The sequence below is a fragment of the Centruroides sculpturatus genome, unplaced genomic scaffold (assembly GCF_000671375.1).
Source record: "Centruroides sculpturatus isolate CEXI.00-Female unplaced genomic scaffold, Cexi_2.0 scaffold135, whole genome shotgun sequence".
NCBI lineage: Eukaryota > Metazoa > Arthropoda > Arachnida > Scorpiones > Buthidae > Centruroides > Centruroides sculpturatus.
This window is the reverse complement of record NW_019384343.1, coordinates 734,910-794,357: the sequence shown is the minus strand read 5'-3', so window position 1 is coordinate 794,357 and position 59,448 is coordinate 734,910. Positions and strand designations below refer to the sequence as shown.

At 36.0% G+C, this 59,448-nt stretch overlaps 5 protein-coding genes across 5 annotated transcripts in view; 3 read left to right on the top strand and 2 right to left on the bottom strand.

Annotated features, from left to right (window-relative positions):
* LOC111634736 (protein unc-13 homolog D-like) overlaps positions 1–1,143 on the top strand; it is a 119,484-nt gene extending 118,341 nt beyond the window's left edge. Inside the window, exon 4 of the mRNA XM_023379578.1 lies at positions 964–1,143. Coding sequence (XP_023235346.1) covers positions 964–1,143 — 180 coding nt within the window. The remainder of the gene's footprint in view (positions 1–963) is intronic.
* An 885-nt stretch (positions 1,144–2,028) lies between these two features.
* LOC111634728 lies at positions 2,029–3,702 on the bottom strand. Its single transcript, XM_023379568.1, has one exon. The coding sequence runs from the start codon at positions 3,700–3,702 to the stop codon at positions 2,029–2,031; it is 1,674 nt and encodes a 557-aa protein (XP_023235336.1).
* Positions 3,703–8,298: 4,596 nt separating this feature from the next.
* Positions 8,299–39,657, top strand: LOC111634913 (BAI1-associated protein 3-like). Its single transcript, XM_023379748.1, has 30 exons — positions 8,299–8,361; positions 8,931–8,997; positions 10,532–10,790; positions 10,866–10,910; positions 13,959–14,036; positions 14,119–14,206; positions 14,275–14,481; positions 25,637–25,740; positions 25,817–25,940; positions 26,016–26,140; positions 26,899–26,989; positions 27,062–27,112; positions 27,176–27,273; positions 27,626–27,677; positions 27,749–27,784; positions 27,864–28,033; positions 28,113–28,236; positions 29,261–29,329; positions 29,414–29,488; positions 30,547–30,645; positions 30,721–30,936; positions 33,599–33,667; positions 33,729–33,883; positions 37,679–37,823; positions 37,906–37,989; positions 38,161–38,242; positions 38,312–38,350; positions 38,438–38,561; positions 38,637–38,830; positions 39,520–39,657. Exons 3-30 carry the CDS (start codon positions 10,552–10,554, stop codon positions 39,600–39,602), a joined length of 3,066 nt encoding a protein of 1,021 aa, XP_023235516.1. The 5' UTR covers positions 8,299–8,361; positions 8,931–8,997; positions 10,532–10,551; the 3' UTR covers positions 39,603–39,657.
* A 2,327-nt stretch (positions 39,658–41,984) lies between these two features.
* Positions 41,985–43,379, bottom strand: LOC111634717. The gene has a single exon (XM_023379560.1). It carries the CDS (start codon positions 43,377–43,379, stop codon positions 41,985–41,987), a length of 1,395 nt encoding a protein of 464 aa, XP_023235328.1.
* An 8,479-nt stretch (positions 43,380–51,858) lies between these two features.
* Positions 51,859–59,448, top strand: part of LOC111634909 (patched domain-containing protein 3-like) — a 29,793-nt gene continuing 22,203 nt past the window's right edge. Inside the window, exon 1 of the mRNA XM_023379744.1 lies at positions 51,859–52,024. Coding sequence (XP_023235512.1) covers positions 51,872–52,024 — 153 coding nt within the window. The 5' untranslated portion in view covers positions 51,859–51,871. The remainder of the gene's footprint in view (positions 52,025–59,448) is intronic.

Here is a 59,448-nt window from a genome sequence, read left to right as displayed (position 1 = left end):
GTTTTAAATTCGAATTTGTTATTGCGTATTGGTTCGATTATAGAACGATTGTAAACGTTTCAGAAAATTGATCAAATTGAAAATAGTTCGTTTGATTTTCGGCAATTCTCTTCAGCGGTAGGTGTTATATAACAATTACTATGGTTATTGAAATATTGGATGTAAATGGGGTTTGCTTGCAAAACCTCCGCTGACGAAGTCGCGGGTAACAGCTAGTTATATATAAGTTTAATTAAGCCGAGGGGTCGGAAATAGCAATAAAAATTTTAATTTTTTAAAAATATTTAAAAATATACGGCCAAATTCCAGTCACCCTACTATAAACCCATCGCCTCCCGAGATTTCTATGAAAATGGCCCGGGAAATCCGACTCCAGCTGTGTTCAAGGTCATCGGGCTGTGTAAACAATGACTCATCGGTGTTATATTTCACAGAAAGAGAGACAAAGGAAAATAAAATTTGAAGCTTTTTCTTCAAAATAAACGCATTTCTTTCGTTTTTTTCAGTTTTAAGTATTTTTTACGTTTAATTAAATTAATGATTATAAAATATCAAAAATCTCGATGTCCTTAAGGGGGTAATTTTTGTAGATGAATCAATGAACATTTTAGTTTGGGATTAAAGAGTGCTTAACGAATCCTAAATGCTTTCATATTTTTATAATAAACGTTTGAATCAGCTGAATATAAAATAGAAAAAATACAAAAAACACGAGGAAAAACGAAACCGTCAAAATTGTTTAAAAAATAATAGGCATTTGTAGAAAAGAAAGTAAATATTTTATGTATTAATGCTACAGCTGTTACGTAATTAAGTCGTCAACTTTTCTTTGATTCTTCGTCTCTGTTATGTTCCGCGGTAATTTTCGATTTTTAAACGTAACGATCGAATGAAATTTCTTAATTATCACAAAGTAACGCGTAACGCGAGAAATGGTAAAAGCGGCTTCTTTTTCTGATACAGAAAGACGAATTGTACGTGGAAGTGCTATACACCATCAAACACAAGATAGGGGCCAACGGCGGCGATTATTCCGTCTACGCGGAGGATCTATACGATTACGCTCAAAAGGCTTTCTGCGTGTCCCAGGAGACGCACAAACGTCTATTTGCCATCGCTCAGGAAGAACAGGTAAGCTTCTAATACCTTTCTTTCCCATTAAACTAAATAAATACTGCCATAAACCCCGGTCTCTCTTAGTTTCNAAAAAAGTATATAAAAAAATAAAAATAATTGAAAATAAATGCTTTTATTTGAGAAATATAGCTGTAAGGAATTGTTATTCTTTCGTTTAACAAGGCGTAAAATTTTACACGTGCAGTCTACATTGTTTACAAACTGGTTGACCTCGGGAACAGCTGGAGTCCGCTTTCCCGGGTAGTTCTCATATACGCTTCAGGGGAATATTGGTCTAAAGCGGGAGGGGAGCTAACTTAACGCATCTGTTCAAATATAACACAATATTGTCGATTTTAATGCTATTAAATTACGAGGGGACCGAAAAAAAGGTATGGGGGAAAAATTCTACTGAACAAAAAGCAAAAAAACCTGCTGATGTCATAAACATCCAATAGCGTTTTAAAAATTTTACCGAAGTCAAATCGGTAAAATAGAAGTTTAGAACGATTTGATTAAAAAACTCCCATAAAAAAACAATAGCGCGATTAATTACCTAATTGATAAATCATCATAAAATATTTTTGCGGCAAAAATAATTCATGAAATTTGCACGGATCATAGATAATGATGTGTATATGCTGATCCATACATTTTCGGAAAAGTTATAAGTCAATTCTTTTTAATGGAAACTTAAAGTCCATGCCCGAGTTAACTCGGGATATGGGCTTAAGGGTTAATTAAACGGACATCGTTACATCGTTAGTGAAAGGGGATGAAACCCGTGCTACTCGGCGGTATTGCACGGGAGGAAGGACAAATGGAAAGGGTGAGGAGAGAGTAGGAGGTAAGGGGAAGTGTAAAGTAGATAGGAAAGTTGGTGAAGGGAGTCATGAGCGCCTGGCGCTGCAATTATTTAAAATAAAACAGAGATACAAAAGATGACAGAGCGTACATAGTTGATGAACATGCCGAACAGGCCGCTGGCGCTGGTAGAAAAAGAGCGTAGTGCCGAGAGTCGGTTACTGTTGAGGATGTTTGCCCGCTGGAAAATTGGCGGGTTGTCCACAACCCTTGCAGCTGGGGGATACTCCCCGCAAAGTTCTTAAAGTCAGCAAAGAGTCTTTTATTCTCGATAAAGTCCTGAAGATGGCAGGGCCAGTAGAGACCCTCGGTGAGGGCCGTGTCCCTGAGAGGTTTCCTGTGGGCTGCTAGGTCACTGCAGACGAAGATAAGATGGAAAGGAACATCATCCTCCCCCATCCCACAGCCACAGAGCCCGTCGCCCTTACCCAGGAACCTCCGCAGGTAAGAGCCAAAGTTCCCATGGGCCGACAGCAGCTGGGTGAGGGAGTGATCCGTGGAAAAATGCCGGTTCTTTATCCTGTTCCCGATGTTGGGGATGAAGTTATGGGTCACTCTCCCAGTTTTGCTGGTGTCCCATTCCTTCTGCCAAAGCCTGATGAGGGCCTTGTGGATGGCCGACCAGACGTGAGAGACGGGAATTGCCGCATAACTGTGGCTGCTGGCAATCCGGTTAGCCTTCCTGGCGACCAGGTCGGCCCGGTCATTCCCCGGCACCCCTGAGTGCCCCCGAACCCAGAAGAAATTCAGGGCCGAGCACCTGTTAATGTCACTGATTAGTTGCAGGCTTTCTTCCACGATGGGCAATTTTCTGTTTTCTTTCCTAAGTTGATGTAGGGCAGTTCGACTGTCACTAATAATGTTGATGGCCACCTTCTTAAACTTGTCCATATTATCCTTGATAAACCGAAGGGCGCGGAGGATCGCGTACGACTCCGCCTGCGCAATGGAGCAATGAGGCTTTAAGCTATAAGCCGCCTGCCAGTGCAGCACCCTTTGGGGGTTCGCCAGGACCATCGAAGCCCCCACCTCAGTGTTGGTCTTTGAGCCGTCGGTATAAAAGTTAATCCCGTGTTTCGGGGTGACGGGCTCGATATAAAAGTTGCTCTTAATGCAGCAGGCAGGGTGGGGGTCCTTAGGACTATTGTTCCAGTCAATCCCGTTCGTGATAATCTCCTCCATGATGTGTTCGATAGAGTCAGGAAACTTCAATTTTGTGAAGATGTTCTGCACCTGGGTGGGCATGGTCCCGCCCCTTTCCAGTAGCAGGAGAGACTTCTTGATAAACTTTCCTAGGGCCACAAGGTGGACCGGCAGGAGCCCTGCAATGGCCAGTAAGGCATCGGCGGAGGTGGTCCGATACGCCTTTGTAATAGCAATCAGGGCAGCCCTTTGGGCAGAGAGAAGTTTCCGCCTATGGTGCACTTTGAGGGTGATGTATCCCCATTCCTCGGCTCCATACGTGAGAATGGGTTCGACCACTGCTTTATATATAACGGTACAGTTCCTGGGGTTTAACCCCCAGGTGTTCCGAGCGATGCTGCGAAGGGAATTATTAGCCTTGATGGCTTTATTGTACACCTGGTGAATATGATCGGTCCAGGTAAGCTTGGGGTCCAAAGTGAGCCCCAAGTACTGAAGCTTGTCCTCGCACTTAATCCTACTGCCCCCAATCCTGATGGTAGGCTTTTTCTTTAGGATGTTATCCTTCGGGAAAACCATGCACCTACTTTTTTCATGGTTAATAATCAGCTTATGGCTTGTGCTCCAGCTCTCAACCTTTTCCAGGAACTTGTTGGTGTACCCCTGAAGCACCTCCTGATTTTGGTGGGAAAGCAGCACGATGGTGACAAGGATATGCGGGCTCCCCTCCGTCTGAGAACTAACGTTGAGGTTGAGGAGGCTGTTATAGAGGATCGTCCAGAGGAGCGGCCCCGATTTGGAGCCTTGCGGGCAGCCCCGGTTGATGGGTAATTAAACGGACAGTCTCCGTCCGATCCCCAGAGTCTTGGCTAAAGCCAGGGTGTACTGCGTATTCTTTCGAAGTATAAATAACATGATAAACATTCTTTTTTAAATTTTGATAGTGTTAAACTAAAATGAAATGTTTATATATCTACAAAATGTAAGCGATATCACGTAGACAATAGACTTCTTCCAACTTTATAACAATAAGATAACAAACCCCGCTAAAAATACATAAACCATATTCAATTAGGAGGAGTTTAATGTGATTTCACAACAGGATCTTCAATCTCTATACTTTCAACTGATTTATGATAACAGAAGCGAAGTTGCCGGAGGTCGAGGCGGTTTCAGCGTCAACCTATCCTCTCGAGGACTCCGGGATCAAATCCGGGGGAACGAAAATACTCACGAATTCTCCGGAGAATGGTCCATCCCGAATATGTTGGATTCCAAACGTTGTCATCGGCCGACTCCATTGTAGGCATGGCCAAACCTATGATGGGTACGATCGAAAGGCCCTCTTAGTGCCCTTAGAGAGGATAGAATCAAAAATAAAACAAGTGATATAAAAATGGCAATAAAGGAACATAAACACAGTTTTTCTTCTTAGTTTCGAACACTAGAAACTAGTAAACTGATACGACGGGATTATTTAATGGCATCTTATAACTCACCAGTGGCCGGGTGGATAAAACCACTGAAATTTGGTCACGGATTCACGTGCCACCAACAGGCTGGCTACGAGAGGATGCGTTTTTGTTTTTTCGTGTCTAACACTTAAACGGGGGAAGTTTTCCATAGAAAGTTATCTCTGGAGGCAACTCCTTGGTAGATGGCCCATGTACGGGCGTTGTCTTATTTTATCAATCCAATTCATCTTTTTATATTCGTTTGTTTGGAAAGAAATTAAATTATTACTCATATATTTGGCATCAGTCTTAAATGATTTAAGCCGGCACTATTGAAATGATCACAATTCGTTGTTTACGAGAAATTTCTGAATTATGTAAGAAATGCATTTTTTCGCACGAATCTCTTCTGTTGTTTCTGTAGAAAAATTCGAAAGTTAGAACGATTTCTTTGTTTTTAACGTTTCTCGAAAGATGAATTTACACTCCCGAAGAGGATTTGTAATGCATTATTTAATTTATAATTAAACAATTATTGCAAAGATGAGCGTGTATGGTGGGACTCTCCCCAACTCGAAGGGGAAGATGCCATATTCGCTTATTTTTCTTTTCTTCTTTTCTTTTTATAATTTTTCCCTAATGATTTGCCTTCCTCTTTCATTAGATAACTTTCCATAAATTATACTAATTTTTTGTTTTTTTTTTTTACATTTAACCCAAACAAGGTTTGTTTTTTATTCTACAGATGATTTTCTCGCAATCATCGTAACGCCAATCACGGTTTTTTTACTTTTATTTAATAGAACTTGATTAATTTTAACACTTCATATTTATTTTTCGTTTTTGTGAATCGCTAATGTTCAAATTTATTCTGTTTTCATTCAAAGCACAAAATAGCGCTGGCCCTTTCCTCGGTTTGTTTATATTTTTAGAATTTTTATTTATCGCCAATTGATTTCTTATTTTCTGAGTATGATGCCGGTTAACATAAAATTGATTGAGATGGTTAAAATTCATGTAACTTCAGAGAGAGCCACAAAAGAATATCGCACCGTTTAATAATTAACTAGGTAGGAAAACACTAGTTATCATTGTAAATATAATTATTCTTTAATGTTAGAAATTGTAAAATAACTTTAAACTCGCGTAACAGAATATATAAAATTCCTAAGGGTTTTGAGAATATATATATATACAGTATATAAAAAGAAACAGCCATATCTCTTTTTTATTTCTATAAATAAATAAAACATAGCCTTCTTTTCTATAAATAAAAAATTGGCTTAGCAAAACCGAATGTAACAAAATATTAGCTAAGAAAACAATTAGCATACTCTATTAAATTAAAAAAACGTAAAATGTAGAAGGTACGATATCCTTTCTCCGTTCCAAATCTCTCCTCATTTTTTAATTAATTACGTAAATATTTAAACAATTTTTCTCTCATTTCTATAATGAAAATTTCCAAGTCATTATTGGATTTCGACCGTACAATCTCCCAACAACAGCCACCCGCGAACGACGAGCACTTTTTTCAGCAACGTTTTCCTTTGAAATGCGTACAAAATGACCTCTGAATTACGGCCATTTTTATGTTCCCATCGGCGATCGTTGTTCGTAGGTTTCACGTAGGTGGGCGTTATATACTGTAGGCCTAATCTTCTGACTTGGCACGTAGTTACAGTAAAAGCCTGTAAATTAAAAAATTCTTGTTGCGCATTCGTATTACCAAGACCAGGGCCGGATTTATGGGCTGTACGCTCGGGGACATCCAGGAAAATGAAATAGTAAAAATGAAAATAAAAAACGAAAGAAAGTACAGTAGAGCGTCGTTTATCCGAATCAATTGGGGACTGGGGTTGTTCGGATAACCGATTATGTACGAAAAAATATATTAACCTATCCCGTGTTGAAATTTTTCTCCGCTGCGTGTCGCTTCGCGTTGAATTTTCGTCGATGTTAAGCCTAACGTAAACTTTTTAAAATAATAATCGTGGCTATTGTATCGTTAAAAATTATTTTTTTTAATTTTTACAAACAAAATAAATATATTGAAAAATACAAAAAGAAACAAATTATACTTTAGAAGCTAATCTAGTATCAAAAACGTTCGATTCGGCACCACATACAGTCCTCAGAAAAACACTACACAAAAGTGCCAGCGCTGCCAGCTAAAACACACACATCAACCAAAAAAATATTGGAGTAGCCCAAGACATAGCCAAAGATTGCAACGCCACAGCACTAGCGAATATTTAAATTTGCTGACTGGAATTTTTTCGGATAACTGACGTTTCGGATAACCGACTCTCTACCGTAGTGAGAAATGATTCAGAAAATAAACTACAGCTGACTACATTTATAAACACCGTATAAATTAAATGTACTGTACAAAACGCTACAACTTTGTCAGGCACGGACTTATAATTAAGTCCGTCCCTGACCAAGAGCGACAGTGAACCAGATGAAGAAGCGAAATAAACGTCATCCATACCGGAATCAGAACTGTCAGCCATTTTGTTTTTTGGATAACTTGGAGAGTATCAATTAACCGCCCAAAATGCCACAGATTTCCAACTCGAGCAAGGCGTGGAGAGTAATTACGTATTACGTAAACCACCTTAAGCCCATATCCCGAGATATCTCGGGCAAGTTACATAGCGTTACGAAAACCGCGGGCGTTTGGGCCCCCCCAAATTTTTTTAAATTTTTGGAATGTTTTTTAGGTTACCAAATTTTTTCAAAATTTTTTGACTGCGCGAAAAAATTTTATCGCGATTTTAAAAAACCTTTAATGACGCGCGCTTCACGCTTTATTGTTTTTTAATTGTTTTTTAATGGGAGTTTGATATCAAATTTCATTCATCGTTCTAAAGTAGTGCACCAATTTTCCTTCGGTAAAGTTATTTAAAGCTACTTTCTGATGTCAAAAACGACCTCCAATANTACGGCCAAATTCCAGTCACCCTACTATAAACCCATCGCCTCCCGAGATTTCTATGAAAATGGCCCGGGAAATCCGACTCCAGCTGTGTTCAAGGTCATCGGGCTGTGTAAACAATGACTCATCGGTGTTATATTTCACAGAAAGAGAGACAAAGGAAAATAAAATTTGAAGCTTTTTCTTCAAAATAAACGCATTTCTTTCGTTTTTTTCAGTTTTAAGTATTTTTTACGTTTAATTAAATTAATGATTATAAAATATCAAAAATCTCGATGTCCTTAAGGGGGTAATTTTTGTAGATGAATCAATGAACATTTTAGTTTGGGATTAAAGAGTGCTTAACGAATCCTAAATGCTTTCATATTTTTATAATAAACGTTTGAATCAGCTGAATATAAAATAGAAAAAATACAAAAAACACGAGGAAAAACGAAACCGTCAAAATTGTTTAAAAAATAATAGGCATTTGTAGAAAAGAAAGTAAATATTTTATGTATTAATGCTACAGCTGTTACGTAATTAAGTCGTCAACTTTTCTTTGATTCTTCGTCTCTGTTATGTTCCGCGGTAATTTTCGATTTTTAAACGTAACGATCGAATGAAATTTCTTAATTATCACAAAGTAACGCGTAACGCGAGAAATGGTAAAAGCGGCTTCTTTTTCTGATACAGAAAGACGAATTGTACGTGGAAGTGCTATACACCATCAAACACAAGATAGGGGCCAACGGCGGCGATTATTCCGTCTACGCGGAGGATCTATACGATTACGCTCAAAAGGCTTTCTGCGTGTCCCAGGAGACGCACAAACGTCTATTTGCCATCGCTCAGGAAGAACAGGTAAGCTTCTAATACCTTTCTTTCCCATTAAACTAAATAAATACTGCCATAAACCCCGGTCTCTCTTAGTTTCTATCGATAAATAACCGGAAAAAGTCTCTTTCTGCCACCGGCTTACTCGCCTCGGACCAACTTACTCCTACTCGAAACTGTTAAAGCATCCACGGGCGAGTTTTAGCGCTGGACGGTCGACCTAATTGTTCGTTGCGACGAATTACCAAATCGTCACAAAGGCTATGACGTATTCAGACGTTAATCCGTTGTCGTTAATAACACGTATACCGATGTATACGCAATATAAGCTTTATTTTAAATATTTAAGCTTATTAAACGTCGTAATCTTCTGTTTAAACAAATATATAACACATATAAGTTATTACTACGGATTAGGATTTTCTCTTATTCGAAAAAAATAGATTTAAATTTCCGACCAAACCGCGCTTCGTAAGAAGTTTGATTCCGGGTTCGAGCCTGGAAACGAAGGGGAAGGGTTGCATCGTAAATAGGCTTCCATCCCAAAGTTTTTATGGGAAACGACGTCGATAATTTAATTTCTATTATTTTTTCAGCCTCCTATTCTGGTTTTAAATTTGATTGTGGTAGAAGCTCAAGGTCTGGAAGCTAAAGATCCTAACGGTGAGTAATTCGCTTTATTTAATTTATTCATAACCAGTCGTCGTTGCCAGACGCGAGACCGGAATCGCTAGACGTTTTCATAAATTTATCGTAGATTTCGCCTAAATTCGGTAAATTATTTTATACAATATATTTGACTGTAATATGTCGGCTCCCGGTCGACGTATCTCCACCCCAAAACTTCCCGAGATTTTTCGACCCCCACTATCTTTTACCCCTATTTCTTTTTACTTTGTCCGCATTAGGCGCAATTAGATTTATCGAGAAACGTATTGTTGTATTTATGCCACTAGAGAATGTATGTGGTACGCTTTTATTTCAGTTTTAACTACACCTACCGTACGTAGGGGCGGTCGCGACAGAAGGAAAGTTTTACCTCTTTATATTCTAACGTACAGTACAATACAAAATACTTCTGGTAAATTTAAAACGAACGTCGTATCGACGGTAGCTTATTCCAGTTTTTCGGCATATTTGAAAGCGCGGTACAATTGGTGAAAAAGTAGGCAGCCGGTCATCGCCTCTTTTAAGTAGTAATTACATCGTTCGATCCGCCTTCCCTTTAATCGAGTGAAGAAAAAATATTTCGATTTTGGCAAGAACGGATCAAATCTGAAAAAACAAATACTTACAATGAAAGCGCGTACTTTTATTAAAAATGCAAATAATCGCATTGTCGCACCGACTCGCCTAATGACATTTTTAACGTCGTTTCGTCGGAAAATATACTAATTTTCTTACTTCTTCGTGCCGCCATCTATTAACGATAACTCCAATTAGAAATTAAACGGCACAGAACGTTTTGTTTTCGTTCTTTATCGCCTTTGTCTCTAACAAATTTCTTCAAACCAGCCTTAAAATGACGTCGCTGTTCATATTTTATTTACGATAATATGTATCAAAAAATAAAATAATTTGATAAACGATAATGCGAAGCTTTGATTAATACCTTCGGAATTGTTTTAATATTATGAGTTTCGTATTGAATTTTCTAGTATGTTAAGAATTGGATATTTTTCGAAGGAAAACATTCGAATTAAATTGTTTTCGGTGCGAATATTAACTACTCGGCAGAACGACGAAGATCGAAGGCGCGCGTAACTTTTGATCTTCCTCGAAAGGTCATACCGTACGAAGTAATCGAGAATACTTGTGACTTATTTGATCGTAAACAGTAAAAACTGGGATTTAATAAATCGCTATTGTTTTCTATCCCTCGTGTCGACGTACCGTATTGTTGAAAACATTGCTATCGGCCTTGGGTTGGCGGGAAGTTTTCTGAGTTTTTTCGTACGTCCGACACGTAATTGGGGACGGTGAAGTTCCACCAAGAATCGTTATTCGTTCGGATGGAAAACGACGCTGACGACCGAATGATTAAATGCTACTTTTAATCGTTCGTTCGTAAATAAAATTTTATTATTTAAACCATTTTTAAACGGAAATAAATATTAATTTTAAAGAAAATTTCAATTACTGTTATAAAAGTTTATTTACAATTTAAAAGCGTTCAACCTGAGATATTTAATTTCAGGTTACAGTGATCCTTACTGCATGTTAGGCATTCAACCGGGAAGCGGAACGGAAGACGGAAGAAGATACAGTTGGGAAGACGAAGTGGCGGAGAAAAGCAAGGGAAGCCCGAGAAGGTTGAGAAAATTTGGCGCTTCGTTAAAAAGAAGAGAGAGGAATCGCAGTAACAGTCTGTCGGACACACTTCCTGCCAAGTTCATTAGAACCACGACAGTTAAGCCCCAAACGCTTTGTCCCAAATGGAACGAAACCTTCCGCCTGTAAATAATCTAATTACCGCATTTTAAAGACAAAAGAAATATCTAAAAATCTTATTGCTTACTTTTTATTTGAAGGGACATTGAAGATATCCGTTCCGATCGCCTTCATCTCGATATCTGGTAATAAACGTTATTAATTTAATATTTATTCCGTGTAAAGTAAATCTATTCTTCGGATGCTTGCCAGTATAAATACAACGTGTACTGACTCGATAATAATAATAAACTGTCCTAATTACAGCTTAAAGGAGAGCGGGGATACATCTCTACCCATCTTTAAACTCGTTCGAGATCCGTCTTTATTCAAAACGACGGTGAATAATTAAATTGCAGTTTAAAAATATACTCGGATAAGCCGTGTACTTCCAATGTGACTTCTGACTTATCCTTGTCGGTGTCTAGAATTATATACTCAATTTAACCAGACATTTCTATTTTAAAATGTATCAAATAGTTTCTAGACCAACCTTTTTAATAATCTATCAGTTTTTCCTATATGTACAGTACAATCGAACCTCCAATAACGACCACTTTCGAACAACGACCATTTTTTATTTTCCTTCAATGACCTTTTTCACTGTAACTTATACAACGTAGAAAAATTTGGGTCAATCATTACTAGATAAAATAAATAAGTATGACTTTACGTACAGTAAAAAAGAAAAAAAAAAACAAAAGCCATTATTGCGAGTGACGGTTGTTTGGAGGCAGTTTGTTTTGTTCTATTTTACTGAAAAAATGTCATTCACTGTACATAATTAATTACTAATATTATATCATCTATTAAACCAATTGTTTTCATCTATTCTTTTCTTTACTAATTCTACCAGATTTGGACCTATGATAGACTCATCGAGATTCCATCCTCTTGTTGTAAACGAAACAATAATTTTTATACACAACGGACGGGAGTGGGTTAATTAAATCACTAAATACTGGATCGTGGGTTCGGCCCCCGCCAACTGGTCACGTGGAGTTTTTGGGGTTTACTCGTTTAACACTTAGAGGCCAGTTTTTCATCAGTCTTTATTAACCGCTTCATCCACATTTTTTATTGAGTATATCGAATGTTCTACTAAAATTAATTCTTGTTTTAAATATTTTTCCAAATTATAAGATCGAACCTCGAAAGTCCACAAGAGATGCGCACTTTTTTAACCATCTTTACGCCTTTTAACTTCAGTTTTAATTTCGTTATTCCAATATTACCATTATTTAATATAAATTTCTTCGCTTCCGTCGTAATTAGTTTTAATTTACTCGAATTAGAAAAGCGAATTAATAAATTATACTCTATTATGCCTTTGGGGTCTACAGGCAATTTTCTAAAATTTTCATCACTACTTTATCCTTTAGCCACTTATTTTGTACAATTATTACCCGCTTTGTTTTATGGCTTCTATTAACGTTAAATTATTTTTATCTAAAACGTCTTTAACACATGTTAACTGGCATTTAAATACAGTACTTAGAAACGGTGTTTAAAAAAACATTATCCTCTTATTCCATTATCTTTCCAAATCGCGCTTCATTTGTAATTTAGTATTATCGTTATTATAAACTGATCCTTATTTAGGTGTTAGGCGTGTGAAAAAACCCCAGAAATTCACGCGACCCACCTATTGGTAGACGCAAAGACGTGACCATTACTCGCGCTCGTTGGTTTTATCCGTACAGCCACCGGTAGGCCTTTATATTCTGATGGACCATTTCAATTACTGTATAATCTTTTCCTAAAAATAATTGATACAATTCCCGAGTTTTTCACAAGTAATTTATTCTCCCAATTGATTTTCTGCTGGTTAGAAAGCGAAACTTCAGATTCAACTTAGTTCTTTTTGTAATCTTTAATTTTTAAAAAGGTTCCTAAAATTAAAATGTAGCCTAACTATAGATATAAAAACTTCGGAGATGGACAAGGGTAAGACGCGGCTGTAACATTTCTAATGTTTACCTTCGCATCTTAACCCGCGACTGAATCATTCGCTCTATCGTCCTCGCTCATCTTTAAGCTGGAATTAGGTCTGTTCATTATCGCCATCGCGTCAATGTAAGTTGTCTCAGGCAATCGATAAACCATTAGCAAAGTGAGGTTTTATGAAATTTCTATTGACTTCTTATCTCGAAAAGTCGGGACAGAAAGAAGGCTATCAATAGTCCATTTTATACCTATTAAATAAGAAATTTGTATGAAAGCGGGAAATTATGATTATTTATAAAATAATTCGCTCATTTTATACGATATTAATATACTTTTGATGAGTAAACGAGACTGCAATTATTTTCCGTAATTCAAATCCAGACTAAAACCAAATAAACGAGTTCTCGCGTTTACCAATGTACGAGAATTGAAATTTCAGAATATTTTTGGAAAGAAATTCCAGTTAAAAAAGATACTTTTCTTTATTTTTACACGTTTTTGCCATCGAGCATATAGGAGAGTTATATGCGTTCTTGCAAGCATTTTTGGGCAGATTTGAAAGAATTCTCATGGCGCAGAAACGAAGCCACTGCCGGGCAAAGGCTCCGTTCATTCGGATAAGGAAACAAAGAAGTCGCCTGATCTCTCTAGTAAATATTGGAAATGTAGTAAATTTCAGCTCTATTTATAATACTGGCTGCGCAATATTGGCAATGTATGATCTAGCAATATGGGAAATCACATTTGCACGTTCTCTGTGTTTTATATAAACATCACGGCGAAGTTTTATTCTGAGAATTTCTGAGTATACGTCCTTATTCCGAACGCTCGTTGAGAAAATGTGTGATGTAACTAGAGGAATACAAACGAAACGAGACGTCTTTCGATATAGCTTTTGCTTCGAGGTATTTTTATGATGTACTGTACAGTACAGTTCGGTGCATAAGATCGAGATGGGCAACAAATTGTTAGTACAGTACTTGCTGAGGTTGTTGTAAGACTAGAGAAAACAACACAATATACATATTTTTTCATATAACAACTATTGTCTGAGAAAAGAGTAAAAAGATCCTCAAATTTTTTTGTCCGGTACATTGGATAATAAAGAAGCGCATCCCGAACGAACATTTATGTCTAAATATCAGGAAAATAGAACGTTTTTTCTTTTTTGCGGTTAGATTTCAATGAATGGCCGAAGATAATCTTCGGACAATATTGAACTAATGTTGTCGTTTCCTACTCCTTAGGGACCACGATGACGAATCGTCGGTTTTCGATGCTGCTCGAAAATTAAACGAAATATCCGGTTTGAAAGGCCTGGGTCGGTACGTGTAACCATTTTATACATTATACAAAAAACAATAGCTCCGTTAGCAACCTATATATGTAACACTTTTGTTATTTTAGATATTTTAAACAAATTGCCCAATCTGCCAGAACCAGCGCGGGAGAGAGCATCGATGACTTTCTCGGTTGCGTCAACATTCCTCTAGAAGTGAGTATAATTACCTTGTTTTATTTATTTATGTCGTTTTCTAGTTTTATAAATTTACTGCATTTTAGGACATCCCGTCTTGCGGTTTAGCCAAATGGTTTCCGTTAGAAGGCAGATCCCACCGATCCAGCGTCCAAGGACAAATTTACTTAAAATTAAATTTAGGTACGAGAGAAGATCGTGGCAGCGCGGTGGACGAGGACAATTGGAAAGAAGTCGTGGAACATCAAGAGCTACTTTGGATGTTTATCGAATACGAATTATCGCAACACCAAGTAGGTTCATCTTTTAATTCTTTGTATTTTCGGGGCTACTCGAAGATTAGGCGCAAATTGCCAGTTTAAAACGTCACATAAGTTTATAANATAAATAAATAAAACATAGCCTTCTTTTCTATAAATAAAAAATTGGCTTAGCAAAACCGAATGTAACAAAATATTAGCTAAGAAAACAATTAGCATACTCTATTAAATTAAAAAAACGTAAAATGTAGAAGGTACGATATCCTTTCTCCGTTCCAAATCTCTCCTCATTTTTTAATTAATTACGTAAATATTTAAACAATTTTTCTCTCATTTCTATAATGAAAATTTCCAAGTCATTATTGGATTTCGACCGTACAATCTCCCAACAACAGCCACCCGCGAACGACGAGCACTTTTTTCAGCAACGTTTTCCTTTGAAATGCGTACAAAATGACCTCTGAATTACGGCCATTTTTATGTTCCCATCGGCGATCGTTGTTCGTAGGTTTCACGTAGGTGGGCGTTATATACTGTAGGCCTAATCTTCTGACTTGGCACGTAGTTACAGTAAAAGCCTGTAAATTAAAAAATTCTTGTTGCGCATTCGTATTACCAAGACCAGGGCCGGATTTATGGGCTGTACGCTCGGGGACATCCACGAAAATGAAATGGTAAAAATGAAAATAAAAAACGAAAGAAAGTACAGTAGAGCGTCGTTTATCCGAATCAATTGGGGACTGGGGTTGTTCGGATAACCGATTATGTACGAAAAAATATATTAACCTATCCCGTGTTGAAATTTTTCTCCGCTGCGTGTCGCTTCGCGTTGAATTTTCGTCGATGTTAAGCCTAACGTAAACTTTTTAAAATAATAATCGTGGCTATTGTATCGTTAAAAATTATTTTTTTTAATTTTTACAAACAAAATAAATATATTGAAAAATACAAAAAGAAACAAATTATACTTTAGAAGCTAATCTAGTATCAAAAACGTTCGATTCGGCACCACATACAGTCCTCAGAAAAACACTACACAAAAGTGCCAGCGCTGCCAGCTAAAACACACACATCAACCAAAAAAATATTGGAGTAGCCCAAGACATAGCCAAAGATTGCAACGCCACAGCACTAGCGAATATTTAAATTTGCTGACTGGAATTTTTTCGGATANATTGGAAAGAAGTCGTGGAACATCAAGAGCTACTTTGGATGTTTATCGAATACGAATTATCGCAACACCAAGTAGGTTCATCTTTTAATTCTTTGTATTTTCGGGGCTACTCGAAGATTAGGCGCAAATTGCCAGTTTAAAACGTCACATAAGTTTATAAACGCAACTGCTATAATTGAATGGATTTCGCCGTGTGTTCGTCTATAGCAGTGTTTCTCAACGGGGGCGATATCGCCCCCGTGTGGGCGTTTTCCATGTTCAGGGGGCGATTAGTAACAATTTATATTTTGGGGGCGAAAAACAATTTTCTGGGCGATATAGTAAAACATTATATTAAGAATAATTAGATATTTTATTCGTTATATCGTACAATAATTAAACAAATAACATTATTCTAGTCACTAGAATGCGGCCACCTAGAAACCAAATTCGATGCGGCACGAATTTGGCGTTAGCCTTGGCCCTGGGCATCCGAATTTTGCAGTGAAGGGGCGATACTACGTAACGGTTTTATTGAAGGGGGAGACACTACGTTGAAGGGGGCGACGATTCGTTACAGGTCAGAAACACTGGTCTATAGTTAGCATTTAATGTGTCTGTACATATTTTCATTTTAATTTATTGGTGAAAAAACAATGTTTGTGAAGGACTATTAGATGTTCTTGCTTATACAGTATAAGCGTTCATCCCGTTATCAATAATGAAATCTATAAAAGAAGTATTACGGTTTCCACAGTAATATCTTTGTTATTATTATGTTGGGTTTAGTGGGTTATACTCGGTACACACCGGTGGCTGTGTACTATGCCGGACCAGAGTCAAGGCTTAGCAACCAAGAACTAAAATTAAATAAGTGTGTCAGTGTCTGTATTCAGGAATTTCCTAACAATGTGGCATGTATTCAATATAGTGGCCTTCTGTAGTGTGATGTATATATTTTTATTCAATTGTAATGTTCCCAGGCTTTTATGTAGTGTGTGTGGTATTACACCTGTACAGGAGAGAACAACAGGTACAATAAGCACCCTATCCATCCTCCACAGATGCCTTATTTCCTGGGCGAGTTTTGTGTACTTGCTAATTTTTTCAGTGCATGTGTATTGTACATTTTGAATGTTTGGAATGGCTATGTCTATAATGTATGTGATTTTATTGTGTTTGTCAATGAGTGTGATGTCTGGTCCGTTGTGGTAAATTGTTATATCTGTGATTATGGCTCTGTCGTAGTAGTTTGTGCGTGTTGTTTTCCAATACTGTCTGTGGAATGTATTTGTAGTATGATTCGTGAATGTCTACCAGTTTGTGTTTCTTTGCAAGCTCTTGGTGTATTATATTTGCTACTTGATTGTGTCTATGTAAGTAATCTGTCTGTGCCAAGAGCTTGCAACCAGAAGTGATGTGTTGTATAGTTTCTGGCATGATGTGACATTTTCTGCATGTGTCATTTGTGAGTGTTGTATCTTTGAGTATGTGTTTTCTGTAGTTTTTAGTGTTTATGACCCGATCCTGTATGGCAATCATGAATCCTTCCGTCTCCCCAAAGAGGCATCCCCGATCTAACCAGCTGTTTGACGCAGTTTTGTGAACAAAATCCTGGGTCAGGTCATCAGGATGCCTGCCGTGGAATACCTTTCGAGCCCACGATTGCTTGATGGTGTCTGTGCTTTTTATATGTTGTGTCATGATGTCTGTATGTATGATGTGAGTGTAAGTTTAGTGGTGTGTTATTTGAGTCTGCTAGAGTTACTGCTTTATGTAACTGTGATGTTTCTTGTTTCCTATAGAAAAACTCTCGCAGTGACTGTATTTGTTTGTAGTGAAGGTTAACTATGTCAATCAGGCCACGTCCACCATCTTTACGTGGAAGGGTTAATCTTTCTGTGGCGGATTTAGGATGATGTTGTTTATGCTTAGTAAGTGTTGTTCTCGTTTTCCTTTGGAGTTGCTCAAGATCTGTGTGAGTCCAATGTTGTTTATGCTTAGTAAGTGTTCTTGTTTTCATTTGGAGTTGCTCAAGATCTGTGTGAGTCCAATGTATAACTCCAAAAGGGTATGTGAGTACTGGGATGTCATATGTGTTTATTGCTTTAACTGTGTGTTTTGCATTTAACTGTGTTTTGAGAATGGCATTTAACCTACTTTGGTATTCTTTAATTAATCTTTGCTTTATTTGTGTATGTTCTGTTAGTTTGGCCTGTTGGAATCCTAAATACTTGTAAAACTCGCCCTCTTCCATGGATTCAATAACATCTCCATTTCCAAGTGCAAAATCTTCTTTCTACAGGATTCCTTTTTCTATGTGAAGTTTTTTGCATTTGTCTAAGCCAAACTCCATTTGTATGTCCTTGGTGTATGAGTGTGTGATTTGTAGGACTGCTGATAAGTTGTTTTTGTGTGGATGCATATAGTTTTATGTCGTCCATGAGATGTGACAGCGTAAACTGTGTTGTTTTTTCGTGTCTGATATTGTAGCCATATTGTGTGTTGTTTAACATGTTGGATAATGGGTTCAGGGCTAGGCAGAACAGAGAGGACTCAAGGAATCTCCTTGAAAAATTCCTCTCCTAATGAATATTTCGTTTGTTTGTATGGAAGTGTTACTAACCCTGAGATGAGTGTTGTTCTCCAGTGCTGCATAGTGTTTTGGAAGAATGCAATGAGTGATGGATGTATTTTGTACATGTGTAGAATATGTAGCAGCCAACTGTGTGGAACACTGTCGAATGCTTTTCTGTAGTCTATATATGCCATGTGTATGTTTCTGTGTTGTTTGTGTGCTTGCCATAAAATGACTGAATCTATGAGTAACTGTTCTTTGCATCCCCTATGATTTCTACGGCAACCTTTTTGTTGTTCTGTAAGAATGTCGTGTTCTTCAACATGTTTGTATATTTTGTTTGTGATACAGGATGTCAATAATTTGTAGAGTGTTGGAAGACATGTAATTGGTCTGTATTGTGTGGGGTCTGTGGTGTTGTTGTTTTTAGGTTTCATGTAGGTGAGTAAGAAATTTTGGCATGTTTTGTGGATTGATGATGATGTGTGTTAGATGTTTAGCTAGTTCCTGGTGCAGCGATGTAAACTTTTTGTACCAGAAATTGTGAATGTTGTTCACACCAGGTGTCTTCCAGTTGTGTGTTCTGTTAACAGCGTAGTGGATGACGTGTATGTTTATTTCAGCACAAGGCATAGTTGGTATGTTGTGCAGGTTTCTGTTCTCCTCCTCGATCCAGCCTGCATCAGCATTGTGTGTAGCAGCATTGAACCAAAGAGAAGACCAATAAGTTGTGAGTTCTTCTTGTGTTGGTGTGCCACTGTGCTGTGTATCAGTGTTTGTTTTGGTACTGATTTGTCTGTAGAAAAGTTTTTCATTGTTTGTGAATAATTTATTTTGTTGTTTTCGTAGTGTACATGTTTTGTATCGTTTGAGTCTGTGCTTTGGCTGCGAGTTTTTGTTTTAGTGTATCGATGTATTCTGTAATGTGTGTGTTGTGATGTTCATGAAAATGTTGAGTTGTTTTTTTAATTTGGGTGTTATGTTGTTTTTAGTGTATTGTGCCAGCCTGCCTAATTGCTGTCTAATGTCACTTATTTGTGTTTCTAGGCCAGGCAGGCTTGTGATAGAATTGTTTTGTGTGTGTCTGTCTGCGATTGTATTTTCAGACCACGGTGTGTTACTACTGTGACTGCCCCAGTATAAACTAATGTATGAATGTCTGAGAGTGTAGAAATTGAACAAATGTAGTTTGGTAGTAAGTGAATGTTTACATAATTTAATGTTTTTCCTACTACCTCTGACATGTTGATTTTTGGTATTCGTGGTCTTTGTGTAGGATCTGTACCTGTATATTTAGTGAGTGTTTCCTGAAATATAAGTGAGAGCGTATTAATTAATTCTATGTCTACGTTATCAGTGATGGATGAGGAAAGTGCCTGTAGTATCATTAGTTGTAGTTGTTGTATGTGTGCTATTATCAATGCTTGTTGCTGGATTAACCTGATAGGTTACGTGATCTTCATTAATAATGTTAAATGTTTCTGTCTGTTGATGTATTTGATCAGCAACCTGTTGTTTGATAAGTTCAAGTGTTGTTTGTGGGATAAGGTTGTTGTGTATAATTGTTCGTTTTTGATCAACAACCCTTTGTTCGGTGACAGTGAGGTGAGGATATTGTTGTGTGAATATGTGGTGTAGTTGTTGTCTGTATGCTGTCATGTTTGTTTCGAGTCTTGTGATGGTGTAGTAAGTGCGGATGATAAACTCGTTCATTTCTGTTGTCCATTTCATCCGTTGGCGTGGTTTTCCAGCCTTTCTGGTCTGTGGATGAATTGCTGCAGAAACACCAAGGCTAGGTTGATTCCTCATATCTGTTGAGGGCATTGCAGTAGCCGTGCTTGAGCCGCGCTGCTTTCGCCACCGGTAACCAAGGGAGTAGGTTGATTCCTCACATCTGTTGAGGGCATTGCAGTAGCCGTGCTTGAGCCGGCCTGCTTTCGCCACCGGTAACCAAGGGAGACTGCGGCCTATTTTTCGAACGTGAGCCTCTGCCTAACCCACGAACGCGGACCTTGTTAACCTGGGCGACGTCCGATCCGGTATCACACTTTGATCTGGTTACTACCATGATAACTATCTCCACAGAATGTGGGTTTGGTCACTCTTTGCTTCATTTCTCCCCATAGACCTTACTGGCATGGGTGTCCCTACAAGGAGCTTGTGCTCCAGCCTGCATTGCTCTATGGTTCAGTAAAATTACTTGGCTCTCCCACCACGACCAGGTGGTGACCACGGGAGAGTTATTATTATTATTATTATTTTAAAAGTTTCGTGGGTAGAACTAACTTTTTCTGCCGCATAAAGGTCAGTTCCACTACATAATAGCTTTTTCCAAGAGTTGCTCTTTTCTGTGAAACTCTCTTGAGAGAAACAATTAGATTACAATGATTATAATTTAAGAGTAAAATGAGAATTTGTTAGGAGCTACTTGGATAATGGTAAGAGAGATAAAGGAAAGTAGGAGGGGATAAACATAATGTTAATAAGGGATGCTCGGCTATTGAGAATCTGCTTTGTATTTACCTATATGTTAGTTGTTATACATAAATGAATAAATAAAATGCAACTATTATATTTCTAGATTAATTAGTCATTTATTTTTAACTTAATCATATGTTATTTTCTTAATTTCTTTTATTTGAAAACATACCCTAATTTATTACACGTATATGAAGCAAACAATATTTATCGAACAACTATTTATACTTATTAAACTGACACAAGTCAAATTATATAGATAACTCGAATCGATGCGGCAGCAATTTTACGCTTCTTTGACACGCCAACTACTTTAGTAATAAAAGGTCAAACAAGGTATTTCGGAAAATATAAAAAGTAAAAGACTAGTCACCAGAGAGGAAGGAGATCCGAATAACCTCCTCGTTAGTCGGAATCTTCTAATGTTCCAAAACAGAAAATAAAAATAAACTTGTGTAAGCAATACTTGCATAGATTTAACCTCGGGAACAATTTACACTGCGATTGTGGTATTCGGGAGGACCAAACATAGCTTCACTAAGTTTTTCGCTGCAATAGGTGCAATCACATTAGCAGCTCTCATTAAACTATCCCTATTCTCGAAGGGTACAACTGGCCACACCAACTCATTCGCACGCGTACAATGTTCCATTATCTACTCACGTTCGTATCCCTAAGGGGGGCTCTCGAGAGTATTCACTCCGGGGGCACAGATGGCAATTAGCTTTCCCTCGCTTTGTCTCAACCGTCGGTATATACCTGCCTTTTAACTTTGTATTTTAATCCTTATTTTCCGTCTTTTTTCGGTCTAAATTCGGTTAGTTTAAGTTAGTCCTAGTTGACGTTAGATTAGGGACTCGGCTTGGTTTCCAGTTTGGTTACGATAGGTTAGGTTAAATTAGATTAGGGTTTGTTAGCTTTAGTCGTCTGGTTAGGTTTGTCCTAGGTTATGATAGGTTAGTTTAGTTAGTGAGTGAGTTGATGTTTAAAAAAAAAAATAATAATAATAAATAAACAATTTAGGGTCTTGCTCGTTTGTCTTCTGTCGGTCCGTTCGTCTAGTCTAGTTTGTCGTTGCGCTCGTTTTCAGACTATGCCTAGCTGTTCATAGTATTAAAATTCGCGCTAGCGTTTAGTATTATTAGTATTAAGTAGATATAAGTCTTCATAGTAACCGCCACTTGGCACTAACTTCTACACTTAGCTATTCTTGGCGGCACTGAATTAGTGGTGTTCGCTACACTCGGATTTTCTTTTAGATCCTCCGAGGAACTACGGCCTCGCAACCTAAAACTGCTCGCATAGAGGGTATAGTAGCCTTGCTCTACTGTCTATCGCCTCTCCCCCCTTCTTCCCCTATCCCTTACCCTTTTTTCTGCCGGCTAAACACTTTGCATAAGGCCGATGTCTTTCATGTATGTATGTTGTGTAACCGAAAAAATGCCAAGGAAATTCATATATAAAAAATACACTCGACTTATAAACATACAAAAATACAAATTAAAAAATTTATTCGACTACTACCTCGATTTTAGGGTGACTCGTTTTACCCAGTTTTATTTGTGCGAAATAGAGATGAGGCATACAAGAATATGTAGGCTAATCACAGAGTAGGCTGCGTGATGCAAACACGGCCCTCGAGAGGGAAAAAAGCTAGGGATTTTTCGCGAGACTAAGGGGTGGTAGTGGTAAAATTGATTATTAAAATTGATATTATTTTTACTAAGAAAAGATTAAATGTTTTAGACTACTTTTTATTCATAAAGGTACATTTTACGTATTTTATTTCTTCAAAAAAAAGCCCGCTCTACCTCGGGCTCCTTTGTCATCTTTTTTAAGTGCATCAGAAAATAAACAATTTCAGCTAAAATTCTCAAAAATAAATTTAAATCAGCTTAGCTGATAACCAGCGTTTCATTTAAAGTTTAAAGTGTCTTCGGAACGATGTTATAATCCGCATTAAATGAAGAGCTAATGGTACACGAGAACATAAAAAATAGAGCTGAGGACTATATTAATTTTGGACACAAACTGTTTTTGTTTTCTCCATAAAACAAGTTAAAAAAAAGTTTTTTTCATAAACCTGATTGATTTATGAAGAAGAAAATTTTAAAATAATCTTAAAATTCAATTTCCACATCAACGCGTTCGTAAAATTGTAGAACGGGATAAAAACTTACAGAATTAAATAAATTTTACAACTATAAGCAGCGACGGTAAAAGTAATTGAACCGTTTGAATATCGTCAAGATTCGATAGGCAAAGACGAATCCGCGTTACAATTAACCTGTTATTGGATACTTTTTCTCGCTATAAACTTTAAATAGAATTAAATTAAGCCCGCATTGCTGCAAATAACACTAACTATTTTTTATCGCCCGATTTACTGCGTATCATCAGTTTACTGGAGATTTTTGAAAAGTTTTTACCAGGCAACTGGTCGGTCTTGAAACACTACGTGCGCGATCTGCCAAAGGAGGAGTCGCGATCGACTACGGGAAAGTGACCTTATTCGGGTGTTAGACACGTAAAGAAACCCCAAAAGCTCCACGTGACCACCCAGCTGGTCATACTCGAATCCGGATCAACTATCAGCCTGAAAATGAAAACACACCGAAAAAAGCATACAAATAATTAATTTAAAAATCATTTATCATTTTTCAATTTTTATTTGTAATAATTTTGATTATGTAACAAAAAAGTTAATTTCTGATTAAATTTTCTTCCAGTTGATTGATATTAACGAAAAAATGTATTAAATTTTTTACTTTGAAAGGGATTACAGCATTTATTAATGAATAATTAAACAATTAATCTGTATTCTTTAGTCTTTTCGATAGCGTATTGACAAATTTTACATAATTTGCATTCTTTTACTTGAACAAAAGAATCAATAATGCGTAGGTTTTTTAAAACATTAATATTTAAATTACTTTTTTTCGCATTTTACACAATTAAGAAAGCAATTTTCTCTGTTTAAGTTCTATTTAACTTAATTTTTTTAAATGTTATTTCAGTAAAGCGTTTGAGACAGAAACTATCGTGAAAAAACTCGCTTTCTCGTACGAGTAGTTTTAAGTTACATTAATTTACAATAGAACTTTTCGAGTGTCGAATGAATATGTATTAGATTGCAAACATTAATTATTCTCGATTTATTAGTGTTTCAAATATCAATAATGACGTCAGGCGATCATTTCAGCGTAACAAAGAGTCGGTTTCGAAGAAACAGTCCATAAGGGGACATTGTCCCGGGACACATTCGTTACGGTGGCTTCTAGAGATCTGACTAATAAGTTATTTCAAGAGTTATCTTTTTACTTGAAAAATAGAAGAAACGAGAACAAAAATTCGTTGTAATTTAAGAATGCAGTGTACTGAGAAAATAATCTTTTATGACTTTTCTGTATTAATAGCGTATGTACGCTAAATGTATTCACTTAAGCAATGTACAGTACAGTAGATCACGCAATCTTGCGGTATTTGAAATAAGGTGCCACTAGCGGCCGAGAACACTGGAGAACGGCCACTGAACGCTAATTGGTCGTGGGTTCGCGTCTCGCCAAAAAGTTGGCCACGTGGAGTTTTTCAGGTTTTCTCACGTCTAACACCTAAGTATGGCCCAGTATCCCATAAAAAATCCTCCCGGGTCTTCCCTTGGCAGATCGCCCAAGTGTTGCGTTACCTTATCTCTTTATTTCAAAAGAACTGGGATTAATATGTGGCTCTCCGGTTAAAAACGGGTCACTCTGTTCTGACTAGAACACAGGGATGCGCACCCTAAAGCTGAGAGGCAACAATGTATAAAATATTAATTAAATTCTCAAAAAATTATGATCGCGCTTTGACGACATTATTTCATCTTGCAAAGAAAGCATCCAAAATGGAGAAAAGCAAATCAGGATAAAACTTATTTCATTTAATCCTCGTATCACAAATAGAAAGTGATACATTTCTACCAGCAAAGTACCAGAAGAAGAGTAGATACAATGCAAAAGCTAGGAAGGAAGTTCGTTTAAAGTAAAAGTAAACAGATTTGATATTTCAGCAGCCATGACAAATTTTAACACGATGTAATATACCTGTAATACAACAGAAAGCGAGATTATCTACAGTACATGAAGTTTTTCAACCAAACAATGGTTGAAACAATAGGCTTGATTGCAATAAGCCTGAAGGATCATCTAGGAGGAGGAGGGACTTTCAGATGTATTCAACCTTCCTAATCTTGTATGTTATATATTTTCCCTACGACTTCTCTGGCATTTCCTGCAACAAACAATGTATATAAGAATATTGTCGCATATGGCAACATTTATTTGGTCTCACTCCGTTTCTTCTGGGGCTTCGTAAAAATTTCATGCTTCATTTTACTCGTCTTTTCCCGGTTTCAATTTTGGTCATTAATATATTGATTTGTTAGATTGTGTAATGCTTTCTATTAATGTAACTTTTGTTACGTGGATATTTTTGAATTTTTCTTCAGAAAAAGAAATTATCGATTATTAATAGCATTAATATTAGGGTGGTTACGTAAAAGCGATACTACGATTGATAGAATTGTCAAGTACTAAGTCGAACCGAAATTAAAGACTCGCTATTGAAAGGCAATTTGTATACTTTTAGTGTACAGAAATAAAGTTATAATTTATACGACGAATCTGTTCCTCGTCACCTTATAGCCTCCACGTTGTCCTGGCCGAAACCAGAATGATTAAAATAGGAGTTTTTAGTATCCACAGGGAAAATTGAGGAATAAAGTGTAAAATAAGTAACCTAGTGAGGATTAAACTTCAAACGTTTAGCATTTACGGTTCGAGTACTTTTCTTAGTGCATTTAGCTCTCAAAATTCCTCGGCACAATGAAATCTTTGAAAGCTGGATAGGTAGATTTAATATCTACATGGTAGATATTATTAAATATTTCGCAGCATTATTTAAAAATTCGTGTTAATATTCATTAAATTCTTTTATTTTAGGGACCGACTTCCGAGTGGGCGGGAGATTTATCGCAAGCGGCACTGACTATTCTGCATCAACACGCTATTCAAGGAGATCTTACCGAATTACAACAGGCGATGTGGTAAGAGAAAGTTTCCTTCTATTGTTTCTTATAAATTATTAATAGTTATATATAAATTAAAATATAATAATTGCAGCCGTTGGGTCACGTATAGTCGAAAACACATGGAGGTATCGCTCGATTATGCTCTACTTTATCAACTTTTGGAAGATTTTAACAAGTCTTGGGGAGATATCGAAAATCCTTTATCTAGAGACGAGGTCGGTAACGATTTCCGGTCTTAGCATTCCATTAAAAAAATTAATAAACAAATAACGGATTAAACTGTACATTAGGAGGCAGCGGTTGCGGATTCTTTCAATATGTTTTTGGATTATTGTCTGGAAGTGCTGCAGAAACATCGAGAGCTCTTTCCACCGGCTAATGAACAAGCGCAGAACAAATTAGTTCATTTGCTCAAGTAAGACTGTTTTATCAGCATAACGCATAAAATCCTAAAAATTAGGTATATAATTTAGGCTTACGATGTACGCCTTTACGTCAAATTGACGTCATTCTCATTGTTTTATCGTGAGAAAGCGTAGTAATGACATTAATTTGACACAAAGGAATGCACCGTTCGAACCAAATGAATACACCTGAAATGAAAATATACTTTTTTGTACACCATTAATGCACATTTTATAACTGTTTTAAGATTTACGTAAAGTATGGTGCAGTAAGAAAGCTGATCGATTCCCTAATGCAAAATCCATTTCGGAACGACGTATACATTTTATATACGGCTTTTTTATAATAATTTTTTCGAAAACAACATTTTGGTTAGTCTCTAGAAATATTCATAAAAATCTTTTTAAAAATTTGTTTTTTGAATATACGTAAAAAATAAATCTCGTAATTTGCTCTGAAGATGGATGAAATTATAAAATGTAGGCCTATATCCAATTTAAGGATTGGAGAAACAAAAATTCTGTAGTTAAATTTATCATTTTTGAAGAGAACTTGTCTACTTTCAAAAATTTTAGGCACAAGAATCTTTCTAGTGTTTCTTACTTTTCGTAGCTTCGAAAACTTTACCTTCCATTTCAATTTTAAATAAATAAAAAAAAATTTTAAACTTTATCAAATCGAATACCGTTTTACAATATTTCGAACACTCTGTAAAACATTCACAAATTATTCAGACGTTTCTGAAGATTTCTCTGCCAATCATTCCAGATGCCTGTCATTGATTCACAATTTGCAAGCATTTAAATGGTGTTGTCCCTTCAGACACGAACTTCACGTGGAAGTTATAAATTCATTAAAGGTATTTATTTCTTCTCTATTCTTTTTTTCTTAAGAGTTTGTCGTATAACAAGCATAAAATACATTTTGCTAGAAAGGAACTGGAGAATCTTTTCATACATGGTACGAACAAACGACATCCGAGGTGAGTTTTAAGTTTAAAACTATTTACATTGAATTTGTATAACAGAAAATGTATTTGTTTCAGAAAAAAGATATTTCTCTTCAAAATCTGTTAGATTTAGTACATATTCTGAATAAAGACATTCAAGAAGGATTACTTTACTACAACCAATTGTTTGAAAGGTAAGAAAAGATAGTTTATAGTTTAGATTATTACTAGCTCTAATTAAACTATAAAGGATTTATCAATGATCTAAAACGTCGTTAAAATGTATAGGCCGAATGGCTACGCAATGCGGCATGTATATTTACTTTCTGAAAACAGTTATTGCTACGTTAACGCTATACTGGAAGGAGGTGTACATACGTATAGTGTGAACCAACCTTTATGGTTTTATCCGGTTGCACCGAAGTCGATACAGTGTTTTAAAGTGGCAATGCTTGAATCTAACAATAAGTGTCATAAACAATAGACTCGTTACGAATTCGCCATTTACAAATGCAATTATTTATGAATTTTATTATTTTTTATTAGCATTGTTGGTGTAAATTATGCAATGGTGACATACAAGCAGATCGAAAAACTGGTAAGTTCCCTTTCTTTCGAATTATTATTTTCGTATTTTAAAATGATTTTTATTGTTATAATAAATGCAAGCTCTCAGATGATGTAGCAATTAGGCTACAGAATGAGGTTCGTGTATTAATATAAAATAGGCTACAAATTTAACTTATTAAAAGACAGAAATTTGATGCGAAAAAATTGTTTCTAGATGGCAGAGAAAAATTTCGGTAATCAGGTGGAACAAGTGTGTAATCAGGTGTCGGAAACAAACTCGTTAAGCAGATCGACTTCTAACGTGCTTACGATGGGAACATCGATGTTCGAACTGTACATGGCCCTTCAGGAATTTTCACGATTCAGAGAAAATCTTCCTTTAGAGTAAGAGTTAGAATTCCTTTACACTTACAAATTGTTTGGAAGAGAAATTTTTTAACATAAATTTATGTTCTTTTAACAGAGAAAGAAAGCATTTATCCATTACAAACTTTTATCTATGGTTTTCCAATTCTGTTCGTCAATGGTTTCAAATTGCCAAAATAAAATCCAGACAGAGAATTAAGAAAGCTGTAGAGTTGGATAAAGTAAATATATTTCTAATTTATCCATACATTATTTTTAGTTTCGTAACATGTTTAAAAACGATTTTAATTTATTCCATATATTTTAATGCTTCGCTGTAGAAGGTAAGCATTTAAACATTTTTTTGTGAAATTACAATATATGTAAAGCGTGTCAAAATATCCATAAACCTGTTGCATGATTATTAATTAATTAGCGAGAAGCATTCTGCTTTTAGTGTAAAAAAATCAAGAATCGTTTAGAAGGAAAACTGACATCAAATAGCAAATTTACTTGGTTTCTAGTAGAACTTGTAATTTATAAAAGTCGTATTTTTAATAGTAAAATTTTCATCTTAAAAACTATTACTGTATTTTAAAAAAGTACGTGTCAATAGTTACGAATTTTGTAAAATTTGTTAATGTCTTTATTTCAAAAAGCGCATTAAATTTGCCTTTTTTCACAACCATTAATTTATTCAAAGTTGTCAAACGTCCTCATTTATGAAAAAAATCTGTATTTTGAAGAGCAAGAGTTGCCATTTTTATGCAGCATTTCTAGCCATTGGGCGTTTCTTTCTTCACTCCGACACGTAAATCTGGTAGGTTTTTTCTACCGATAACAGCGTAGTATTTTAAAATGTATAGCTTAATATAATTTATTGACACACGAATTACAAAAGTAAAGTTTGTCAGCGTCATTTTTTATGGTTTCACAACATGGCAAACAAAGATAGAGGTAGTTGAAAATATACAGTCCATTGATAAATGTAAATAACGGTAAAATAATATAATATTCTATGAATGATTCTTTTGAGCCATGTTTTTACATAGAATGCCATTTTGTCGTCTTAAAAATACAGTAATACATTCAGATTGTCACTTTTTCTTGCGTATTCCTCGTCTCGAACAGAGAAGTTGAAGATTATTGAAAATGTCAAGAATTTGTTAATATTGCGTATTGTTTGAGCATAATAGTACAGAAAATTAAACTAATTCAATTAACAAATACAGTAATTATTATTAATACTACGCTTTATTTTTTAAGGTAACATTCATGGATTCTTACGTTAAATGTAGTACATCGGCAATTGATGTTACGACATGTTTTGCGCAAGTAAGTACACGCGGAATTTTATGGCATTAGTTTTCCACGTAAATATTTTAAAAACATGTATTTATTTGTTTATTTATTAAATAGATAAAAGAGTTTTGGAGACAATTAGCTTGGCCCGATTTAGCTGGTTCTTACCAATACGCCCTTAAGATTATTGAAGTAAGTTTTTTCTTCGATTACGATCTTACTGCACTTACGACGAACACTGCGATCATTATAACTGTAATGTTGGATTATTTTTGAATGTCGTGTTTACCTTAACTATGGCCGGATCTAGGGTAGGACCGAGTGGGCGCAGTCTCAAGAACGCTAAATATATAAACTATTCGCTTAATTTGAAATTAATGTTAAATATTCTTCTATTTTTCCAGTTGACGTATGACAAAACATTGGTAAACTGCATTCTTATTTAGAATTAATTATAGTATTATCGATTCAAACATCGCAACAACGCGAACAGATCTCGAGGACGAAAAAAAATCCTTCCGTACGAAATAAGACAATTGAAAGACGGTGAAAAAACATTTTAAATGATTTCCTATTATCTTATCCTAAAACATAAATTTATTGCAGGATCGATTTGATCGTAATGTTTTGCGCGCTGCACAAATTTCAGTAAGTGATAAAGAAAACATTGCCAAATCAGGAACAGATTTAGTTGACGAAATACTGTAAGATTTCTATTTGTCATTTTGACATAAAAATTCTCTCGAGTTGTGAACAAATTAATGTTTTATAAACCAATTTATTTCCGCTCATACGCAATTTTTGATGTCGTCCGCGGAAAGGAGCTTTTCCGAATTGAAACCGATACAAAACATATTTGAGTATAGCCATGACTCGAAACAGGTAGCAGACAATGTCAACGTATATTTCATAAGCGACTCGATTTGGAAGGAACGATAATAAATTTTGCAACCGTAATACCACAATTTTTTTTTTAAATTTAAGCAAACGTAGATTAGTATTTTTCTTAGTTTACCACGTAGTCTCAATATTATGCAATGTACAGTACGTACAAAACTAAGTCTAAAATGCAGTGAGCCTAGAGGCGCCATGTATTGTACGGTACACGACAGTACTCTTACAATAACGAAATCAGTATTTACAGCTGAAAAATAATAGTTTAATGTTGTATTTTAGTCTATTGCCACCTAAACCGATGTAATACGAATTAATATCTTTTGAAAATTGCTTATTATGTTCTGTTTTTCTAGATAGTCTGTGACGGTGCAGTATACTATGCAAATCTCAGCCATAATAAATTAAGTGACGTAAAATTAACGGAAGAGGGAAAATATGAAGTATCCGAAGAGGTGACGTATTAAAACTTCATAATGCTATCTGACTTTTCAATTCAAATGTTTAATAATAATAATAATTTGTTACAGCTTTGTATAACTGTAAATAATATAGAACACGTACTTCAAGCAATGCAACCCTTGCCTGAAGAACTGGGATTAGATGCAATATTGCACGCCATCGAGCAAAATCAAGGGCAGTCTGCAGCCGGTAAATGTCACGATACAATTTGGGAAATATTACGAAATGCCGAAGATGAAGTAATTACTAAAATTCAGACAATCATTTTTGGTGTAATTAAAAAGGTATGAACGTTTTTTCTAAATTTCTCCTACGAACATTTAACATACGCGCGCACGAATACATTAATACGTATTTATTGTACGTTTATTATATTTTTACTCTATTATATAACCTATAAGAACTGCGTAACAAAAGTAAATATGTTATAACTACATAATTCCTAGTCAAGCACGACTGGGAACTACGTAGTTATGTCCGATCCTTTTTCCCAGCAGGTTGATCGGAACTCTTGTTCATTTTTTCCCCCATGTTACGGTAACGTTAACTTCTCCCTTTCCCCTAGTTAATATGTTACGTTCCCATCGAACGCTACTCACTCGTCAGACTAACCCTACCGGGACAACATGGCGGATGGTGACGGTATAGACCAGTGGTTCCCAATCTGTTTCGAGCCACTAAACCCTCGTTAACATAAACTTTTACCAAACTCTCCCCAACCTAACCCATTGTCCCTCGAGTGTGAAAGGCTTGGAAATATTCCTAGGAAAAGTTTTAACGAACCTCGCACTTACCGTACAGTATATTGTTTTCAAATATGGAAACCATTAAACGCCACGTTTCTTCTTACCCATTTTAACACAGGAAAGGGAAATATTGTCGGTGATCCCAACCCTCGCGTTCGGTCAGGTTCCTGCCTTCAGCGCCCCCGACGCCTCCTCACATTTATTCGCCGCCCACGGGGGCAATAGCGCCCACTTTGGGAACCACCGGACACACAAGTTATAAACGAAGTTCAATTAAATTGCGCAAGCCGAACGCTTCCGCCATTTGCGTCCGGATGCGGAACCGTACCAAAATTCTATAGCTTTGAAAAATGTTTCCTCGCCGTATTTTCTGAGTAATGGAGATATTCTTTTGGTTCCTTAAATGAGATAAAGCAAATTCTAAATAAAAAAATGGCCAAGCGGAACGATACTAAGTAGTCATCTCGATCAACAACCGACTAAGGATATTATAATAATAAACTTAATAATAAAGACAGTTTTTATGTCTTTACAAACATTAAAATACATATAATAAACAATTTTTATGATTTAAAAACAATGTGTTATCAAGTACCGCCATCTGTTGAGAAAGAAAGACAACAAATGAAACCACAAACAGACTGGTATATTAATAATAATGAAGATTTTTGGCCGAATTTTTTATCCGAAAACATTAAACTGATTACTACATTATACTAGTATAAAGGCCGTTTAATGAATTTAATGCAATTTTCTTTAGCTTTTATGCAAATTTTACTCATCTTCCAATTATTTACGCCGCTCTTAGTTGTTATACTTAAAACCTGTTGTTTAAAGAATGTCAAAAGAAAGTCATTTAGAAAGAATAAATTTTGACCTCGAAAACCTCTACATTAATTGGAGCAGAAAGTTCAAATTGTAGTAGTCTAAATACTCTTTGGGGAATCAGCTATGGAACGATAATGAGAACTGGGAGATTAAATTCATTAACGTTCTAGAAAAGGTCGTGTTTAAGCCTGGTAATACACGAAAAAAGTCATAAGCAGTTGTAAACGAAATACAATTAAACTACGCGAGCCGAACTGTATGAACTGCTTTGGCTTCGAGTTAAAACTTATGTCAAAATTAAGTCTCTATTATATTAAGTAAAGCGTGTCGAAATGCATCGGGTTTTTCATTAAATGGGATTATAACGTGTTTTTCTGTCGAAAAAAGTTATTTTAACATTGACTAATCTCGTGGTAATCTCGTGACATTAGTAATTAGAAGGTTTGTTTGTATAATTTTAGTGGAGGATGCTTTGTGGATTGGATCGCTTACGCTACTCGAGGAACTATGCCAATTATCTTTAGTTCAATAACGATTGATTCTATAAAATATTAAGGCGCGCTGGTGGACAAGATGTTGCTAGATTCGTCACGTTTTAAACCTGAAGATTGAACTTTCCAAAAAGATGATAACGCTTCAAATTACGGCTAGGGAAAGCTGTAATTTGAGTCTGATTAGTCAAGTCGTAGCCCCCATTAAAAACTGCAGGATATTTTAGTTCGCTCTTCTTACAAAAATTTTTACCAGTTTAAATGAAAAAAACTCGCAGCTGCGGTACAAACCGAGTGGAGAGTATTGGGTGTTTCGTGTTTTCAAAATCTCAACAGTCATAACACAGCGTATTGGCGTTTTGCAGTGTACTTCAGTTAATACTAAGTCGAGCCGCAGCATCGGAAGTAGGCTAATTGATTTCTTAATTAAGAATGTTTTCCGTAAGGATAAATTTTACATCACGGACTGACAAAATCACGTAAATTGGAGTTATGTCGCTGCGTGGCAGCATCTGGCAGCTTTTCTTTTAATTGTAAATAGGTTTCGGACTGTGAGTGATAGACCTCTCCTCTCAGAGAGTCCTAAGAAGTGAACGGCTAACAAATGGCGATACATTTTATGTGTATAATATGTGGAGGGAGTGTTCGGAGTATTCTTTGCGAAACTGGTCACTAAAGTAAGTCCTCCGGAGAAGAATTCTTGGCAGATTTTTTAAACAGACTGAATTGATGACCTAAATCAATCCGGTCTGTTTAAAAAAAGAAAAAGTACATAAAAAGATCTATTTATATATATATGTGTGTTATAAAGTTTTGAGTACAAATTAACTAGCATTTTAGCGATTTTCTTTAAATATGTTTACGTGGCATTGACATTACAGATGCTTCCCGAAATTAAAAAATTTGTCTTCCATCTGGCTTGGGCTCCCGAGAAACTCGACGCAGACAGTGTAAGTTTTATACTCATAAATATCGAATATACCATTCGAATTCTAACAACTACATTTACAGGCAATTAGCCCTCTTTTGGAATTTTTGGACGAAAAACTACGAACGTTATATAACAATACTTTAACCGCCAACTTCGATAGGATTTTGGAAACTCTGTGGACCGTAGTACTGCACGAACTGACTCATACTGCCAGAAGTAACACTGGTGTACGTTGGTGAGAATAACTGTATTCAACTAATTTTAATTTCTTCAAATAGTAATTAAAACTAAATTCTTGTTAATTTTTTATATTATATTTAAACAATATTTTCCAACCGGAAAGTGCAAAATATTGAATATTGTTAGTTTTAAACATTATAATAATTTTTAATCATTAATCAAATAATAGCCAAATTCTTTTTAAATAATACTTTTCATTCCTTTGCTCTCTGAACATTTACTGTTATTATTTTTTTAAACAAGCGCAAATAACAATAGATTATATCCTTGCTAGATTTAGAATAACGCCCACCAGTGTCCGAGTGGATTAAACTAATTCGAACCTGATCAACGTGCAGTTATTCGACGCTAATAACTAACTAGGATCAGTTTCCCATAGAAAGTCCTCTCGGAAGGCGGTAGAAACTCGATTTTTCGTTTTTCGACGAAAAATACGTTAAATTCAGAATACAAATATCCTCGAAAAACATGCCAAAACACAATTACATTTGTATATGCGTGGCTAAAGTGAAAAAAAAACGGCTTATACGTTGCCACTATAAATGCTTCCGTGAAAGTTTTTATTTCATACAATAAAAACAACTATCGACACTTCTAGACATGTTTTACACAAAGGGTTTAAATACGTACAATATCTAAACTCTTACTGTGGCCATATATAATACACAATAAACTTCTAGAACACAAATGAAAAAATGAAAATGTATGCGTCTAAAGCTGTCAGTTTTATTAACTTTCTGACTGAGACTCTATCGTCCTTTCTTTTTTTAGAAATATGCGTGGATTAATATGTAATTAGAATTTAATTGTACATCACGATCGTGTTTTTCGAGAGCGATTGCGGGTAAATCACACTACATACGCCAAGTTATAAAAATTATCTGTTCTTTAATCTCTTTAGCAGTGATACTTTGTCTTATAGCAGTGTTTTTCAACCTGTGGGTCGCGACCCCCAGGGAGGTCGAAAAGCCTTATACGGGGGGGTCGCGGGTAAAAGATTTTTCTTTTACCCGCGACCCCCCGTATAAGGCAAGTGTTTGTAGGTCCTACACTACAATAAAAAAAACTACAATTTTAGTGAGAAGGCTGTACCTGTTTATTTTACAGTATAATTGGTTTTTCGATCGATATTTGGGTCTTAACAGAAAGAAAATTAAATACGTAGTTTTTAAAATTACTGATAGTTTTAATGTGGCCCGGGGGGGTCGCCAGAAGTTTGTAACTTGTAAAGGGATCGCGTATTCAAGAAGGTTGAAAAACTCTGTCTTATAGTTTCGACATAAATCAGCGGTATAGTTTTTAAGATAAAGTTCGATATTCACCACGCGTTGCCTGTGATTGTCAGAACACCGTAAAATATCTAATTTTTGACATTCGCCACATCTGTTTGGTGAATGTCAGCTGTCGCCGTTTATTATCGACGTTTACAGCACGAATAACATATAGTCTATAAATAATAAAAATTCACTAAATATTGTTACCATTTTCGAGACGAGATATCTGTTCGATCGTTTTCGAGCATGTTATTTGTCGGCTTAGGCTATATTAATAAATACTTCTTGTTTTTTACACAAAAATACAGTTTTCGAACATGTGACCATTTGTGGCTTCTAACGAGACCCGATAAAATATTGTAGAAAAGTTATATTTATTCTGTTTCAGTCTCGAGTTACGAACTCGTATTTTCTGCTCTATTTTCTCAGTAAAGACATTTATCTAAATCATTAATAAGTAAAGCTTTCCTTTACTTTCCTTTAGGGAGAGAGGATTGCCACCTCTCTCCCTGTCCTCGGCGGGCTTGCTGAGATCTAAGTGCTGTCAGTACCCTCCACTCTTTTTTTTTTCTTCCGGTCTGTCCCCCCAATTTAAATTTAAGGTTTTTCGGGAGTCAACTTCCAATCAATCAGAAGGAAAGTCGAGCACGAAGCTTTCCTTCACGTCCGCGCTGACCCAAACGTGAGGGTCGTCCTTCCCTTGTTTACTTGTTGAGTTGTTATTTTTCACAATTCGTGGCAAGTGGTTTTATGATCGCTCTCCACCTGGATCTAATTTAATTGATTACGAATTGCTTTGTTTATCTCTCAAGCTAATAACTTGTAAATACTGTATAGAGGAACGCAAGCACACGGAAGAGAGAATAGCGACGTTTTCGCGTTGAAAACTTCGGCTACAACCTCGCTAATATCTCACGCTACCTGTCGTATATTCATAGGCTTATTACTACTATTTTTTCAATTAAAAATTATCTCCCATCAGTAAACAAAATCAAGCATTTACTAAACGATGGCGTCCTCGAAGATCTAGGATGTATTTGCACATAATAAGTAGATCTTTTCTACTCGTATTAAAACGATGTGTGGATTAATACCGGCTCGCGAGGTTTATTTATTATTAACTTTATTAGCAAAAAAAATAAAAAGGAAGAAAGGGCAATGTCGAGGAATCCTTGGTGTTGACGGCCAAAGAAGTTTAGGGACCTTGGTTTAACGCGTGTCCTACGTTGTATACATTGGAAACGTATCTACAATGGTTGCACTACTCGTTTTTGTATTACTAGCAGACCCCGCCACGCGTTGTTGTGACTCAAAATGTATCTATTATAAATTTATAACACTTCCCCGTGTGGGGGGAATTTTTCGAAAAATTTCTTCTTAGTGTACATTCTGTTGACTTACCCTATTAAAACGCAAAAAAAACTGCATCTAAAATAGTATAAATAGAAGCAGAGTTCTTTACGGTAAGCCTTAATCCTAACCATCTCCCTTCAGTGGGGGAAATTTCGACACGTATATTATATAAAAACACGTGCTTATTCGAATGCAGCGTTGTGTCAAAATTCGGTAGGAACAAAGGAGCATTACATTTTCATTTATATAGATAGATAGATGATGATCCGCTTTAGTTCATTTTCACAGAAAAGCATAATGTTTCACAGAAAAGCAAACTTAGGGCGTCCTACTCGTAGCGCCATCTGTTGGACATAAAAGCCTTAACCTAGATTATATATTTTAATTTATACGAATGTTTAACGGAATAATATACAGCTTATGTCCATCCTAAGGTTCCATTCTAAATATTGGTGAAAGAATTTTTGAAATCGGATGAGTAGTTTCGGAGATTACCTGCTGCAAAGAAACTTGCATACATACATACATACATACATACATTACCTCTTTATAATATTAGTATAGATTGTACTGTACTGTACGTTTATGCCGAGTATAGTATTCAACTTGAAGTATAACCTGCGGCCTAATGATATCTTCCTGAAATTGGATAGTATCTTCCAATTAAAAATTATTTCATATCTCTAAAGTATAAAATATTTATTATCTTACAATAATCCACTTTTATAGGCCTATTATCGTCCCAATTTATAAAATGCTGTATATTTAAACTTATTGTACTGTAATTTCCATTTCCTTTAGTCATATTGTTACCGTGTACATATAGGCCTATATATATATACTGTATACTGTAAGCTAGTCGAATGCAAATAAGTAGGCCTAATTTAAAGTTTTAAAAAGCTATTTTTTAAGGTTTTATAACTATCAAATTATTAAATTTTCATAAAAGATGGTTTAACTTCGATGATGTCAAACAACTTAATTTAAATTTGTTTAAAGTTTATCTTTAATTCTTCACCTCCTAAAGGAATATTTCTGAATTTTTTCGAGAAAGCTAATCCAGAAATATGAATGAAAAAAGAAAAATCAGAAATATTTCTTTACTAGAATTAATTGATTGATTAATTAGTTTTTAAAAAACTTACTAATAAAATTATAAAAAGTGCGAATATCCATAAACTTTCCCTACAGAAAGAGAAATTAGCATTTTTTGAAAGATTATCCGCATCTTTAGTTTGCCTCATGGAATTTTTCCATGCCAACGGTAAAGGCCTTACCTTGCAAACTGTTCATAACGCTGCCTACCAGGTTGGTTGGATATTATTTATTTCTTTTTAATAAATAGTTTGGAGAGGATCAAAATTTCTTTTTTCCCTCGGTGAAATTCTAGGAATTAGATCATTTATTGAAACTGCACAAGTCTGATACAACACATCTTATTGAACTTTATTGTTTGCAAAGAATAGAAGATCAAGTAAGAAGTATTTAATATATTAATATAATAATTATAAACACTTAAGAATTACGAAAATGATTGAAAGTGGTACAAATTAAAATATAATAAAGCTGCGAAAATAAAAGTTAATATTCGTGGAATATTTTTTTGAAGCTGGACATATTTTAAATAATCAAATTTTATTTTTAGCAAAAGTTACAAAAATCCGATTATGGCAGTTTGACCATTAAAGCATTTTACAATGCTGCTGCAGAGAGCCTCTGTATAGATGGTAAGTAAAAAGTAGAAAGAATATTTGAATATATAAGGAATTTATATAACACAACTATTTATTTTTCAGTATTAAATGCAAAAGATTTAATTCCGCTCGATCCCACCGGTGAGTATTTCAAACATCAAATCGTTACTTCGAAATGAATTCAATGGTGTTGATGAGAAATGAATTATTAATTGTATTTTTAAATAGGTTTCAGCGATCCTTTTGTAATAATAGAGTTGGTACCAAAGCATTTCTTTCACGATTGTCCCAAACAGAAGACGAAAGTACAGAAGAAGACTTTGTTTCCTTTATTTGATGAAAGCTTTGAATTGTAAAGGAATTTCTTTACGGCTTAAATTAATATTTCTTATGTTTACTAGAAAATTTCTTTATTTTAAAATTTTAGCGCACTAACCACAGAAATGTGCAGAAGAGAAGGTACTGCAGTGTGCTTTACGATTATGGATCACGATATGATGACGAGAAACGATTACGAAGGGGAAACCTATCTTTCGTTGGCTTGTATTCCCGGTGTTGAGGGCGAACCCATTAAAGACGTAAAACCCATAGAATTGTTGTTAATGCACCCCGATAACAAGGGTAAGTATTGCAAACTTTACGCAAATTCGCTCAATTTGATAATTATTATTAGTCCTTGTTTGATCGCTTTTATCCTAGAGTCTAAACAATTTTATAAGGTCTCGGGAAAAGTTTTAGGACTTCATTTTATTTTATGGGTTGCTTCTGTAAGTTCTTTTCTGGATCCGGCACTTCTCAGGCCTAATTTAAAATTAAAAGATATAGTCTTTGTATGTAATAAATTTTAGGTTACAACTGGGTGGATTTGAAGGTTTCGTTGCTATTTGTAACTTAATATATCAATACAGAACAGTGAATAAATTTACTAGTAAAGTAGAAGTTGGTTAATCCGGCAATTAAAGGACCAAATTGATGCCGATTATCCATCCCCCCAGTGCCCGAGAGGAAAAAAACACTAAAACTGCTATCGTGGGTTCGTGCCTGATCAATGGGCTGGTCAAGTGGAGTTTACCGGGTTTTTATCACGTTTGTAACACCTATCGGCTAGTTTCTCACAGACCCTGTGGTCAACCTCCCAACATTAGCAATGTGCAAGACCATCGCCTCGATTTCCACCCTGGGATCTTTAGCGCGTCGAGTTTCCGAGTGAATTCCAGATCACGGAATACTCGCCTACCAAATAGGATAATTCGGATTATCGGGTGCCGGATTGATAAACTTAAACGGAACTTACGATAACTTTCTTTCAGATGAAATAATCCTGACTTTGGAATCACGAATTTGGGACAAAGAAGCTCAAGAATTCGTTAAACAGCAGCGCAAACATCGCTGAAAATGGTGCCTGTGATTATAAAAAGAGCATTGTTTTTCCTGATTTGAAAATTATTATGAAAGAGTATACCGATTGTTTCATATTTTGTAGCTTCCTCACTGTTACTTACCATCCAAGAAAAAAAAATGTGTTCAAAAAACGTTATTGTTTGCAATATGTGATATTGTATTTTTCCGAAATTTATCTCTTTTAATGTTTTCTATATTGTCACGTTCTGTAAATATGTATAATGTATATCGGTATTGGATATTGTGAAAAATTTGGCAATATTTGCTAAAAAAGGAACCAAGAAAAATACATATCACATCGGGAAAAGTGTGTATATAATCAAAGAATGACATTTCTGCCAACGTATATTTGTTGTCTTCAAATTTTTCACTATTTTCTTGCACTTCTTCAAAGTAAGTATTATGAAATGCACTTTCTCTTTTGTAAACGATATCCTTCAATATCTATGTTGGATGGTTATTGTCATCGAAACACGGATATTGACGTATGATGTTTTCTACAACTAATCAAAAGATTAAAAGAGTAAATACACTTTTCTAGTATTCTGTTTTTAAAAGATGAAGTATTACACAGGATGGAAATTTTACAATTTCGTATTCTTCGAGTAAATTTATTCGAAATTTATTAATTGCGAAGGAAAAAATAAACATTTAATGGCCATATTTTTGCGGCTTAATCGACGCACCCCCATTTTTAGCCCAGAATATTTAGGAAGAAAAATATTTGTAATTGTAATAACAGATATGACAGAGATCAGATTACAATTTGTGTACATAATAGTAAAAATCTATTGAAAGTTGTAAAATAATTTTATCATTACAGAAATGAATTAATGAAAACAATTAAGTAATCATCCCGAATCTTCCGGAAATTATTCATACTTAATCTTAATTCAAATGCACGAGAACATTTAAATAACTGTTTAAAGCAGGGGTCGCCAAACTTTTTTAACCGTCGACCCCCAACCACTTTCCAAAGCCTCACATTGACCCCCACCGTAAATTTTTATTACAAGTGTATGTGTATGAGCCAAAAAAATGTTGTGGTCTCTGTATAAGCAAAAAAAAAAGATTGTGACCCCCTAGCCGCATCGACCCCCTGATCGACCCCCTAGACGCATCACCCCCCATGATGTTGCATCGACCCTGGGGGTCGATATCGACCACTTTGGCGACCCCTGGTTTAAAGAAAATATATCTAGCTAATTTTCAAACGTTTAAAATTAACCCATTTTAAATTTATCTTTATAAAATAAACGAGTGTTATACTCCGATTTGATCCTCAAGAATATAGCAGTCATTAAAATTAGCGAAATAGGTAAATTGAACACAGAGATTTTGGCAATGTTTTGATTTGGTTAATGAAAACTTGAAGGCTACCGCTGATAAATTCAATTCTTAGTTTTGGTAAGGCGAGACGAGACGTTCGTGTAATGTTGGGCTAATTATCTCACAGAATAAGAGTTCGACGGAATAGATAATAGTGATATGAAATCATCAATAAATAAGCCGTTATTCAAGAATGCAGTGAAACTAAACTGGATGTTAGGATAATGCAAAGCAACGCATCGACAATCATTCGGTATGAAATTTATTTTTACCATAAGAAAATAATAATGTATAGGTTATAACCTATACAAATAAAGTGAATACATAAGCGTATTTATTTTAATACAAATATGTATTAAACATATGATATCGAGCTATGGAAATCATAGTTGGCACAAATAAATAAGTAAATACAAATAAGATCTACAAGCTTACATCATTTAGCGTCCTCATATTCAGATTATATTAGCCGGGTGGACAAAATCACTTAATACTGGTCGTGATTAGAGCCTGATTAACAGGCTGACCGCGTGGAGTTTTCTGGCTTTTCTTCGCGTGTCTAAGGCTGTTTATGTAGACGCAGGAAATGCAAGAAAAAGAGAAAAAAACAGATGGAATCCAACAGGATTACTCTTCTTGGTTTCGCTCTAGTTGAATTGGTGCAAAATCGGGAAGAAGTCCGATGAATTTTACACTTGTCCATAGACAGCGCTACATCACTCACTCACTCACTCAATATATTTTATTAGTACATTAATTGTACATGCCCTGGCCCCGCATGAAGCATTACCAGGGAACAAGTTGACAGTATAGATTAGAATACATTGCGATTAGGTAAATTACATAAAATTAACACTTGTAGGAGGTGTACAGAAAATAAAGTAAAAATAAAAATAAACAAAAAAAAACCATTTAAGATATATACAAAGTATACATTGTTGGTAAGAAGAGCTCCATATATATTTAGAAGACACGTGACGGTTCTTTTGTGTGTAGTGGTTACCTTGTAAAGAACAGGGGGCGAAAAATGTCCCAACACAGAGCGTTAGCTGTAGATCTTGGTTTTGTTAACATAGTAAATTTGCTTAGCAAATTGTTTGAAGTTGTTGTAGATCTCTCTGTTTAGCCAGATATCCGATGGACTGCTTGGCCATTCTATGCCCTGTTCTTCAATAAGAATCCTTAATTCATTCCTTTCGCGTTCAAAAGCGGTACAGTCATATATATAGTGCTCAGGACCGTCTTCAACATTGCATGTAGGGCAAAGACCAGAAGTCCTATTTGCAAACCTGACAAGGTAATTGGCAAACTTGCCGTGCTTGGTGAATATTTGGGTAGTGCAATAATCAGGAGTATACCAGTCTATGCTAATAAATTTCTTCAAGTCCGGAATAAACCTGTGGGTTATGTGTTGCATATCGTGATCCCATGTGGTTTGCCACTGTAGTAAAGTGTCTTTCCATAAGAGTTGCCGCAGTGTTTGTTGACTAATTTTGTTATATTCAGTATTGTTGCTATCTTTCGTGGTTGCGTACTTAGCCAGAGTATCCGCTCTCTCGTTGCCTTTCAGGCCCTGATGGGCTCTGACCCAGGAAATGTATATATTGCATTTCGATTTTTTAATCAAGTTTTTAACTTTTACGGCCAGTGGATGTAGTTTGTTGCTTCTAATTAAATTATATGCAGATAGAGAGTCAGTGTATATGTCGACAGCTACATTCTCATAGGTCTGGTTGACATAGTCGATTGCTTTCCCAATAGCGAATAGTTCGGCTTGAAATACAGTACACCTATCATCCAGCCGGAACGTCTGTTGAGAGATTTCTGAATTGTTGTTATATATTACAAAGCTGCATCCTACAGAGTTGTTAATACGAGACCCGTCCGTAAAAATATTGATGTTAGATGATTCACTAGTGTTGTCTATGTCGGTTGTACTTTCATTGGGAGGGAGAGATTCGCGAAATGGGATAGGCCATTCAATGTCATCATGATGTATTGTGCTTGTTGTAGTCTGGATGTTCTCACCCCATTTAATTAATTGGTACTTTTGTCTCTGAAGGATAGCAAGGTCTATGGGCGGCTTCCGTGCAATCACCTGGAGACACCTGTTACTAACGGTTCGGAATGCCTTAGCTATCAGGATAAGCGCACGTCTTTGTGATGATATCAGTTTGCGATTTGTGTGTACCTTCCTTGTGGCCCACCCCCAGGTGCCACAGGCATAAGTCATAATAGGCAAGTATATCCCATCGTAAATGATTGACGTTGCATTTGAGGTCAATCCCCAGTTATTTTTCGCCACCTGGGCGTAGGACTGCAGGATAAGCCCAGTGCGGTTCGTTATATGCTCTACGTGTTTGTCCCAAGACAACCTAAAATCCAAGTTTACACCGAGATATTTGAGGGTCTCTTTTACCTTTATGATTTTACCGTTCATCTTGAGGTGTGGCGGACGCCGATAGAGGACAGCGCTACATCCGTCTACAACATTTCAGTCGTAGGTGTCGGCATCACGTCCTTTCTTCCAGCTCTTCTCGGACCATTTTCTTCACTTTCGACGGATTGCCGGTGTGGTCCATCGTCGCCGCCGTTATATTGGTGTCGCGCGGAAGCGAGGCTACCGAACTATTGGGAGGGCTCTAATTCGGGAGAGAAGAGGAAAAATACGAAAGAAAGTTCAATCTGTTGAACTTTTGCATACTTCTCCCTTCTCCCGAGGTTGGCGCACACGCAGTAGTGTGACAGACAGATGTAGGGTTACCTATGCACACGTTGTAAAATCTAACTTTTCCTTCCGCTTTTGTACGAACGTAACAAGGATACTCCTGTAGGTGCGTGACCTTTTTCGCTTGCTTTTCCCTCTTCTGTTCTTTCTCCTCGTTCATTTCTCGCATTTGCATAAACGCAGTCTCACACCTAAATTATTATTGTATCGGGAGTATTGTCATTACTGTCATTCTATATATTTATAAGATGGCCAAATGTGCTCGCAGATTAAAAGTTGTTTTAAGGATCGTAGTTATAATTAAGTAAAACGCTTTAAAAGATAGACGATTCTGCTATCTTGTAGAAAATTTAATGACTGATTTAATTAATTAGAAATTAATTCTAATTTAGAATATCGGGAAAAATGTTTCATTCGTAGAACCATACATAAATTTGTAACTCTTGATTATGTTCCTGTTTGAGTTTTTATTCTATCTAGACCTCTGATATCAACATTCAGATACAGATTTACACGTAATTTATAATTTTATATTCGTATAGGTCTATATAGGTCAAAAATCAACTAGAACAGTGTTTTTCAACCGCCGGTCCTCGAGAAAATTTCACCGGTCCACATAAAAATATTTGACCGTATGACTACTGCAGTTGATTATCGGTATTTACATAGTAATCTAGTTACTGTATGTTCTTTATTACTTACAATAACTCTACATAAGCGTATATAAAAATAATAAGTATAATTCGTAGTCGCATGTAATTACTGATAAGAGAGAGGCTAAAAACAGTGAACTAGACTACTAGAGGACAAATTTACCATCTGGCCTCATGATCTGGTAACATACCCAAAAATAGGTTGCAACTGTATCCTTTTATTTTCCCGGCTGTTATACATAATACGGGAAAGTATTGGGTTATAATCGTGTCAAACTGAATCCGCTGGTTTTTTTCAAATCTCGACGTTTTGGGCCTCTATCAACCTAAGCGAGTCAAAAACGCGGAAAAAATTCCGTGTGTGTGTGTGGTGTTGTCTATTTCATTTAGTATCTCGGGATGGGATCAAGATTAAAAAAAGAAATTTGCCATGGTAATTTACTTACAAGGAGCATCGATTCTATTAAGTTTCGGAATACGGAACTCGAGCGGAAGGAGTTCCGTATTCCGAGAGTCCCCATAAATAACGAGTAAAATTTTTATTAAGTCTGACCCCATTCGAAATACGAGTATAACCTCCTCTGGTCATATTTCGAGTGGGATCAGACTTAATGAAAATTGGCATTTATAAAATTTTTAAAACTCGTCTCTACCCTCAAAATTAACCCTTTTTTACCCCGTTTTTTATAATAATTAGTAATACGAAATGTTATTAAAAATAACTTTTATAACAGATAGAGAATATACAATTTTAACTTTCAGCTAGTGTCGTTATTTTTATAAACTTAAAAATTCCCATTTAAATAACCCAGCAACGAGTTACTAAACTTTCCCGGAAACATTTAAAAATTTGGAGCGCCCTCTGTTATCTTATTTTATATTTTTAATTATTATAAAATGACGAAAACCTTACTGTTAAGGTTAGGAATGAGTTTTATTTTAAAAATTGTAAATCCTAATAACCAGTAAAATCGTCATTAATTTGGCCCTACTGGAGAAACACACGACCCTATTATCTTCCCACTTCTTCGACTTTTAACCACCAAAATTTAATAGCTTCAATCCTCCTAATAAACTAACAAACATTCCTGCAAAGTTTAAGAAATTTTCGACAAAAGGCACAGGCGTTATTAAGCTTCAAACAGGGTGAACAAAATCGTGTCACACACGTACAGATACACACAGTACGAATATCAAAAGCGCTCAGAAATTAAATAAATAGAAACAAAACACCTTTTTTGCTGAGAAATAATTGTAATTGTAAAAAACAAACGTTTTCAGCCCAATTAATTCTACATACACACACATTCTAACATCCATATATGCAAAAAAAAAACAATTTGTTTTTTTGCATTTCTTCTCAACGTTTCGAGGTATCTTGAGTCCAAAAATGTAAATATCTTGGGGAAAAGTAAAAATTGCAACCAAATCTGTTGTAAAACAATAATTTTACATCATACAGTGTGTGTATTACATCATATAATTGAACGAACGTAATAAGCAATATGCAAATTAAAATGCGCATAATTTACCTTCTTTCAGTTATTAATTGTATCATTGTGGCTTAACTTGTTCCAAAATGCCACTAGGAAAAGAACTGAGCGAAAAAGAAGTGAGAAAATCTTTTTGTATATGGACAAGGAAAATCTTACAGACTGGTTACAAACTTCTGAAAAGATCTATTGGAACAATTTAAGACTGATATGTAGAAACTACGCCGTTAGGTAGTTTCTACATATCAGTCTCTTGCACTTACTGGCACTTTTACTTTGTCCGATTTTGATGGGAAAATCCAATACTTCTTCCATTTCTCACAATTATTAGCTTATTACCCCTTAGAAGGATTTTAACTAACAACATGGTTCATAACATGACGAAGATCAAAATGTAGTTTTTCATTGTAAATATTTTCGCAAGTTGAAACCAAAGTTTTCGTAAACAAACTATAAGAACGAGCAATTACAGTAGAGCATCGATTATCCGACCCCCGATTAACCGTCACCTTGCTTAACCGACCGCGTTCTAGTCGGCAAATTCAAATGTCCGCTAGTGATGTGGCGCTACATTATTTGGCTATGTCTTGGCTACTTTAATATTATTTTTACGTGTTTTAACTGGCAACATAGCTCGACCATGAAAGGAAGCCAGTATTTAAACCAGGCTTAATTTTCTAATTTTTAACGATACAATAGCGACGATTATTATTTTTAAAAAATTTTTGTTAGGCTTAACATTGATGAAAATTCAACACGAAGTAGGTTAATAGCGATATACTAATATGCTAATTACATGGGATATAATAATATACTACACTAATAATGGATTTTTTCATACTTTTCGGTTATCCGACTTTTCAATTATCCGACCAACCCCAGTCCCCAATTGAGTCGGATAATCGATGATCTACTGTATTTATTGTCACATCGTCACAATGCCGGACTATAATTTTTGTTCTCCATCTCAAATTAGTATAACGGGAGCGGCGGAGTTTTGGCGGGAACGCTGGTCATTGTCGATGGTGTTTTTGAAAACCCGACTATGGAGATATTTTTGGTATGTTACTTCCGAAAAATTCCGCTGGCGATCTGAAGATGAACATTGGCAGTTAGAGAGAAGACATGTCACATTCCTGCCAATTTTGATGGAATGATGATCCATCTCCTATAGGCTTACTGCGTGTGGCCAGCAGCGAAGAATATAACGAATAAAAATACATTAATTGTGTGAGGTCCTCCACGTTGGTTGAAAATGTCCTGTACACGATATTGTTAAGTCGACTGACAGTTCTTTGCCTCCCATCCCACGACATCGACTGTCTGCAAAGGTTTGACCAGATGTCGCGCGAGTCAAAATATTGGGAGGGTTGTGTACGTGACACGACCGCAATCGTTAAGGCGTAAATCCGTCTTTGTAAGATGTAAGTAAATAAAATCTTGATGGTTATCAGGTTATCACATCCCAAGTCAATATATTGAGTTCTTGACCAAATAAACACAGATCTTAAAAAATAAAATAAATATATTTTGAGCTCAAGTACAAAGACTCAGCAGTACCACACACGTGGTCGGAATGACTCTAGACGGAGACAAAATACTAAATCTAGGGGCACAGTAAGACATTACCAGGTTCGCCACAATAGAGAGGTTGTGGCCGACGTTTTAAACGCAAAAACGTGTACGTCGGACGTTCAGCACCGCCTTCCTGTAAGCCTAGAAGTTTGACAATGGCGTTTAGAATGTCGAGCATGATTCTACTGACGTTCCAAACACCATTGTCAAACTTCTAGGCTTACAGGAAGGCGGCGCTGAACGTCCGACGTACACGTTTTTGCGTTTAAAACGTCGGCCGCAACCTCTATTATCTATCGGTTCAGACGGCGGCGTAGTCGAAGTATTCGTGTCAGAGTTGACGCGCTCGGTTTTTGGGCTTTTCTGATTTCTTTTAAGTTTCTCTTTCTAATGAAATACGTTTCTTACATTTCTGTTCATATTTCCTTTGCAATTTCTTCAACCGTATGAAAATTTTCTTTGAATCGCACACTTATAGGCTTATAGCTTTACAAATCCTATTTTATCGGTTATTATTGCTAAATTACACTCACTGCCAAAAGTTAAGCACGGAGCAGAAAATGTTTATGTCCGGAAAGCAATCTGCATTTGAGAGGCTGCAATTCACTGCAGAGGTAGGTGGAAGTATGCAAATATGTTATGTTACTACCAATCATAGTTACGTGTCGCGAAATATGCAAAACAGGCAGTCGTATAAGAAGCCAGCCTTCTGCAGTATGAGAGGAGTTGCATGTAAGTGCCTAGAAAAAGTGTGGAGAACTGTCATAGAATTAGTGTGCATGACTGACGTGTTTCTATGACTTCCAGAAGACAAATGATAGACAGTGAGTGCTGGCGGTGTGTGGGACGCCATGAAGCAGGACAATCAATCACAGATGTTGCTCTTTTCTTCGGTGTTCATCATTCCATCATTTCACGGTTATGGAAACAATTCCAAACAAGCCAAACAGTTGTCCGAAGACCTGTGGCCGATCGCCCAAGACTTACGACCCCTGCAGAAGATCGCTATATTTCTCTTGTAGCCAAGCGGAATCGAAGATTAACCTCTACACGTGTGACATCGATGGTTGCAGCAGCCATTGGTAAAACGATATCTGCTACAACCATCGATGGTTGCAGCAGCCATTGGTAAAACGATATCTGCTACAACTGTGCGCCGAAGGCTACACATGAACGGACTGTGCGCCGAAGGCTACACATGAACGGACTGTACGTCCGGGTACCAAGAGTTTGTGTTCCACTATCCGTCCAATCCAGAGGCACGCGATTAAAGTGGTGTCGGCAACATGTGAATTGGACTGTGTCTGATTGGGGCAATGTTATGTTCACAGATGAGTCGCGATTTTCCCTGGAGCCAGATGACAAACGTGTAAGAATATGGAGAGAAAAGGGCATACGCAATCGACCCCAGAACATCATCGAGCATCACGCATTCCGAGGTGGAAGCATTATGGTGTGGGCAGGCATTTCATTGGGATATCGCACCGACCTGCACATCTATCGAGGGGTTTCTGTGACGGCTGTCCGGTATCGGGATGAAGTCCTCGAACCCATTGTGAAATTGTATGCTGCAGCAGTTGGTCCTGCTTTTGTTTTAATGGATGATAACGCACGACCCCATAGAGCTGCCATCGTCGACGACTACCTCGAGAGTGAAGGAATTGCGCGTATGGATTGGCCGGCATATTCGCCAGACCTCAATCCCATTGAGAATCTTTGGGATGCCCTTGGCCGTGCTGTGTGTGCACGTTTCCCACCCCCTCTAAGCAACAGGTTACGATGCTTCTTATAATTGCGCATTGTAAAATTAACGTAAACATATCTTTTCAATAATGAGATTTTGTAAAAAGAAAAAAAATGTTCAAAATTCCAAACCCCTTATTTTACAAATTTTATGAAAATTATAGCAATTTTTAGCAATATTTATATTTGCAACTTATAATCTCTGTAACTTTTATGACTAATAACTGAAGTAGCATATTGACAAATAATAGGTTGATTAATTTAATGAGATACGGCAGCGCAACTTATGGGCACTCCGCCAGGACTTTATATGCGAAACTGATCTTTGTTTATGGATTCGATACGAAAAAAAAAGCTCAGGGAAACTCTACGTGGAAAACCGTTGATAAGGCGCGAACCCATAAACAACGATTAGTGTTCGGTGATCTTAGCCTCTCGGTCGCTAAAATAACCACTGATAAATGGCATATTTATTAGCTTTGCTTTAAAAGTAGGCTGTGATTATTACAGTACATCATTGAGTCTAGATCGTACATCATTAATGTTTTTAATACTATTAATATTTGCGCAACAACAGCTTTCGTGATATCATAGTTTCATTTGTTAGGCCTTGAATTCTAATTAACAATGGGTTGGATCGCCCCGGGTGATCAAAAATGGAGCACCTGCCAATTACATAATTAATATTATGTACGTTAATTGTCTGTACCCTTGCCAAAATAATATTTCAATATCATTTACAGATTTCCTTTAACTTATTCTATCATCCGAAACCCGATGTGATACGAATCTTCTAATCTTAACTTGCAAACCCTAATAATGTATTTTAAACACAATTGAGTAACTAATTGATTAATTAACGTGAACTGAAGACTGAACATTATTTAGACTATTAGATCCACTATTGGAGAATTGATTAATGTAGGTGAGCAGAGTCTGGGCAAAATACACATTGGGGCTCTGTAACAAATTACATTATTATATTAAAGTAAAGAAAATAAACGAAAAATATTGTATAGAGAACCGAACTCTTGGGCCGGAGCAACTTGATCCCTCTGGGTGGACTCTATAAATTATGGAAATTCGGACTAGGTACGAATTCGGAACCTCTTTGTTATGCGGCCATTTGAAAAAATTAATTCTGAAGTTTAAGAATTTGCCAATACTTTGTGGAGATTAAGACGTCAGTTAGTGTCTAGGGATCCGGGATCTTCTACCCGGATCTGTAACCGGATATCTCGGGCTCCCCGGTCCGATTAATTCAACCGGGCCTACAATTGATTCGGCCAGGTCCGCAATAGAGGCCATTATGAGTCTGGCTGAATCAACGATGGGTATTAACAAAATTGCTCTTTTAGGCTGGAAAATATTACATATTTTAATACTTCGACAATAAAATGTATCAGTACGAATAAAGAAAAATTAGTTAACTTTCGACGATCATTCTGACACGAGATATATTTTCTTGCATAATTTATTTTATATATTAACTGTACATTTAATTATCTGAAATCCGTCGTATGAATTTGATAGATATTTACTAACATTTGATACTCGGAGACTTGGAAATTTATTCCATTTCTAGAATTTCCGTCAGTGTAACGAAACGTCTATTAACATTAGCTTTCGTATATTACTATTACAATACGCTTATAACAGTACGCTATATAAAAATACGGAGGAGATGTTACTTTGTATCCGAGATAAAGTTTAAAATGTTTACTAAGACAAATAAGTAGACGCCTCGTATTGCTGAATTAATTATAATGCTAACTTGTAAGCTCGAACCGAGCAGATATTTTCTTCTAGGAAATAAACGACACGTGACATCAGTTACTTCTACGTTCAATCCTAAAGGGTGTATTATGAAAAAACGTGTCGTGAAATTCCACGAAAGACAAATACATTTAAAATAATTCACGAAAACTTTGTTTTAAAACATCGTCTATTTGAATATTCCGAAATAGTTTGAATTTATATTTTTGGCTTTTTCATACCCATTAGGGATTCGGCCAGGTCCACAGTAGAAGAGAATGGGTGGTGAGGGATTAGGGAAACTGGTCATTTGAATCGATCCCGGTTCCCCAGAGCAATATGCTGATGCCTTAACCTAGCAACTTGGCCTGAACCTATTTACTTATCACTTCGGTATCTTTAATATGTAGTTAATCAATTTTCTACTCGATGTTTAGATTCTGAGGCTAACAAATCAATAGTAAAATCGTTAAAAAAAATTTAAAAAAGAATTTTAAAAAATGTACAGTAGTCTATGTTAATTATTAACTTCGAGTCGACAAAAGTAATTTAATTACATTAAGTTAATTGATTAATCGCTTTATATAAAGTATTACAGGTAATTACGAACTATAAAAATATACACTAATTATTAAGAAAAAAAAAGAAATAAAATAATGTAGTCGTACAATTCGTGGTGGCTAGAAACACGTTATTCTAAAACAAATCAATATATTTATTATTATTATTATTTTGTTTTTTAGTTTAAAAACATAGTTTTGGCAAATTGCATTTGCATACTTTAGGATAACATTTCAAAAAAATTGCAAAAATGTTTTGAAATGTTATCATAAATGATTTTAGAATTTAGCTAGAAAATTAGTTGTATTGCATAAACATTTTCCTATACTTTTAGAACGGGGAAAACAGAAAATCAAGGACAGCGAGGTGTTCAGCTGAACCTGTTTACTTCTGACCTTAACTTTACTTTTCCATCGACGATTGCATGTCGCACTCCGTTCGCGATGTGATATTTTATACGTTCTTTACCAATATCTGTTTCGTAATTTTGGAATATTTCAGTTACATCAATTGTCAATCGCTTTTAGCATATCAAATTACGTTTATAAGCTGGAAATATCGAGCAGTAATTGTACAGGTTCGTTGATTTATTTTCATTTCTATACTTTGTCTTTTATCGTATTTCTAATTATTTTCAGTATTAATTTATTAAGTTAAATTATATTCTGTATTGAAAAGATGTGGCAGTTTTTTCTGTCCACGTTACTTTCTCACTTTGCGATTGTGTTACTGTATTAAAATGATCGTAAATCCTTTGGTAATAAGCTCTAAAGTTTGAAAAGTGTAATCAGAAGAAGTAAAATACAGTATTAACCTGGTATTATGTGATAATGCAATTGTACATAATTTTAAATTCTTATCTATACTATTGTTTCTTGAGTGAGCATTACACATACCTGCGTATGTGTACACGCGTGCGTGTGTTTGTAATTAGCTATCGACAATTTCTTACGAAGAGCGTCTTTTTAACTCTTTCGGCCTATGACTACTATGAGGGCTTTTTAACAAGCCTGTAACGAGTTCGGTCAAGCCCACAATGAGAAACCGAGTGGTGGGGGGAAGGGTTCCGACATATTCGGACGGATCATTCTCTCAAAATACCTGGGAGATATTTTTCCCTGCCCGGATTCGAGCCGGGTCTCTCAGAGTAGTGGACTACCACTTTGACCGCTCGGCCATCCGGCCGTCCTTAAGAAAGGATTATCTTTACGATGTAGCCTACTTAAGGCTGGTATACACGGTAAGGAAATCCTCAAAGGATGTGCTTAACAGACGAAAAAAACTCGGATATAACTGGCTGGATCGAGCATAGTAATTTACAAAACTTATTAAAATATCTCCCAACGTATAAAGAATTATTTTTATTTAAAAATGGATAGATAGAAAAAAAAATCACGGTTAATCCTCAAAGGATTTCCTTACCGTGTATACCAGCCTTTAGAAAGACCGGACATACGCTAAACAAGCCAAACTATATAGCCGCACCGTACGAGTCTATAGCTTAGACTTCACATTTTTACATATAGCATTGTTTGGTAGAGATGAATTGACTCTAGACTTGTGGCCCAAGCTACAAGCCCAGTTTTGCTTAAATCGCTTAATGACGTAATTCGAAAAGAAAAAGCAGTTGAATTTTGACTTAAAACAGAATTTATTTCGTGGTACTGTACTGAAAAACTAGCAGACCTTCAGATTTTTCACTAAAGAATTTAAAAATTGTGAATGAAATGCCGGTGGCAAGAAAGCGAGGAAAATGTAAATTAATACTTTCATTATAAATTCAAATAAATAAAACATAAAATTGAAACAAGCGATAATTTTAGCAAAATCACTTTTTGGTGATATTTTTTTTTTTTTTTAATTTTGCAGAAAGGACAAATAAATGAACAAAGTATGTTTGCTTCTTTCTGGACATTATAATACATCGAGTGAATCACACGACCTTTGATACCATCCAATTGTCGATATTACTCTATTACCTGCCAACGTAATAGTTATTATTTGTTTTCACTATTTTTACGAAATGACAAAAGAGAAAATAATTACCGTACTATGTAATCTTTCATATATTTTACATACCAAACAACACACGAATCGCGCGTAAATAAATAGAAATCCTTGTAAATTGGATTTCATCTTAGCGTATTTCTTTTCTGAATAGGGACTTTATACAATTTATGTTCCTTTAAGATTGAGAATTTATGTTCACAAACAGACAATAGGAGAACTTACATCAAGGTTTTTTAAAGCGATAAGCGTATCACTCTAGGCAATACGAAATAATGTTTCAATGAGCAGAGACGGTAATACTACGAGCTAAACATTCGACCCTATTAAAATAATTAATAAAAATCTTAACGAAATAATTATATTGTTTCCATTCCATCGTTCGAGGCCGACTGGAGTAGTGTTTATCCACTCCGTCACCGAACGCTAATGGTCCATCAATATAACCAGAAAAGAGCCCGGGGAGGCCGGGCTCCCTTGGTTATGACCCATGTAAATAAATAAAGGAAAAGCGAGTAGACATAGCAAATCGATTTGAATGTGACAAACGCATTTATACACACGTATATCCGATATCTAAGAGTTTAATCTTCATCCACAGCTCTAGGGCTACTTCCACAGTGGTCCAAAGGTGAATGCAGCTTTGATCTCTCTAATTCTTTTTCGTTTTTTCTTTAAAAACTGCGGGCGAAGTAACCATTTTACTATTGAATTATTTAGTAATGTAATTTTTATCATTGCACTTATCACCCGTCTTATTAATATTCACGATTGTTATCAGCAATTCTCCTTATTTTATAACTGAAGGTTAAACAATTACTACTTCAAAACGTTGTGTAAAAACCTTCAAAGTATTTTATTATAAAATATTTAAGTCATCTATATAACTATTTCCTTATAAACTAAATACAGTCCAACCTCTACGGGAACATAAAAAGTGACAGCTGTTCGAAGGCTATTTCATTTGCATTTCAAACGTTCCCGAAAAACTTCACCACTATTTAAAGATGGCTGTTGTTAGGAGGTGGCCGTTATTGGAGGTTCGACTGTCGAATTAAATTCGTACGTACCGAACAATTGCTTTTAAAATAATCATTTTCTATATCAATTAACTTTAAATCGCTCGAAAAGAGAACACGGTTTACGTATTCCTACGTGTAAAAGTAGCAAAGCGTTTATATAGGACAAATAACAAAATAAATAAATAAAATTTCAATATATATATTAATTATTTATAAAACATATTAATTTTTTAACTTTATTCTTAATGAAAGAAAAATAATATCATTTTATTTAGGTTAATATACCTCATTAAGAAGTACAATAGATAAAAAGAATATTAACCTTTGCAGTACTTTTTATATCAAACAAATATATGTAAAATCGCTAATAAATTCGTATTTTAGCGTAATTTATTCAAAAAATTTCGATACAATTTACGTTTTGTCCATTATTTTACTCAAAACCTTGACGATATTTAATTTAAAATCTGGCACAATGAACAAAATGGCCGATGTATAATTAATGAAGCTTTTAAGGAAAATTAGCAAAGATATGCCGTGTCAATATTTATAGATGGTATTTGAAATTATTTCGATTAAAAAATGAAGTTGTATCGATAAGTATTTTGAGCTCATTAAACTACTCTTTCGAGATTATTTAAATGCTCCACTTTGGTGTTGACCTTGGTAACGCTTTATCCCCCTTCGTCACTCGGAGCTAATCAACCCGGTAAACTCGCGATTATTATTGGAAACTTGCTCCTCCTTCGCCTCTACTCCAATATAAAATACTTTTCCTAATTTATTCTTCCTCCTTTGTGATTTATTACTTTCGACTATAATTTAACAGGAAAAAAGTATTTAATCTCTAAAAATGAAAATAATTTGCCTCTTCTTTCTTTTTTAATCGATCCATTCGTACACATTTATCGTTTTCTATTTCTACGTAATCTGATAGGAAAATAACGAACAAAAGTTATTACAATGTGAGAAGTATTTATAAAAATGCCGAGGTTGGATAAAACTAACGTAAACCGGTGGCGGGTTCGCATCTCCTCGACAGGTAGGCCGCGGACTGTTCCTAACAGCTAAATAGGAACCAGTTTCTTATTAAAACAAACGTTTGTTTTGTTTGTATGTGGCACCGCGACAGGTGGGCGATCTATCGAGGAGAGATGCCTCCTAGGAGGACTGTTATAAACGCGAAGAAAACCCGAAAAATTCCACGTGGCCAGCCCGTTGGCTAGGTGGGAACCCACGATTAACTACCGGTGTTCGGTGGTTTTATCTAATCAGCCACTGGTAGGCTAAAATCGACGTACAGTAATGGCGGGTTCGCGCCTGTTCAAAGAACTAACATCTAAATCGGGACCAGTTTCTTATTGAAAATCCTCCCGGGAGGCACATTCCGCTAGACAGATCGCCTCGTATTGCCCGAATAATGAGCTTTACGAAGAGAGAAACCGTATATTCGTGCATCTTCTTTCTTTCGGGGTTCGTACGGAGATTCTAGCCGTGTATCGGCTTTTTCTCCGACGAGCTATATTCGTGCATTAAATACTACAGTAAATATATTGAATAATTTCATTATAGTGGATTCCCTTTGTCTGAAAGAGGGCAATATTATAATTGAATATTACGCGCGTAAATTTAATTGTACAATTTTAATATTCTTTAATTTCGTCAATACTCTTGGTTTTATATTATTTAATTTAAATATACAACGAATTATAATTATATTTTAACTGTAATTCATCCGCACTTATAGTATAGAGCAGAGCTTCCGCAATCGGTGCGCCGCGGCACGGAGCCTCCAGGAAGAGGAAAAGCGCCGGTGGCGTGCCGTCATTGGAAACGGTAGATGCGCCGCTTCTCTCATATTTTCTAAAACAATAAATACAGTACATATTAATTAATTTTAATTATACGAAAATAATCGCGCAATATTTTATTATGACCGCATTACGTATCTTATTACAAATTTCTATACTACACGTGAAAAAAGATTGCTATCGTATATTCGAATATTAAGGATTAACTTAACGAGTATGGGCTCCACTACTCAGGTGGTCGGCACAGTTCGCCGAAACTGTTAAATTTTCCCCCACACACTTCCAGGAATTACTCAAAATCAGGCATGCATGGTTACTCCTCAAAGGATTAACTTAACGTGTATAGCCGCCTTTAGTGGCGAAGTGGAAGCGCTTGTATTGTCGGCATCAAAAAAGCCAGATTCGCGCACGCGCTTTACAGAGCACCAACCTCACCCGGTTTAGCCGGCGGAAGTCAAGGACCTGGGGTGGATGCAACGCGTATACCGCATCCGATTCTATCCGGAACCGGTTCCGGGCCGTTAGCCGCCCGCCGGCTAGATATTTGGCCGCCCTCGCCCGATTACGCCAATCGCGAGTAGATTTATAACTTAACCCGACCGATAAGAATTTACCGGTACATTTTTACCATAGTTCTGTATAGTTGACGGGAGTTTAAAAAATCCGTTAAAATATTTGATATTTTTATTCCCCTCTCCCATATTATATTACTTACGGATTTCGATGTTAAACCGATGATATTGCGATTTCGTACGTCCCATCTTTAATTAAGGGGATGTAGAAAAAAACGTATACAACTCTTGTACGATGTTAAAAAATTAACCGTTACTTTGGTAGCATCGTTTAAGACTAAATTTAATGAATGAGAGAGATGCGCCAGGTACAGAAAACGCTCTAGAATTTATTTTCCTTAAATTTACGATTTATGTATCCGTTTGTCATAAAAATTTGTCTTTCTACCTTTTTCCCCGAGACTACAAATATTCGAGTACGAAGTAACCGGTTTCGACTTATTTCTACTTAAGAAGTAGTTAAATTTAAGTAGAATTAGAAGTAGAATTATTTCTTAAGAAGTAGTTAAATAATTAAGCGATTAGGGAATTGGGGACGTAAACAAAACCCCGACGAAAGAGCCGAAATTTTACTTAAACAAAAGCCTAACCGAACCAATCTCTATCCGAGTACAGTGGGGACCGATTCCTTCGAAATATTAGACGTAATAAAGACAGAAATTTTTCCAGTTGGACGAGAGCGACCGAAAAGGTGTAAATTTTGGAAATTTCCGTGGGCGACACCCGGTCTTAAAACGAATTAGTCAGAAAACAAATGACGGACAATCTATTAAGTTTAACATATTTAGATTTTTACAGCTATGGCGAGAAACGTTTAAAATTTACAAGAACCTCGTCGCCTCCTTCGAGGTACACGAGTGATGCGAATAAATAGGCATTTGACATTGACCGGTATGGGCACCCCCGGGATTTGGCAGCCCGCGTGCGTGCACGCACCTCACACCTAGCGGGACCGTCTCCGATTCCACTGGTAGGAAGCTATTTGACTAAGTGGTTAAGATTTAATAAGTAAAGAAGATTTTATGTTACTTTTATGTACGTTTCTTTACAAAGCTATATTTAATTATAATTTTCTTTAAAAGTATATTCAAACAATTGAAGAATATTTTGTACCAGGTATGTATATCCACCACACATTTTATTTCACCGAGTAAGTTATTATTATTTTGTCTTTTATTTTAGCCCTTAGATCGTGGTTAGCGATTCGGAGTGTAACCGCGGTAATGAAATTTATTTGAAAAAATTTTGGCACGAGATCGTATAACGAAAAAGAAAACGTTATTAAAAGAGAAAGGCCAATGCCTAAGTTAAATATAAACGCTTCGACAAAAAAAATTGTTCGACATTTTCGCGGTAAAATGGCTCCGTAAATGCGTAAAAACGCAAAAATTGTTTTGTTGGCTCGCCTACTGTTTTCGAATGAAATTAGTGTGCGGAATAAGAATGACTTTGACGATTTAGCTGACGAAAGACGCGAAAAATCGTCGATTCTTTCGTATTTGAAGCGATTTGGAAATCGAAGCGCAGTAGAATTTAACGTTAGTAAATAATATAAAATAAATATTGGAAATTATAATGAGATAGTTACGGCGTAGATACCGTGTTTCCCCGAAAATAAGACATTCTCTGAAAATAAGACCTAGCATAGGTTTTGCTGAATTGCTAAATATAAGGCCTCCCCCCGAAAGTAAGACCTAGCAAAGTATTTTTTTACTCGTAACGGTTATCGCCAGATTGGTCAGCTGATCGCCACTGATGATCGCCACTGATTGGTCAGCAGACATTCACGCCATAAGGCATGCTTTGCATAAAGCTATGGCTTGGGTATCACAGATTTGCATAACGTTACGGCTGGGAATGGCTAAATGGCTAATTGGTCGGCCGGGAATCACGCCACATACGTTTGCATAGTGCTAAGGTTCAGTCTAAGGATGACTAATTGGTCATCGAACCTGATGTCGATGCTATAAAAAGGTTAAGTTGAAGCGAGAGTAAAAAGCTCTTCGGAGAAAAAGCAAACTAAGGCTGTGATCTCCATATGAACACGGAGGGAGAAGAATAGAATAGAGAGTAGGAAGTCCACTCCAGCACGGAAACTTCCTAAGTTCAGTTCGACACGACCGGATATACGTCACTTTCGTCTAAGTTCGACTTGGGAATTTTTTTGTCCAATAATAAATGTGAATTCTTCTTCATGGAAAAAATAAGACATCCCCTGAAAATAAGACCTAGCGCATCTTTCGGAGCAAAAATTAATATAAGACAGTCTTATTTTCGGGGAAACACGGCATATTTAAATTAATAGATGTTATATGTTTTTATCGAAGCGAGAATCGGCATTTAGAGGGCATAGCGAATCTATTGAATCTAATAACGAAGGTAATTACAGTGGTACCTCAGGATACGAAATTAATCCGTTCCGAAACTGAGATCGTATCATGAAAATGTCGTAAGGTGGATCATCTTTTCCCATACGATTACGTGTAAAACCAAATAATTCGTTCCAACGCGAAAAACATACTCAAATTAAAGCCAAGTAATACATTAAAAAAAATAACTGTAGTAAGAAAAACAAATGAAAAATGCGAA

Coding starts and splice junctions, on each gene's coding strand:
- LOC111634728 (XM_023379568.1), bottom strand. CDS start 3,702: ATGGTTTTCCCGAAGGATAACATCCTAAAGAAAAAGCCTACCATCAGG.
- LOC111634913 (XM_023379748.1), top strand. CDS start 10,552: ATGTTAGGCATTCAACCGGGAAGCGGAACGGAAGACGGAAGAAGATAC. Junction 25,941..26,015: donor ATCCTTTATCTAGAGACGAG/GTCGGTAACGAT, acceptor ACTGTACATTAG/GAGGCAGCGGTTGCGGATTC. Junction 27,678..27,748: donor ACAAGCAGATCGAAAAACTG/GTAAGTTCCCTT, acceptor AATAAATGCAAG/CTCTCAGATGATGTAGCAAT.
- LOC111634717 (XM_023379560.1), bottom strand. CDS start 43,379: ATGAACGGTAAAATCATAAAGGTAAAAGAGACCCTCAAATATCTCGGT.